This window comes from Natator depressus, chromosome 3 (genome assembly GCF_965152275.1).
Source record: "Natator depressus isolate rNatDep1 chromosome 3, rNatDep2.hap1, whole genome shotgun sequence".
Lineage (NCBI taxonomy): Eukaryota > Metazoa > Chordata > Testudines > Cheloniidae > Natator > Natator depressus.
Genome location: NC_134236.1, coordinates 7434587 through 7506325, shown reverse-complemented (window position 1 = coordinate 7506325; position 71739 = coordinate 7434587).

Genomic DNA, 71739 nt, shown 5'->3' with positions numbered 1-71739 from the left:
GCAGCAGGAGATGTGCACCCACACTGACGAGGAGAGGGCCATCCTGGGGACTTGGTGCACGGTGGAATTGAACGCGGCCATAGCGAAGGAGTACGCGGTGGCTAAAATCTATGAAATCTGGCATTTTAATGAAAAATCTGATGAACTCTTTTCAGAGTACATAAAATTACACCTCTGCCAAAAACAAGAGGCTTCAGGGTGTCCCAGCTGGTGCACAAAGGAAGAAAAACAAATTAAATACGTTAACGATTTCTACCAGCAAGTAGGCGTGCTTTTATGCCAACACGAGGTCAGGTCGAACCCCGCTAAATGCCGAATCACTGTTTTTAAACTCTCTGTGGGGTAAATTTGGCCAAAGAGCAAACCTACCCAACACCAGCATCGTGAGAGATCCTGACGAACTCTTTCAGAACCTGTTTTCCCCCAATTAGGAGGATTCATCCTGCGAGTTTATGGAGGATGAAACCGCGTGTGTGTCTTGGAAGCATGCAAAAGACCAGCACTCTGTCTCTGGCAATACCAGTCTTCATAGCCTGTTTCACCACCGCTTATGCCCGCTTAGAACTATACAACCTCAAAGACAGATTACAAGAGTGGTGTCTGTACCACGACACTGACTCGGAGACATTTGTGAAAAGGGAGGGTGACCGGAATCCCCCTCTGCGGGATTATTTAGAGGACCTCACGAGCGAGATCCCGCCTGATCAACATATCTCCGAGTTTGTGTCGGCAGGCCCAAAAACATATGGGTATAAGCTGTCGGGAGGAAAGCCCTTAGGAAGGTCAAAGGTATTATCCTGAAAGTAGCAAACTGTGAAAAGATTAACTTTGACAGTATGGAAGACTGAGTTCTGGACTATTGCACGGGCCTGCGAGAAAACACCTCAAAAAAGAGAGAGGTGCAGCAGCCCTCTATCGTAAGGAACAAAAATCAGTGGCAAATAGCGACAAAAACTCTTCAGAAAACAAACACAGAAAGTTGTTTACAACAAGAAGGTCCAAGGAGAGGGTTTAAAACCCTGCCCTACGGTTTTTAAAAATGGATAATTTCGAAACACCCCTTTTCTGCAATTCTCGCGGGGCCTAGCAACTGCCAGAAAAGTTACTTTATAAAAAATGTGTTGGATAATGCCCAACAAACGCTGTCTGTTATGCCTGAGAATATCGTGTGGTGTTACAGTTGTTGGCAACCTCTGTATACAGAATTGCTCTGTAAATATCCCTTTATCAATTTTGTGGAGGGGCTGCCTGATGCTTGTGACAATGACCGTTTGTTTCCTACCAGTAAAGTAAAGACGATTATCTGATGAACCATCTGATGAACTCTGCTTGTGAAAGCGCTGAAATCGAGGAAGGCTTTACCAAGTACGTGCATCACAGAAACCAGAGCATTATGTTTACAGTTCAAAGCGTAATTTGTCAGGGGAAAACGAGTCGCAAGATTAACCTAAACACAAAGTACATGGTTCTGTTCAAAAACCCCAGGGATAAATTACAAATCGCTACACTCGCTCGGCAAATTCGACACTCGGGGACACCCGTACTTTCTTCAAAAAGGATCGCTGATACAATGATACAGTGATACAATGCGCAGTTTAAAGCCTTCAGAAGCACTGCCCGTTAAACGGAAAGCGTCTTTACTGCGCTTCAGTTTAATTTTCACATCCACTCTGTTCAACAAAAGTTTTTCTTGAAAAAACAGGTCGCTGTGCAGATGACCCAGCAGCTCTACTGTCCTGCTCTGGGCTGTCAGCTTTGCACGCCTCACAAACCCTAGATTCCTTCTGTCCAACTCTAGTTTCTTCGTGTTGTCCGGCAGTGTCTTTGTAAAACAGGCCGGTGGAAAATTGCGTGGCGAGGGTGTCGTCGCTGTAATTGAGCACCGATTCTATAAAGGCCCTGTAAGGGTAACAGTTGTTGCTTTGGCTTATGAGGCGGTCTCCCAGCGTGACATCGCACTGACTAAAAATAGAGGCCACGGGGTAATTCACCAGGCCCACCTCGGTGTCCACGGCGAGTTCAGTTCTGTCTCCTTTTACAATCTTGCAACACAGGTCCAGCAGCGTGTTGTTTAAAACCATATAATCTACGCCATTTCCATCTATGCTATAAAAAAGTCAATGGGGCAGACTCCGTAATGGCCGACAGAGGCGGCACCTCGATGTAGATGCCTTTCTCAATGCTGGTCTGAGTAGGGGCTATTTGGAACAAGTCTAGTTCGGATGTGGTCCTCTCTTCAGACCCGCAGTGAACAAAAACCATGTTGATTCAAATATATCTCTTTCACCAGGCAGAGAGCATCTCCTCTTTCACCCAGGCTTCCTCTTGGACTTTCACTTGTGGCTGGCCCTGCGGGTCAAAGCCCTTCTTTTTAAGGGTTTTGGGGGACCTGAGCATTGCGGGTATGACACATTTCTCTTGCTCTTCCTCCTTTTAATGTACATCAGCCCCAATCCTTCCTGTGAAGCTGTATTCCCCACTTTCTCCAGAACAGTGTGGGAGACATGACCTACCACGTCTGTAGCTATGTTTTGAGCGACGGTTTTTACGTGGACTTTAATAATCTCTAGCCCCCTCCTCAAAAGTGGTACAGCTTTTCAAAAAAGGGTGTGAAATCTTCCACCCACACCAGCCCCGTGTATCACGGGGGCCCCATGACATCCAGGGAGGGCGTATCCAGCCTGGGCTTTGTAATAGTTCCTGTAGATGGTGGGGTCACTGTAATTTTTTAGGATCGCCATATAGTGTTTTTCTTTTTAGAAACCTCGCTCTGTCCACGGTCGCAGGTGCAGCTTGATGATCACCTTGCTGAAGCAAAATGAGACGCGTCTGTTCTGATCTGTCTTTAGTTCAATGGTGATGGTGTCAATGTGGTGTTTACTGACAGGGACGTAGTGAGGTTTACCGTAGGTGATGGTGACAAACTCGTTGTTCCTTCCTTGGACAGGGACGCAGCATAACAGGGCAACAGAAAAGTCCCCTATAAATGGGTGTTGTATGATTTGCGTGTACAGATACAAGGAGTTGAAACCCCCTGTGATGTCTGCCGAGATGGGAAATTTTTGGACGCTGCGCTTGGGGCCCAAACCCAGAATGTTAGCTAGCTCCCTGCTGGTCGAAAACATATACGTAAAATTGGCAGATTTAAGACTCACTTTTCTACCCACAGGGTCATAGTTGATGACCACCTCAGGTGGTGCAGAATGACGAGCCACAGTGCTGTTCATATGATCCAGTAATTCGGGTATGGTCGAGTAATAACCTTGTCGCAGGATGAAATTCCACCTCATATCTCCAAAGGTGATTTTGAAAGGGGTGTCTTCCTGGATAGTGTTCCAGCTGTGCGGGTACTGTCTTTCCACTAACCCCACCTCCCAGGCACCCGGGAGATCCAAGGGCTTAATTAGTCCTATTGTAACCTTGGAGCTGGTGTTTTGAGGAAAAGCTGCAGAGCTGGCATTGCTGGGCAAAATAATGTAAAACCCGCCGTCCCTCATTTCTCTCTCTCTCTCTCTCTCTCTCTCTCTCTCTCTCTCCATTTGGGTCTAAATGTCACAGAACTGAAAAGCTTTCACCTAGCTGTTAAACTCATCGGGCCACCCCAACCATTTCACCAGTAGCTGTTTTTACTCCCTTTCCCTTTCGCTGCTTGAACTTTTTCAACCCTGTAAATCCTGTCTTGTTTGGGGTTTACTTTTTGTAATTCTTCAGGGTAAAAAGATTCAGTAACTGTCTCACCCTCGTAACCTTTTAATTGGTATACAGGTCTCTGGACCCTGGTTAACGCTTCATCCACGATGAATATCTCATCGGTAAATGACTGTTCATAACCTTTTTCATAAGCTCCTTTGGTTTTAGTCTCATGTGGTCGCCTTTTCTAAAAGGGGCAACAACTGGTTTTATTTTAAAATCATCTCCCTAAACCGTTTTCCATACCTTCAAAGAATTTGAAGGGTTAACATCAGCGGGTCTGGTGAGTATCGTTCTGTGAAAGCTCTGGTTATAACTCTTTATAAAATCAGGTAACACGTCAATGTAGCGAAAGGTGTTATGGGCTGTAAAATTTCTCTACATCCTAGTTTTTAAAGTTTTCTTAAATCGCTCTACAACCCCTGCTTTGACTTCATTATTAGTAACAAAATGGTGAACTCCATGCCGCTTTAACAATCTCCTGAAAGGTTTGTTTAAAATTTTTTTCCCCCTATCGGTATGTAGTTTTTGAGGCATGTGACCTTTGCTGAAAATAGCTTTAAAGGCCTTGGATACCTCACCACTCGTCTTGTCTTTTAGGCCGAAGGCCCAGGCATATTCCGCCTTAGGATGGAAGAACCCAATGCATCGCTACAGACTAGGGACCGAGTGGCTAGGCAGCAGTTCTGCGGAAAAGGACCTAGGGGTAACAGTGGGCGAGAAGCTGGATATGAGTCAACAGTGTGCCCTTGTTGCCAAGAAGGCCAATGGCATTTTGGGATGTATAAGTAGCCAGCAGATCGAGGGACGTGATCGTTCCCCTCTATTCAACATTGGTGAGGCCTCATCTGGAGTACTGCGTCCAGTTTTGGGCCCCACACTACAAGAAGGATGTGGATAAATTGGAGAGAGTGCAGCGAAGGGCAACAAAAATGATTAGGGGTCTGGAACACATGACTTATGAGGAGAGACTGAGGGAACTGGGATTGTTTAGTCTGCAGAAGAGAAGAATGAGGGGGGATTTGATAGCTGCTTTCAACTACCTGAGAGGTGGTTCCAAAGAGGATGGTTCTAGGCTATTCTCAGTGGTAGAAGATGACAGGACAAGGAGTAATGGTCTCAAGTTGTAGTGGGGGAGGTTTAGGTAGGATATTAGGAAAAACTTTTTCACTAGGAGGGTGGTGAAACACTGGAATGGGTTACCTAGGGAGGTGGTAGAATCTCCTTCCTTAGAAATTTTTAAGGTCAGGCTTGACAAAGCCCTGGCTGGGATGATTTAATTGGTCCTGCTTTGAGCAGGGGGTTGGACTAGATGACCTCCTGAGGTCCCTTCCAACCCTGATATTCTATGATTCTATGATATTTGGATAGAATGTCTATGACTGTTAAGATGTGTACTTAAAACTGCTGTTGCATTTGGAGAGGCGGTGCATATCCATCAAATCTGCCTGCCATTATGCATACACATCTGAAACAATGGTCTTGTTTCTTTTAAAACATATTTGAGCCTGTTTGTGTCAAGTGTAAGCGTCCTGGTGTGAAAGCAAAGCTGTTACCTGTCTTCTATTTAAAGTTTTACTCTGCTTTTTGGCCACTTAAAAAAGAGGGTTCACCCTGCTGAAGCTCCCAACTTCCCCGGGGGTCAAATATATTTTCTTTCACAGAGCTGCCTGTGTAGACATGACTCTTACCGGTACCGTCTTTTACTCACACAAATATGAAGGGGGACACATTCATATTGACGTATTTAAATAAGTTTTACTAATTGCCTGGTTTAACACGACCTTTTACAGCCACCTGTAAAAATGGATGCCATGACCCCTACCATAAGGGAGTGATTCTTCCATTTTGTCCTTTTCTGGATTTTCCTCCTCAGATCTGTGTCTCAGACATGAGTAAAAACAGCGGATGCATGATATATTTACTCCTACGGGGTAACCGATGTAGAAGTTCTCAAAGGCCTCTAGAAAGGCATCATCGAGCTGTTGAGAGATTTTCAGAAAAGAAACAGTGTAAGTACCCCACTGCTTGTTTTTAGATTTACACAGCCTCCCTGGTTCCTAACCCCATTACATCCCATCATCAGCTCTCACTTCTTAATCATTCATTTACCTGAGCGACGTCTTTTCCATTCACCTTGTCCTCCGGTGACTCCCCCGAGCTGCGTTTGCCTTCCACCTCTTGGGGGGCTGACAACAAGAGGCCGTCATGCTCCTCGGGGTGCCTCACGAGGGTTTGGATTTCCCGTTCCGTGGTATCCATCAACGGCTGTGTCAAAGGGCCCTCGTCGGAACTGTCGCTGATGGAGCACTTTCTCCACACAAGTCCAAAGGCCCTCGGGGCTAAAACAAAGTCTGAAGTTCTCACGGGGATGGTGAAGGAGTCCATGTTTTCACGATTTCTAAAGCACACGTTCTTGGTAAAAGGTGGCCTCTTCTGCCCCTGCGATGGGACTTGTGGGGTGCTGGTGCTGCGCTCTGATTGGCAGAGGGTGCTGGGATGAGTTCTTTGAGGGATCACATGGCCTTCTTCGGTGTGGGTCACCCGCCCCAGAACACCCTTGATTGGTCAAATCTGCTCTCGGTGCGGTCCTATGCAGCTGAAACCCATCGCAACTGGTAGAGGGCGGTGGGAGGAGGTCTTAGAGGGGTCACACGAACCACTTCCAGACAGGAACACACCCTGGAACACAACCGATTGGTCAAATCTCCTCTCAAAGTGGGCCTATGGGGGTGAAAATCATCCTGATTGGTAGAGAGCAGTGCGAGGAGTTCTTAGATGGGTCACATGACACATTTTGCATTCGGTCATGTGTCCGCCTTCACCCCGGAAGTAATATTCCCCATGGGTAGGACTTCCACTGACAGGTGGTCGGGGCATGAGGGGTCAATGTTTGAGGTTTAAGGGGTCAAGTGGCGGGGTTAGGGTTTGTTTGACGGTAGCACCCTTATACTACTTCCAGTTTCCATACTACTGAATCCCACCCTGACAGCATTCCCATTTACAGAAGGGGCCCACAAATTCTACCATCTCCCTCGCATCAGCGGGCCTGCTAAGCATGGACCAAAGTGGCTGAGAACAATTGCATGTTGTCCTGGGCCCCAGAGACTGATGTATAAGAGACTCTCCTTGGGGTATGATGTTTAACCCCAGATTCCAAGGTGAAAGGCAGGCCTGGGGCTTGGATGAGACTGAGGGTGTGAATAGCTCACTGGATTTGTTACTTTTCCTCATCTAGTTCAAGAATAAATCCTTCCTTTGCAGATTCATGGCCAAAGTCTCGTCCTTACAGATGTTTTCGCAACATTTGTGACTAAAAGCAAACAATCCATGGAGGAAACCCTCAAAGTTTTCAGAAACTGACCTGGTGCTAGACATGGAAGGGTGGTAGCAGTGGGGGGAAAAGCCCCAGAGATGTTTATGCTAGAGGGTGGAAAGCAGGGGACTCCATGGGGCACTTGGATTGCACAGGGCTCAGAAGAGAAACTTACTGGGAGATAAAGGGCAGGGCTTTCCTGGGGTGATGGAAAGACAGAGTGTGGAATTTCCAAGGTGGCAGACCCAAAACCCGAGGGAGGGGCTGCAGCAGGAAGGAAGTGAGGCCCTTGAACCAAAGTGAGGCCCTTGAAAGAAGGAGAGATCAGCCACAGACCTGAGGGGAGTGCCATCCAAATGGAGTATGACTAACCCCCATTTCCCCTCTCTACAGCACACCATCCAAGAGCTGAGATGTCATGGGGCTGGGGTGTTGGAGCTGGGGAGGTAGATATTAATAATTAAAGGAGGCTTTAGCATAACGAATGGCCGACAATCCATGGAGGAGGATAACAGCAAAGCCTCTAAGTTTTCAGAAACTGACTGGGTGCTAGACATGGAAGGGTGGCAGCGAGTTGGGGGCTGGGGGAAATGCCCCAGAGATGTTTATACTAGAGGGTGACTACCCCCCATTTCCCTTCTATACAGCACACCGTCCAAGAGCTGAGATGTCATGGGGCTGGGGTGTCGGAGCTGGGGAAGAAGATACCAATAATTAAAGGGGGTTTTAGCATAATGAATGGCCACGGCCAAACTGTGGAAAACAGAGATCTCAAGAACTGAGGCTTGGATAATTGAGGTGCCCTGCAACTTAAACCCCAGTCCATTGTGCCTGCATTGCACATGTTAGCTGAGCTTCCTGGGCTCAATGACCTGCAGCACAGGGACATAGCAAGGCCGAGGTTTGGAGAGCAGAACGTGGGCCATCTACCTGGTGTCTGGGAGCAGACAAGTGGCTGGAGATAAGGTTCTGCTAACCCTCTGAGAGAGGCAGGTACTATTACAGCAGGACTCTCCGGTCTTAAAGGGATACAAACCTCAAGTACAAGCAACCCAGTGGCTAGCCACCCCCAGCATCACTGGGCGTGGGGAGAGGCTGGATGGGGTGGCACTAGGGCCCAGGGAAGGTGTCGTAGCTGATACCTGTACAAGGAGCTTCTCAAGCCTGGGAATTATTGTGGTATCTAGCCCAAGGAACCTGATGAGATCAATTGATGACAAAACCAAGTACTGGTTCGTTTGCCCCAAGCCATAAAGGCCCGGGCAGGTTTTGAGTCTATTAAAGGAGGGGATGGGTGAGGTTCTTTGGTCTGCAAGGTGAAGGAGGTCAGATTAGATGATCGCAATGGTCCCTCCTGGCCTTAAAGTCTATGAGGAACTTCTTTGCTTTCCAAGAGATGGGAATGGCTCAGAGGGGATCCCAGGTAGTAAGCCCCTAAACTTCTTGAGACCCTCCCAGTTGTGATTCCTTCTTCTTATGTGCTCATATCCCTTCCCAGCTCTGCCTCCCTCTTGGGGTCAGATTCACCAAAGGGCTTAAGTGCCTAACTGCTGGTTTAGGCACGTAACTGCCAAAACCAGGCCCCACTGGGATTCCCAACCCTCCGCCCAGCTGCTGCTCACCACTGCAGGGTCCTAAACTCACTTGACACTGACATATTTTGTAGTAAAAGTTCACAGGGCATCTGTGTTTCTGAGCATGCACCCTGCAGCACCCACACCAGGGACGGTAGGAGTTTGCCACCTAACTTGGCTGTGGGGCCCAATCAGGTTCCTCTACGTGAGCTTACAGAGGGTGAGGGAAGGATGGGGAGGTGGAAGACCCAATGTCCAGTCTCCCTGCACCCAAGATTTTTTAATTATTCTCCCCACTATGGACCAGATACAACTAGAGTGATTGAGGGAGCCCCTGTCAGGCTGTCCCAAGCCCAGTGTGTTCACCTGACAGGTGGCAGATCCCCATTCAAATTCTTCTCCCCTCAGCTAGAGGGTGGGATTTCCATCTGGAGTCCTCTCCATCGCCAGCTTTTGTGATTCCCTTTCTCAGGTGCCTGTCTCTCTCCAGTTGTTCTACAGGGAGCCCAGGCACCAACGCAGGGTTTGTGAATCATCCGAAAGATCGGCATGGTGACGTTCAGTGTCACCGCACCTCAGTCCATTGTGAATTTAGCTCTTGTTGTTCTGTGTAAAACTGGGTGACATTCTTTGGATGAGGAGGATTATTACATGAAAAATGCACTTCTGAGTGACCTTAAATGAATAGCGCATTTGACACACACAGTTTTGGCCAGTCCCAAAAGGGTCAGGAGAGAAGGAGAAAGGTGGTGCTCCTGGTGTTGTTACAACTGCTCTGTCTTTAATCCAGTGGTTCGGGTGCATTTCCCCTCGCTGTAAAAGACAGCAGTTCAAATCTCTGCTCTGGAATAGACCCACCACAGCCTGTCCTTGAGTCACTGAAAAGTTTCACATTCAGTTTGACCCAAACAAAAGAATGTATTTCTCATAAGTGGCACTGAACGGAAATATCCATTATTTGCCCAGCTCTAGCTCTGGATAGAGCCCACTGTGGTAGTGCCTAGGCGTCCAGTCAGGGAGTCTGGGCCACTGTGTGATCGAGGGGCATCCCCCCTTTGCCTGCAGTAAACCCCATGTCCCAGTGGAGCCTGAGCTGCAGACAGGAGGCGCTGGGGCACTCTGCATTGGTTTCCACAGTGAAGCAAAACCACTACAACCGAGCCCAGACAGAGGCCCCCGGGGCAAACAGACTGATATCAAGCTGTATGGGATGGGAACCGTTCCAACCCGGTCCCTGGCAGATGTGCTGAAGGTTTTTCAGGGCCGCCCCGGGCTTCCCGTGCAGTCGGAAGAGGGACTGGAGGGTGGGTGGATGAAGAGCTTGGAAGGGGGGAAACTCCGCCAGATCGAAGGACTGTTTGGAGCTCCAAGCGTCAGGGGCTCACTGTGTGCGTTTTGAACCCGATTTCCGGTTCAGTCCACGGGGCCTGCTCTGGAGATCGGCTCCAGGCTGGCGGGAGGGGGCTGCTGGCCCCCACTGACCCTCAGAGGGGTTTCTGGCTGGCCTCTCCTGGTCCCCAAAGAAAGGGGAATGGAGGGAGAGAAATCAGGGTCCTGAGACTGACAGTCCGCAGGGCCAACGGGGAGACTCCAGCTCAGCCTGACTGACAGGGCAGGCCGGCCCACGAGGGAGCCGGGAGCCCGGGGTCCCGTCCTGCGTGTGAGGGGAGCTGCGGGGGCGAGCGGGGCCGAGCTAAGGGCAGAGCAGTAGCCGGAGCGGGGCCAGAGCTGGGGGAGCCGGGGCAGCCGGGAGCTGGGGCCGTGCAGACCAGCCGCGCCGTCGGGGGGGGCCCGGCCAGCTCGCGCCTGAGGGCCCGTGGCCAGCGCCAGAGCCGGGTGCCACCCGCGGTGTCACCGCGCCCAGCCCGGGCCTGGGAGGGAGGCTGGGGGTGTGAGGAAGAGCCGGTGAACTTTCCCTACGTCCCGGAGACGCCGGTGGTGGTGCCCCCGAGCCCACAGGGCGGGACCCTTGTTCCCCTTCACCCTCTTCCATTTTTCCTTATTCTCCTCACCGTTGCTGTTTAATACATTGTCTTTGGTGTGAACTCAATGCACTAACCAGGGCTCAGGGAAGGGCCGGTGCGGAGGGAGGGAAGGGCCGCTGGGCTGGGCAAACACAGAGCAAGAGACAGGTGGGGAGCTGCCTGGCTCAGGGGCTAAGTGGATGTGAAGTAAGAAGCAAAGCCAGGGAACAGGGCAAGGCAGAGAGTTACCCACACAGGTTCACACAGAAATCGCTCTGAAAGATTTCCTTGGGGGTGTTGGGGACACTGGGGCATGGCCATTAGGTAACTCGAGGGGATGGAAGACCACGAGTGTCGATGAAGCCCCCTCGCACTAGGCCCAAGTATCCTTGCCCCCCCCCTGCCTGGAGGCACTCGCAGCAGCTCTGCGTACTAGGCCCAAGTGTCCTTGGCCCCCCGACCTGGAGGCATTCGCAGCAGTTATGCTGAGGATCTGCAACAATATGTTGCAGAGTCAGACTGCCTGAAACTAAACAAGGCCAAACAGGGCAGATATGGAAGAACAATGCTGAATAAAGCAGCTTTATGTATGGTTTAACAAATGATACAGAGAAGAAGGGAACTAGCTGGGAACTGGATTGGCTGGCTATATGGATACTTAGGGCAGCTTGCTATTGGATAAGTATGCTGGGAAAAAGGATGTATAAAAGCCTGTGTAACTTCCTGCTCTGGGTGCAGGATTTGAGATTCTATTCTCCCTGTACCTTTTTGCAGCTGCAAATAAACTTTTCTGCTTCTCCACCCCGTTGTGATTCTTGGGTGTAGCACACCGGGTAGCGAACCAACCTCAGCTGTTGTTTAGCCTCTCGGCACTGGGTGCCGGCAACAGGGGCAGCCAACAAGACCAGGAACCATTGGGTTCCTCCTCTCCCTTCACACTGTAAACTTCACCCTTTTTGACTCTGCTTGATGCACTCATGAGGCAGCCCGGCTCTCACAAGAACAGCAGCTCTAGGGAGCAGACTGTGCAGAGATCGCTCAACTAAGGATGAAGAGTTACTGTCCCCTGGCTGTGTCTGCATCGGCCCCTCATCCTGCCTGATCAGTGGGCTCTCGGTGACAAGGCTCAGACTGGGAGTAGGTGGGGTAGCCCTTTCTGCCTTCAGCACCTCTGGATTCTAGGCATTATTATTATTTGTATATTGGTAGCACTTAGGAGCCCTAGTCACGGATCAGGGCCCCAGTGTGTTAGGTGCTGTATGTGCAGAGCAAAAACTCACTTCTTCTGTGAAGCCTTTGATCTCTCCTCTGCCCTACGCCAGTTCCCTCCCCCTCCAGTATGGACCACTTGTTGTCATGAGCAGGGCATGGGTCGTCTAACTTAGTGATCAGAGCAGGAGTCAGGCCACATTAGCAAGCAGGAAGTCAGAGCCCCAGGTGGGCCAGAGGGCAAAACCAGGAGTCAGGCAGGGGTAGGTGGATCCCACTTGCATGGATAACTTCCTGCTCCTCTGCTGGGTTTATATGGAAGCTGTGCGCCAATCAGGATCCCCAGAGTCCTGTCAATCAGATGACAGAACTGACAGTCTCTCTCAGAGTTCAGCTCCTATTCCAGCAGCTGTTAGATGGTCACTGCACGGCAGGTTAGACCACACTAGTGCCTATGGCCTGTACAGACAAGGGTTCAAGACGCATAGTCTCTGCCATCAGCCCCTTGCTGAGGGGCACCCTCAGAGTGACGTGGGACCAGGTTTTTCAGGGTGATTCCTATGGAACATTTGCACAAAGGTAGGAGTATCTATGTTTTCCACAGGCTTCCAGGTGCGCTCCTCAGGACCATACCTTTCCCAGTCAACAAGACACCCGAGCCTGCCACGGTCACCTTTAGAGTCCAGGATTTTGTTGCCCATGTATTCCTCGTGGCCCTGTACCACTGGAGGAGGTGGCTGGGTCCTGTGAGGAAAAGGGTTTTCTGGGTAGGGTTTCAAAAGTGATACGTGACGCACCAGGTGACCTGCAGAGAGCGGGGTGGTTGGAGCTCAGAAATGACTGGATTAACCTGCCGCAGGATCTGAAAAGGGCCAAGGAACCGAAAGTCCAGCTGGTGAGCAGGTCTGCCCGTGCAGAGATGCTCCGTGGGGAGCCATAGCTTTTGTCGCACTGCATCGGTGGGGCCTTGCTGTTGATGCTTGTCTGCATACTGCTTATAATTCACTCTTGCCTTTTCCAGGTGCTTCTTCATTTCTTCCTGGGCCTCACCAATCTGCTGCAACAGGTCTGAGGTGGCCGGGTTGGGAGGCTTGTAGCTTGGCATCTTGGCGTGGGCACACATCTCACAGGAGGCAAGGAAGGACTGTAGATAGGGCATATCCAGGGCAGGGTGCTAGTAATTTTTAGGGGTGTAGGCTCTGGGGTGAGGCCGGGGGATGAGGGGTTTGGGGTGCAGGAAGGGTCTCCGGGCTGGAGCCATGGGGTGCGGCATGCAGGAGGGGTTACGGGTTCCACCTGAGGGGATGTGAGCATTAATTAATGGCTGTGAGGTACTCTGATCATATGTGTGTGGCAGAGCGGCCTGGTTTGTGGATGAAGAGGCAGGAGATGGAGTGGCTTTTCCTGGCTCCGCCACTGACTTGCTCTGTGACCTTGGGCAAGTCACTTTGCTTCTCCCTGTGGTTGGTTGCCTTCCTGCCTGTTGCCCATTCTGTGTGTTTAGTGTCAGGAATAAGGACCCACAGCAGCCTGCTTAAACTCTCCAGCCTAACGAATCCAGCTGGGCCCCAGTTGAGCCACCTGATTGGCCAAACCGCCTGTAGGATGAGGGGATCAGCAGATCTGCTCTAAGGAGACCAGCTGAGGGCTGCTGCTGCTGCCTTGGACCCAGCCCTTCTCCTGCCTTCCCTGACTCCAGGGACCCCCATTCTGGTCTGCAGCTCCAGTCCCTGCCTCGGACTCGGACTTCGGCTTGGCCCTTGGCCTGGCATTCGACCCCTGATTTCGATTCTGACACTGGGCTCCAATTCCTGAGGTTCTGTCTCTGGCTTGATCCTTGGCTCTGGCATCTGCCCTCTAACTCTGGTTCTGACTCTGGGTTTGATTTCCCTGCTCCTGATGCTTGCTGCGACCACTAGGCCACACTGCCCACGCCCCGCTCCCCAACACTTAGACTGCAAGCTCTGCGGGGCAATGACTGAGTCGCTCGCTATGTGGATGCACCGGGGGCTCTTGATCTCATTTGGGGCAGAAAGGCTGAACAGCAATTCCAACAGGGATAGGCAGGCACCCGCCCTCTCCCACAGGAGGAGGGCAGTTCAGTGGGCCACCAGCCAGTAACCACCAGAGATCACTATGTTTATAAGCATCTCCCAAAGGTCAGCAAGGCATACATGGGGGAGGTCTGATTTTTTTTTTCAGTTTCCCAAAGCACTTGGGATCCTCGTAGCCTGTAGGTAGCGGCTCTGCCAGGTGAGCTTCCCATGTGAGCTGTCAGGAGCCAGAAGGGCTCTGCTCAGGGCCTGGAGAAGTCGCTCTGGGCCGATCGCACAGAAACCCTGTACCCGAAAGCAGCTGGCGTTGGCGTGTGCTGAGCACTAGGTTGTAGGAGGCCGGGGATGTGCTCAGGTGTGGAGCAGTATAGGAATAGGAAATCTGGGTGCTCAGAAGGAAGCAGATAATCCCTCAGCCCTGTATGTCCCCCAAGGACCCCCGCTTGGTGGGCGTCCCTGTTTCTGGGCATCCAACATGCTACACCTTGGAGCTAGCTGCAGAGGTGCTGGGCACTCAGAACTCACAACTCCACTTGGCTCCTACGGCATCCCCTGGTGCTCAGCACCTTGGAAAAGTGGCCTGCAGGAATCTCAGCGGGGCATAGAAAAGAGAAGAGCCCCCCGCAAACCAGGGGCCACTTTGGAAGAGTTGGGCCTAAACTCCCTTCACTGCCAGCCTAACGTGGGTCAGAACCAGCGGCCCAGAGACCGCTCAGCCTGGTAACGATGGGTCAGATCCTCAGCTGATGTAAATCAGCCCAGCTCCAGTGACACCAATGAAGTTCTCCTGCTTTATACCAACGGAGGGTCTGGCTCCAGACACCCAACCACGCTGCCCCGCAGCCTCTTTTCATAGCGGGGTCCCGGGCTGCTCCGTCATGCCTAAGACCCGATCGCCAAGGGCCCGGAGAGGTGAGTGTCAGCGCGTACAGTGACCTCCTCCGCGGAGCTGCTGTTCTGTGACATAACAGGAAGCCTCTGGCCACCCTGGCGCGAATTAACCAGCTTCCCCATCATGCAAGAGAAAAGGCAGCGCTGGAGGGCGGCGCTCGAGATGGACGCTGATCCGCAGGTGTGAGGATTGGAACAGGCCGTGTTTCCAGCTGAGGCCTGTCTCGTCTGCCCGGCCTTGGGCTGGGAGGACGTCTCCTTTGTCTGATTTTTCTCTCCCCCCTTGTTCTCCTTCTCCGCGAGCTGTGTGTGTCGAATGCGCAGTGGAAGGAGACGCGGCCCCCAGCACGGCGCGGGGGAGGAGGCAGGGCAGGGGATTTGGGGAAGGGGTTGGAATAGGGGGCTCTTATGGTGCCACGGCTCCCCAGGCTCTGTCCTGCTACAGCCGGGCAGGCTACGTGGCAGCCAAGTTCCCCCCGCCCGCCGTCTCTTCCCCCAGCGCACTGTGACCCCCGCCCTTCCTGCCACCGATCTGCTGTATGCCCGCGCGAGGTGGGGTGAGGGAGGAGAAGCGGGGGGCTTTGGGAAGGGGGTGGAATCGGGGCATATCCCTTCCAGCCCCCTGCCGTGGGCCACTCAGGGCCAGGGTCTCGGAGCATCCCCCTGCCCCCCCCCACCCTGACTCCCGCACCCCCTCCCGCACCCCCAGCCCCAAGTCCTGTCTCCCGCCCCCCCCACGCTCCCCAGCCCTCTGCCCTGACTCCTGCATGCCTCCAGAACCCCAGCCCTGTCTCCTGCATCGCCAGACATACCCAGCCACCCCAAACACCACGACCTGATTCCTGCACCCCCTCACACACACCCAACCCGCAGTCCTGACTCCTGCACCCCCCTCCACATCTCCACCCCCACCCTGAGCAACAAACGGGAGCTTCTCCCACCTCCCCCCCACATACCCACCTGCACCCCTTGCACCGAATGGGAGCTGCCCCAGGACAGCGCTCCACACGCCAACCTCCTGCCCCAACCCTGAACCCCCTCCCTCATTCTAGCTCCTGGCCAGACCCTGCACCCCAGCCCCCAGCCTGTTCCTGCACCCTAACTCCCTTCCAGACCCTGCACCCCCATCCTCAGCTCAGTGCAGAGATATAGCTGTAAAACTCATCTGAAAAGTTTTCAACATAACTTGATTCCTCTTCATTCCCCAGGGGGGGCTCACAAATATGTTTGGCGCTGGGCCCACAAAAAGTTAATCCAGCCCTGGAAGAAAGGGACATGGCAGCATAGGGACAGGGGATCATAGAATATCAGGGTTGGAAGGGACCTCAGGAGGTCATCTAGTCCAACCCCCTGCTCAAAGCAGGACCAATCCCCAATTTTTGTCCCATATCCCTAAATGGCCCCCTCAGGGATTGAACTCCCAACTCTGGGTTTAGCAGGCCAAAGCTCAAACCACTGAGCTATCCTTCCCCCCGTCATGAGGAGGGAAGGGAGGAGGGAGGAGCAGGGAGGGCAGGAGAGTGAGACTGTCTGCGGGAGATGGTTCAGAGGATGTTGCCACAAACAGCTAATCAGTAGAGAGGAAAGAGTCTCCAGAGTGCATAGGTAGAAAGCAGAATTTGGTGCCATTCTTTTGGGTCCAGGAGGCTGTGAAGATGTCTCCCCCACCATCGTCCTGGTGCTGCACCCCCTGGCTCCTGCTCTGGGGATGGGAGACCCGTGATTACTGGGGCTGGCTTCAGCTCACAAATAACTGGGAGGGGACAGTGGGGCTCTGGTTCCCTGGTCCCCCAAATCCTCCAACCCATTTCATGTGGCTACCTAAATATCCAGCCCCAGGTGTGGGGTTTAATAAAAAGCAACATACGGAAATAAGAGATGACCCTACAGTTGAGATCTGAGGTTGGGGAAGAGCCATCAAATGGGGTTAAAACCCCCTAATTCATAGGACTAAGGTTGTTCAGAGTCATGGTAAGGGATCCTTTCAGCCGGGTTTGTACATCATTCTGTCTCTGCAAAAATCAAATCCAATTAAAAGAGGGTTAGTCGTTTCCAGAGGAGTGTATTAAAAGCAGGAGTTTGGGGAGTGACGCTTTGCTTTACCTATTACTCTTTTAACATAGCGATAAATATTATTTCTCCGCCATGGTCAAAGCAGACAAGTGTGGGTGTTGTCCTGGTGCCAGCTGACGGAGGTTCTGCTCTAGCTTAAGGGGTGGTGTTTTGTGCTGCAGGGCTCCAAATCAAGCGCCCAGTCCTGGATTTTCCTCAACCCGTGGACAGTCCAGACAAATCATTTGGTTTGTTTCTTCCTTTAAAGACACCAAAGCCCTTCACAGCTTATTAACTTAACTGGGGGTAACTAGACTCTTCCCTTGAAACGCAGCCCTGAGTTTAGGGTAAAACTGAAATGAGTCTATTAACAAAACCTATATAGGAGTCATCGAAGTCAAGTATAAGGAATGCAGATAGAAAGAGTTACAGGTAAAACAAAACAAGCAACACTTTTAAAGGTCTGAAACTTAGTCTAGCTAGACACAGGCTCCGTTCAAGATGGTTTCTCTCATCCACAGTCTCGCGGCAAAATGGGGACTGGCTCTCCCCTTGCTCAGGCTCTCTTCCAGGGGCCCAAAGGTGCTGGTGTTTTTCTTTTCTTAGGTGAAAGAATGTGGGGTTGTCTGCCCCTTCCTTTTATAGTCCATTGACTCTTGGAAGTTGATTCTTCAAAGCAGTAGTTTAGACAGGGGTATGGGGTGGACAGAGGTCTGCTTGGGAATACAGCAACTCCTGCAGATATTTGCCTTGTTTTCCAGCAGGCTACATAAAAAGCACGAGCGAAATAAGTACAAACTAACATTTCGTACAGACAAAAGGAGAAAGTCAGCAATTTTTCAGTAAGAGTGTGCTGTGACACATCTGTATTTTATGTCTGATTTTGTAACCAAGTAGTTTCGAAGTGAGGTGAAACTTGGGGGTACACAAGACAAATCAGACTCGGGAAAGGGGCACAGTAGACAGAAAAGGTTGAGAGCCACTGTTCTACAGTACACCCCTCAAAGGAAAGTTTATCCAAGCTGTGAGGAAGGCGACCTGAAGTCTGGTGGTGAAGGCTCCATGTGTAACCCACACACCTCCTGGGTGAGGTGTCCTGTCCCATCTAGTGGCACCAAGACCACTTACTGAGCGAGAGATCAAATGAGTCCGCGCTACAGCCTCAGCTCAGAGCCAGTCGGCTTTTAGCCCATGCGGTAGAGACTCATGCAGTATGTTCCAGAGGCCCTAGGTTCAATCCCGCTCGCCGCCAACAGGGGTCTTTCAAGGGTACAAGTGGGGGCTCGTCTGGGATTTCAACCGGGAAGTCTCTGAGCTCGGGACGTGCTTCCTCAGCGAGGGGAAGTATGTAACCCGCACGCCTCCTGGGTGTGGTGTTCTGTCCTATCGAGTGGCACCGAGACCATTTAGAGACAGTGAAATGAGTCTGCTCTACAGCCTTAGCTAACAGCCAGTCGGCTCTGAGCTCATGCGGTAGCGGCTCCTGTACTAAGCTCCAGAGGTCCCAGGTTTGATCCTGCCTGCCAATAACCGGGGTCTGTCAACGTTACATGTGCTCTTCTTTCCGCCCCAACTTGTGTTTGCTGAAATGTAAATTGCTCTGTTCTCTATCATCTCCTTCCTCTGCTGTCTTGAGGACCCTGTTTGCTGAAAGTACTGCAAAGTACTGCACTTAGGAAGGAAACGTCAAACGCAAACCTACACAATGGGGAATAATAGACGAGGGGGTCGTACTGCTGACCAGGATCGGGGGGGTACAGTGGGTCACACGCTGAATACGAGTCAGCAATGTGATGCAGTTGTGAAAAAGGCTAATATCCTTCTGGAGTGTATTGACAGGAGTGTCCCATGTAAGACAGGCAATAACTGTCCTGCTCTGCTCAGCACTGGGGTGGCCTCAGCTGGAGCACTGTGTCCAGTTCTGGGGGCCGCACACTGGGAAAGAGGTGGACAAATGGGAGAGAGGCCAGAGGAGAGCAACACAAATGAGCGAAGGTTGAGAAAACCTCACCTGTGAGGAGAGGTTACAAACACTGGGCCTGTTTAGTCTTGAGAAAAGAAGCCTGAGGACGGACCTGGTAACAGAATTCACATCTGTTCAGGGCTCTTACAAAGAGGACAGTGAGTGATGGTTAGTCGTGTCCGCTGAAGGCAGGACAAGAAGCAATGGGATGAATTTGCAGCAAGGGAGAGTTAGGTTAGACATTAGGAAAACTTTCTAACTCTACGGGGAGTTCAGCTCTGGAACAGGCTTCCCAGGGAGGTTATGGAATCCCCGTCACTGGAGGTTTTTAAGAGCAGGTTGGACAAACCCCTGTCAGGGCTGGTCTAGGTTTACTTGGTCCGCTTCAGCGCAGGGGACTGGTCGTGATGATTTCTTGAGGTCCCTTCTACCCAACTTTATTCCATATGATTCCATATCCCATTAGCACCTATCAATGCCCCAATATCTCCAGTCCCCACCCCGCACCTCTACCTTTTGCTTATTTGTTTGTAACCAGAAGAGGCCACTGGTCTGGCTGAATTCTCTCCATAATACGCTATATTCCGGCCACGTGGAATCATCCGGCTGCCTTGGTACCATTGCTGGGGGGCCTGGACTGGCATGGCACCAATGATTAACCTTCCCTCTCCTTCCTTTCCAGACCAAGTGGCGATCCAACCGCATGGCCAACAAGCAAGTCACCATCATGATGACGCAGAGCATCCAGCAGATCGACACATCAGGGAGAATCATAGGGACCTCCTGCACCACCTATGGGCTGGCAAACCCTGTGGGGGAGAAAGGAAAAGCCTAACTCCGATCTTACATCAATGTTTGGGCTCTGACAGGCATCTTGTGGGCTAGCAGCAAAGACCACCTGCCCTGACCCAGTAGGAGACACATTAACACTCCTTCCATCTTGATAGGCTCCTAGAATAATCCCTCCCAGTGCTGTATGCTTTGGTTCAGGTCCCTGGTGCCTACTCAGCCCATTGGTGTGTGTTGGGGGGCATGTGCACAGACTGCTATTGATCTCTGCATAGCAGGGCTTATCCCTAGCTAGCTGACTCCATGAGACCCACTGCCTTTTGAAGGAGTCTCTGCAGAGCCCAAAGATCTGAGGAGCTAGACAAGGCTCCCCGCCCCGCCCAATTCCTGCCTAGGAATGATCCTTGGACGGATGGACGAGAGGACAGAATTGCACTAGCAAGCTCTGCTGCCAACAGCCAAGCACCACCATGTGGTCAGCTCTGCAGTTCTTCTCCTTGCAAGGGATATTTCTTGGGGAGGAGCCCCCCTCCCAGGCTGTGGTTTCCCTTTGCAAAAGCAAGGAAGAGTCTGTCCCCTTCCCCAAGAGAATGGGGGCAGCTGGACGCTGGCCTTCCACACACCGGAGGCTCCAGGACTGGGGACTCCATTCTGCATCACACGTCACCAGTAGCTAAATTCTGGCTGCAAAATCTACACTAGAGAGGAGGATGTGAGAGATGGACAGAACACAGCTGGTTTTTCAAAGCCCCGGTGGACACTGGCTTGTACGCTGAACCAACCCGGACTTTGATGATAATTATAGCACTTCCACAGAGCCGCTCTCCGAACTAGACCCACCTTTTAATCTTTGCTAGTCAACACTTGTCTGTAACCAAGGTGCGAAACGCTCATTAGCACTCCCTCAACCCTCTGGGGCCAGATCTGTCGCTGGGGGAATTCGGCTTACCTCCACTGCAGTCAATGGGGCTGGGCCAATGTGCACCAGCTGAGACAGAATGACTGGCTTTCTCCACTCTGCAGTCAGTCACAGCTCTATTAGGATCTGCCCAGTGCCCTAGAAAATGCTGGTACTAGACAGAGAGATCAGAGAGATGAAGGCTGGGGCTCTCATAGGGAACTAAGGTCCCTCCCAGTGAAATTCAACTCCCTTAGGCCCTTTGAATCTCTCAGCCAAGGCCCCTGCCCCAAGCACCATACAATCCAAGAGCTTGATCCTGCAATCGCTGTCCACCAAGCACCGTGCTTAATGCTATGAGGGGTCTCCTGGACAGTGCAGTGCTCCTGGAGTCAAGCGTTTGCACAGCTTGACTCCAGGATCTCCAGCCCTAAGGATCTCGACGAGAGGTGGGGGAGTGGGAGTGGGGGTGGGGAAAGGAGAATGAGGATTGATACGGTATGTTGGTGTGATCCCTTAGGGCTGTAACGTGCATGTCTTGGTTGGTCCATTTGAAAGTGGCTGTGGATCATATATGGAACTCCACCCATTTGTATCTGGGTGAGAGCGCCAGCTTCTGGGCAGCTGCTCCCTGGCTTGGAGACCTGGGCTGCACAGGCCCTAGAGAAAGCAAAGCCTTCTGATCATGGGGCAATGTTTTGGGCCAGGGGAGAAGGCAGGAGGTGAGGATTTAACAGGAGCGAGGGAACTGGTGTCAAGAAGGAGGTTGATGCATTGGAGAGGGGTCAGAGAAGAATCTCAAGAATGATTCAAGGATTAGAGAACATGCCCTGGAGCAGAGGTGGGCAAACTACAGTGGCCTGTGGTACCGTCCTGCCTGGCTCCTGAGCTCCTGGCCTGGGAGGCTCATCCCCGGCCCCTCCCCCACTGTTCCCCCTCCCCTGCAGTTACTCCACCGCGCAGGCAGAGGGGCTGTGAGCTCCTGCCGCTCTGAGCGGCATGGTAACGGGGTGGCAGTGGTGGAGGGGTTGGGTAGGGAGTCCTGGGGGGCAGTCAGGGGACAGGGAGCAGGGGATGGTTCAATGTGGCAGAGGTTCAGGGGAGGTCAGGGGTCAGGGAACGGGGGGGGGGGTTAGATAGGGTGTGGGAGTCCCAGGGGGCCTGTCAGGGGTTGGGGGTGTGGATAGGAGTCAGAGGGGCAGTCAGGGTCAGGAAGCGGGGGGGTTGGATAGGGGGTGGGATCCCGGGGGGGCGGTTTGGGGCGGGGGGTCCCAGGAGGGAGCAGTCAACGGACAAGGAGCGGGGGGGTTGGATTGGTGGGGGGTTCTTAGGGAGACAGTCAGGGGGCAGGAAGTGAGAGGGGGCAAATAGGGGGAAGGGGCCAGGCTGTTTGGGGAGGCACAGCCTTCCCTACCTGGCCCTCCATACAGTTTCACACCTCGATGTGGCCCTCGGGCCAAAAAGTTTGCCCACCCCTGCGCTAGAGTGACAGACTGAGCCCCTTGAGTCTATTGAGCTTAACAGAGAAGGTTAAAGGGTGACCTGATCACAGCCTGCAAGTACCTACATGGGGAACAAATATTTAATCGTGGGCTCTTCAGTCTAGCAGAGTAAGGGATCACATGGTCCAATGGCTGGAAGTTCAAGCTAGACAAATTCAGACTGGAAATAAGGTGTAAATTTTTGATGGTGAGAGTAATTAACCATTGGAACAATGTACCAAGGGTCATGGGGGAGTCTCCAGCATTGACTATTTTAAAATCAGGATTGGATATTTTTCTGATAGATCTGCTCCAGGAACTATCGGGGGGCAGGTGTCTAGCCTGTGTTGTACGGGAGGTCAGACAAGATGATCACACTGCTTCTTTCTGGCCTTGGGATCGATGACTAGGAAGAAAGGGACATGGCAGCGTGGGGAGGGGGGAATCATGAGGAGGGAAGGGAGGAGGGAGGAGCAGGGAGGGCAGGAGAGTGAGACTGTCTGCGGGAGATGGGTCAGAGGATGTTGCCACAAACAGCCAATCAGTAGAGAGGAAACAGTCTCCAGAGTGCATAGGTAGAAAGCAGAATTTGGTGCCATCCTTTTGGGTCCAGGAGGCGGTGAAGATGCCTCCCCCACCATTGTCCTGGTGCTGCTGCCCTGAGCTCCTGCTCTGGGGAGAGGAGACCTGTGATTGCAGGGGCTGGCTTCAGCCCACAAATAACTGGGAGGGGACAGTGGGGCCCTGGTTCCCTGGTCTCCCAAACCCTCCAACCCATTTCATGTGGCTACCTAAATATCCACCTTTAACATCCAACCCCAGGTGTGGCTTTTAATAAAAAGCAACATAGGGAAATAAGAGACGACCCTACAGTTGAGATCTGAGGTTGGGGAAGAGCCATCAAATGGGGTTAAAACCCAGAAATTCATAGGACGAAGGTTGTTCAGAGTCATGGTAACGGATCCTTTCAGCCAGGTTTGTTTGCAGCTCCCTGCTTCTCCCTTCGCTCTTGTAATTATTCTGTCTCTGCAAAAATCAAATCCAATTAAAAGAGGGCTAGTCATTTCCAGATGAATATATTAAAAGCAGAAGTTGGGGGAGTGACCCTTTGCTTTACCTATTACTCTTTTAACATAGCGATAAATATTATTCCTCCATGAAGGTCAAAGCAGACAAGTGTGGGTGTTGTCCTGGTGCCAGCTGACGGAAGTTCTGCTCTAGCTTAAGGGGTGGTGTTTTGTGCTGCAGGGCTCCAAATCGAGCGCAACGTGTAGCTCCTCAGGTGAATTTCTGATTCAACATGGAATACTTTGCTTTTGCGTTTGTTGTAGCTTCCTAGCAGTCAGGAAAGATTTGGGGCCAGGGCCTCAGCTGGTGGAGCCATGCTGATTTCTGCGGGCTGACGATCTGACCCTTGGTTTCCTTGCTGGGAGAGAAGTCCGTGCTTACAGGCTCAGGATGTTTGCTCCTGCTCTACCCTCATGTTCAGCATCGACATCGCTCCAGTTAGTGCTTCCAAGCGGGAACGATACGAAGCAGCAACAGCAGCAGGGAAGCTGAGTTCACTGCTGGCTTAAAAGCAGCTGGGTTCAAAGCACTCTGCTCCTCTGTCATAGCTGCTCCCCCAACCTCTTAGCAGCCTTTAAGGGCACATTCCTAGGCTGCCACACCAGATCCCCGAGTCCTGCCAGTCAGGCTCAGGCTGAATAAAAGGGAGCCGTGCTGGCAGCTCCAAAAGTAAAACCTCAGGTCTGCTTATGACCTTCTCAAAGAGCCTTGGAGACAAGCGGTGCACAGCCGGTGGTGATGGCTGTCTCAGTTCACCCCTGCAAAGGGGAAAGGGTGGGGGAGCGCCAGAAAGCTGGAAAATGTGTGTGTTGGGGGTGGGGGTGGTTCTGCTTGTTACTGGGGTTTACATGAGAAATTCAGGTCTTGTCTCCAGGCATAGGAATCTACCCAGTCTGACAGCAGGCCCAGCCTCTGCCTCAGTTTCCCCTCTCAGAAGTTATCCACAGGCTGGCAAGTGGCTGTGGGGTTCTCATGTGGGAACACTGCTGCACTGGGGTGACTTAGCCAAGTCACAGAGTTCACCACAGTCGGAGTCAATCAGAGTCCAAAGGAAAATGCCAAACCCCATCTTCCAGCCCAGCCCTTCCTCTGAGGGTCTGTCCTTTCCCCAGCTGGCTTCAGCCCCTCAGTTGGCTCCAGCATCCAGCCCTCCTGGGCTCCAATGTTGCCCTTGTTATGGGGCAGCATAGGGGGAACACCCACCCGCCCTCTACTACAGGCCTTGGGATCCCAAACAATTGGTCTGCCTCTCCTATATCCCAGACTGTTCTGGCTTCCTTTCCCAGGGCCTCTTCCCATGTGCGCATGTAACACATGCATCTGTCACTGTTCCTTTAAACAGTAGTACAGGATGGTTTGTTCTTTTTGCCAGAAGAGTGAGGCAGCTGGATACTGGCTCCAGCTAGCCTGGGACTAATGGAGGGGGGGAAGTTCACAAACCCTTGGGACGTGCTGTCACAGTCTTTCTGGTTCAGGGTACAAATCCAGACCAGCGAGGGGCTGTGTCACCATCTTCCCTGTAAGCGTGGGTGCCTCACAATGCTTTGCTGTTGTAGCTCCCAACCTGGGCCACTCACAACCAGCCTACCAGCAAGCGGGTCACCCCCTGAGTTTCTGTGTGCCAGGTGGCCTGGTTCCGCAGCTCTGACCCCAGTAGCCTGTCTACAGCCCCACTCTGGCTTCTACCAGCCTGGGTTACTACATGCAGGGTGACCCCAACACACACCCAGTCCTGGATTTTCCTCAACCCATGGACAGTCCAGAGAAATCATTTGGTTTGTTTCTTCCTTTAAAGACACCAAAGCCCTTCACAGCTTATTAACTTAAATGGGGGTAACTAGACCCTTCCCTTGAAACGCAGCCCTGAGTTTAGGGTAAAACTGAAACTGAAATGAGTCTATTAACAAAACCCACATAGGAGTCATCGAAGTCAAGTATAAGGAATGCAGATAGAAAGAGTTACAAGTAAAACAAAACAAGCTGCACTTTAAAAGGTCTAAAACTTAATCTAGCAAGACACAGGCTCTGTTCAAGGTGGTTTCTCTCATCCACAGTCTCGCGGCAAAATGGGGACTGGCTCTCCCCTTGCTCAGGCTCTCTTTCAGGGGTCCAAAGGTGCTGGTGTTTTTCTTTTCTTAGGTGAAAGAATGTGGGGTTGTCTGCCTCTTTCTTTTATAGTCCACTGACTCTTGGAAGTTGATTCTTCTAAAGCAGTGGTTTAGACAGGGGTACGGGGTAGACAGAGGTTTTCTTGGGAATACAGCAACTCCTACAGATATTTGCCTTGTTTTGTAGCAGGCTACATAAAAAGCACGAGTGAAATAAGTACAAACTAACATTTCGTACAGACAAAAGGAGAAAGTCAGCAATTTTTCAGTAAGAGTGTGCTGTGACACATCTGTATTTTATGTCTCATTTTGTAACCAAGTAGTTTTGAAGTGAGGTGAAACTTGGGGGTACACAAGACAAATCAGACTCCGGAAAGAGGCACAGTAGATGGAAAAGGTTGAGAGCCACTGTTCTACAGGACACCCCTCAAAGCAAAGTTTATCCAAGCTGTGAGGAGGGCGACCTGAAGTCTGGTGGTGAAGGCTCCATGTGTAACCCACACACCTCCTGGGTGAGGTGTCCTGTCCCATCTAGTGGCACCAAGACCACTTACTGAGCGAGAGATTAAATGAGTCCGCGCTACAGCCTCAGCTCAGAGCCAGTCGGCTTTTAGCCCATGTGGTAGAGACTCATGCAGTATGTTCCAGAGGCCCTAGGTTCAATCCCGCTCGCCGCCAACAGGGGTCTGTCAAGGGTACAAGTGGGGGCTCGTCTGGGATTTCAACCGGGAAGTCTCTGAGCTCAGCGAGGGGAAGTATGTAACCCGCACGCCTCCTGGGTGTGGTGTTCTGTCCTATCAAGTGGCACCGAGACCATTTAGAGACAGTGAAATGAGTCTGCTCTACAGCCTTAGCTAACAGCCAGTCGGCTCTGAGCTCATGCGGTAGCGGCTCCTGTACTAAGCTCCAGAGGTCCCAGGTTTGATCCTGCCTGCCAATAACCAGGGTCTGTCAAGGTTACATGTGCTCTTCTTTCCGCCCCAACTTGTGTTTGCTGAAATGTAAATTGCTCTGTTCTCTATCATCTCCTTCCTCTGCTGTCTTGAGGACCCTGTTTGCTGCTTATATAAACCCCCACTCCTTTGCTTAGGACAGACATCTTTCACAGCGTTTGCCAAGGAGGGGCTGTCGAGTTTTCCCAAGTAATGTCGTAGAGGGGGAACTCATAACTCTATTTGTAATGTTGCATCATGATCTTATTGACCAGAGAGTTGTTCCTTTTCAAATGGTACCTCACAAGGCATATTTCATACAAAGATTCTTACCATAGCATGTAGGGTGTGAATAGAAGGCTGCTTTGGGTCACACATGCTCAGTAGGGCATCTCCAAGGGCGGAGGGCCAATTCCACTCCCAAATTGAAAAAAAGGGGGGTGCCAACCTGTTCCGCCAGTTCATCCAGCGCCAGAGGGAGACAGCCGTATCGGAGGGGCAGTGAAGATCCCTGCCCTGAGGGCTGATGTTCGCAGGCCTGCTTTGACTACCTGCAGCAAGCAGAGAACTGCCAGGAGAAGGATCCCAGCCCATTCAAAGAACAGGGTGCTTGCTGCTTGCTCAGCTCAGGAGGGTGTGAGGACATAAATGCCAAATAAGCAGCGCATGCTTCAAATGCATAGGCTTAGTGGCCCGTGTACCTTTCAGTACTGAAGAAATCTGTTTGCTGGATATTATTATTTTTCTTTGACCGCTAGGTGCTGTATTGCTGTAATGATAAGAGCATGTTTAGATTTATGAGGCGTCTTAGTTAACCCACAGATTTTCTTCTTAAAAAGGGAAGGATTTTTTTGTTTAGTCTGAGCAGCTTTACTACACTGTGGTGTCTTTCCTCCAAATCGGAGCAACTCAGGTGACTGGCATCCCCAACTGCCCCAATTGGCATATTTGTGTTGTTCTCCACAGGTGGGAGTTCCGCTGTCAGAACAGACTGAACCTGCTCACTAGCCCTGCACTAAAGTGGAATTATTATGGGTACGGGTGTAATAAAGTTTGGTGGGTTACACTGAGGCCAGGCCCTTGTCTCCGGCTCTTTAACGGAGCACTGACTCTGCTCTCCCAGGAGCCCCTCTCTGCCTGAACACAGGTTGCTCTTACAGGCCCAGCTCACGAGGTGACATCTCCCCTGTCTTTCCACCCAGACTCCATGGAAGGCTGGGGAACTGAGCAGGATTATGACATCACAGGTATCAAGGAGATTGAAGAGCTGTAACAGAAGAACGGCCACGCTGGGTCAGACCAAAGGTCCATCGAGCCCAGTCTCCGGTCTTCCGACAGTGGCCAATGCCAGGTGTTTCAGAGGGAATGGACAGAACAGGGAATCAGCAGGTGATCCATCCCCTGTCGCCCATTCCCAGCATCTGGCAAACAGAACCTAGGGACACTCAGAGCGTGGTGTGGCATCCCTGCCCATCTTGGCTAATAGCCATTGATGGACCTATCTTTCATGAAATTATCTCATTCTTTTTTGAACCCTGTTATAGTCTTGGCCGTCCCAACAGCCTCTGGGAAAGAGTTCCTTGGGTTGACTGTGCATTGTGTGAAGAAATACTTCCTTTTGTTTGTTTTCAACCTGCTGCCTCTTAATTTCATGTGGTGACCCTGAGTTCTTGTGTTATGAGAAGGAGTAAATAACACTTTCTTCTTTACTTTCTCCACACTAATCATGATTTGGAAGACCTCTATCATATCCCCTGTACTTGTCTTTTCAAAAATGAAAAGTCCCCACTATTTACCTCTCTCCAGTGTGAGAATGGATTATTTATTCCTACCCTTTGTTTCCTATGTTTCAACCAGTTACTGATCCATGAGAGGACCCTCCCTCTTATCCCATGACAGCTTCCGTTGCTTAAGAGCCTTTGGTGAGGGACCTTGTCAAAGGCTTTCTGAAAATCCCAGTATGTCAGTGCACTGCAAGGCCTTCAATGGCTTCTAAACTTTCTCATGGGGACATCGGAGACATGGTCCAGTTAACTTGTGTTCAGGCAGAACAAGAACTCAGATGCAACCTGCTGTGAGAAACTCGTTTTAATAATGATGCCCCTGTGCCAGCACAGGTCACAGGTCAAAATGTGTAACTTCAATAACAATTTCAGAGTAACAGCCGTGTTAGTCTGTATTCGCAAAAAGAAAAGGAGTACTTGTGGCACCTTAGAGACTAACCAATTTATTTGAGCATAAGCTTTCGTGAGCTACAGCTCACTTCATCGGATGCATACTGTGGAAAATACAGACGATGTTTTTATACACACAGACCATGAAAAAATGGGTGTTTATCACTACAAAAGGTTTTCTCTGCCCCCACTCTCCTGCTGGTAATAGCTTATCTAAAGTGATCACTCTCCTTACAATGTGTATGATAATCAAGGTGGGCCATTTCCAGCACAAATCCAGGTTTTCTCCCCCTCACCCCGCCCGGTAGATGGAACTCAGAAGGCTTAAGTGCTAGTCCTGGCTCTGCTACTGTCTTTCTGCGTGACTTTGGGCAAGTCACTGCTCTTCCCTGTGCCTCAGTTTCCCATCTCTAAAAGGGGGCTAATGTTCCAGGCCTCCTTTGTAAAGAGCTTTGAGATCTACTGATTGAATATGTTAGATAAGAGGTAGGGCTCTTTATTATCTTATGATAGAGGGTGCTTTTCCTAAAGCTTCCAGTCCTGGAGTCAAGTGAATTATTTGAGAATCTCTGCTTTTTATTTTATTTGTTAACCATTTTCAAGCCCTCATGGCTGGAAAGAGAAGCTGGAGAACGTGAATTGAATGCATCCTAGCAGCTCAGACACCAGCAGGCAAATGAAGAGTTCCCCAGAGGAATTTTTTTGGAAAATCTCACTATTTTGAAACCAATCTCATGATTTTGGTGGGGCCCAACTCATGGTTTTGGAATGCTTGGGCTGGCGATACCGTGAAAGTTTGTCTGCACTCGTCGCGCTAGATAATCACTTCAGGGCTGCTTCTCGCTTCAGGCTGGGAGATTCTGCCTCAGTCACAGGGATTTTATGAGTTCCCACAAGTAGGGAAAAAATGTCCCTTGCCTAGGGGCTTGAGAGTCGTAAAGCTCGGAAAAGACCCAGGGTTATCCTGGGAAATCGGATACCCTCTCTCCTGCCTTATTCTGAGCTCAGCAGCTCAGCCCCCTGGGGCGATTGCCCCATCCTATCTCCTGATGTAAGTATGGCATTGACAGCTCACAGGCGAGAGGGAGATTGCAGGAGGGCAGGCCCATTCTGACCTAGAGACGACATCAGCGCCTGCCTGATGCCAGAGCAGCAAGCTGCAGTCAGGTGTAGCCTGGGTGCTTGTTGCTGGTTTGAGAGTGTCTTTGGTTCTTAGTGTCTGAGCCCGGGGAAATGAGTTCACTCCTCCTATATTTCAACTGGGCCTCCTGCCTAAGCATCCTGAGATGCACGGTGCTGTTTCTCGTCTTTCATGCTGTGATGAGCCTCGCCAGATCTGAGGTGAGTGAGAATCCGAGAGAGATGGAAAGGCTGGATTGATGCCAGTTGAATGCAGGAACCAAACATAAGTATTATTGAATCAGCAGGCTCAGATTATCTACACCCAAGAGTCCTCAAAGAACTGGCTCAGGAGGTTATTGGCCTACTGACAGTAATTTTTAACAAATTTAGGATAACTGAGGGAATTTCAGAAGGCTGGAAGTGTGCTCATGTTTTGTCAATATTCAAAAAGGTACGGGAGGTTGACCCGGCTTATGATAGGCCAGTTAGCCTGAAATAAGGAAAAATTGATATGGGATTCAATCACTAAAGAATTAAAGGATGGGAGTATATTTAAAGCAGGTTAACAATGTTTTATGGAACATGGGTCATGTCAAACATAGATGTGACAAACTTAGACTTTTGTAAGGTGTTGTTTTTCACAGATTCCAAGGCAAGGTGGGCCCATTGTGATCTTCTAGTCTGACCCTCCTGTCTAGCACAGGCCAAAGAACTTCCCCACAGTAATTCCTAGAGCATACCTTTTATCAAAATGTCCAATCTTGATTTTAAAAATTGCCAGTGATGGAGCATCAATCCACCAGGACCTTGAAAATTGTTCCAGTGGTGAATTACTCTCACTGTTAAAAATGTACGCCTTATTTCCAGTCTGAATTTCTCTAGTTTCAACTTCCAGCCATTGGACCATGTTAGACCTTTCTCTGCTAGATTGAAGAGCCCATTTGTAATTATTTGTTCCCCATGTAGGTATTTATAAACTTTTAATCAAACCACTCTTAACCTCTTTAAGCGACATTGACTGAGCTCCTAGAGTCTATCACTACAAGGCATGTTTTCTAATCCTTTAATCATTCTTATGGCTCTTCTCTGAACCCTCTGCAATTTTTCAACATCCTTCTTGAGTGTACTATACAATATCACTGGAGCACAGGTTAAATGGATTGAGAACAGGCTAATGGCTAACTGACAGATCTCAAAAAGTAATTGTCAATGAGCTCCTTGAATGTGGGTGTTTGTAATGTGGCTCTGCAGGGATCAGTACTCGGTCTGATGCTACTCACTATTTTTATCAATGGCTTGGAAGTAAATATAAAATTGCTGCTGATAAAAATTTGCCGATGAGCCGAAGATTGGCAGGATGGTCAATAACGATGAGGACAGGGCAGTCACACAGAGAGTTCTGGAGAGTTTGTTTGAAAAATGGGGCCCATTCAAACAAAATGTGTTTTCATACAGCCCAACACAGAGTTACACATCTAGGAACAAGGACGGCATATTCAGCTTTGCATTTAACTAGCTTTAGTTGTGTATCATCTGCTAATTTGGCCACTTCACTGTTTCCCCCCTTTTCTAGATCATTTATGAATATGTTCAACAACTCTGTTCCCAATACAGATCCTTGGGGGATCTTGCTATTTATCTCTCTTCATAAACTCACCATTTCTTCCTACCTTTTGTTTCCTATCTTTAAACCAGTTACTGGTCCATGAGAAGATCTTCCCTCTTATTCCGTGATAACCAACTTACTTTGCTTAAGGGATCTTGTTCAAGGCTTTCTGAAAGTTCACGTCCACTATATCCACTGGATCACCCTTGTCCACATGCTTGTTCACCCCGTGACATTACGTCCCATATTCTTCATAGAAATATTGTTATATGAATATGGCATAAGTAAGATATGTTTTATGCAAGATGGGTCATGTGAGATATCATTGGAAAGGTTATGATTTACTGAATGTGATTATCCTATTTGTATGGATGTATCATTTCTGTATCTGAAGTCAGGAACATGGGCTATGTATCAATTACAGAAGTGCTTGCACCAGGGGAATGCCCACCAAATAGTAGGCAGTCAGCCTGGATGGGCTATTAGGAAGGTGTCAAGGTTCCTTCCCCACCCTGAACTCTAGGGTACAGATGTGGGGACCTGTATGAAAACCTCCTAAGCTTACTTTTACCAGCTTAGGTTAAAACTTCCCCAAGATACAAAATTATTTTACTCTTGGATTTTCACTGCCACCACCAAACTTTATCTGGGTTTACTGGGAAACCTAGTTTGGACACGTCTTTCCCCCCAAAATCCTCCCAACCCTTGCACCCCACTTCCTGGGGAAGGTTTGGTAAAAATCCTCACCAATTTGCATAGGTGACCACAGACCCAAACCCTTGGATCTTAGAACAATGAAAAAAGCATTCAGTTTCCTTACAAGAAGACTTTTAATAGAAGTAAAAAAGAATCATCTCTGTAAAAACAGGATGGTAAATACCTTACAGGGTAATTAGATTCAAAACATAGAGAATCCCTCTAGGCAAAACCTTAAGTTACAAAAAAGACACACACACAGGAATATTCATTCTATTCAGCACAGCTATTTTCTCAGACATTTAAAGAAATCATAATCTAACACATACCTAGCTAGATTACTTACTAAGTTCTAAGACTCCATTCCTGTTCTATCCCCGGCCAAAGCATCATACAGACAGACACAGACCCTTTGTTTTTCTCCCTCCTCCCAGCTTTTGGAAGTATCTTGTCTCCTCATTGGTCATTTTGGTCAGGTGCCAGCGAGGTTACCTTTAGCTTCTTAACCCTTTCCAGGTGAGAGGATTTTTCCTCTGGCCAGGAGGGATTTTAAAGGGGTTTACCCTTCCCTTTATATTTACGACAGAAGGAAGATTTTGAGCCATGGGAGAAGTCCTTGCTCACAGAAAGAAGCGCACTCAGTCTGGGCCTGGGTTGAGAATACTTGTCCTACAGAAAGGACCCAGAGCTGAGCAGAGTGATGCTCTCTGAAGTCAGGGTGCTTGGTCCTCTTAGCACTGTCTTAACAGTCCCCGGTCAACCAGGGACACTTTGTTGTGAGTTAATGCCTCAAGAGGGTGAAATAAGACCTGCAGTGGGTATGTAGCGAAGTGTTTGAACCCTGAAGTTGGCAGACCTTCATCAGCCCCATGGGGGCTGGCAGGTGTGGTGCCAAGAGTGGGATCTACAAGGCACCATATCCCAATGACTGCTGCTGTGCTGGGCAGAGAACCAGACCCAGCAACAGCACTGTTATTCCTTTGACAAATGGCATCTCGGCAGCGTCGGGGGGCATGGATCAATGTTCACATTGCACTCCCTGACCCCAGCAGTACCCAGGCCGGGCCGGGGAAGCCAATGATCCAACCAACAGACCAAATTCATTGATGAATCCTGGTCACGTGCCACTTCAGTCACGTTGTGCATACTCTAAGAAGAAGAAGCAGCAGCCTTAAATGTGAGGTAGCAGCTTTCTCCAGCCTCCGGGTCAGATGACACCCCAACCTGCAGGACTATCATAGAATCATAGAATCATAGAATATCAGGGTTGGAAGGGACCCCAGAAGGTCATCTAGTCCAACCCCCTGCTCGAAGCAGGACCAATTCCCAGTTAAATCATCCCAGCCAGGGCTTTGTCAAGCCTGACCTTAAAAACCTCTAAGGAAGGAGATTCTACCACCTCCCTAGGTAACGCATTCCAGTGTTTCACCACCCTCTTAGTGAAAAAGTTTTTCCTAATATCCAATCTAAACCTCCCCCATTGCAACTTGAGACCATTACTCCTCGTTCTGTCATCTGCTACCATTGAGAACAGTCTAGAGCCATCCTCTTTGGAACCCCCTTTCAGGTAGTTGAAAGCAGCTATCAAATCCCCCCTCATTCTTCTCTTCTGCAGACTAAACAATCCCAGCTCCCTCAGCCTCTCTTCATAAGTCATGTGCTCTAGACCCCTAATCATTTTTGTTGCCCTTCGCTGGACTCTCTCCAATTTATCCACATCCTTCTTGTAGTGTGGGGCCCAAAACTGGACACAGTACTCCAGATGAGGCCTCACCAGTGTCGAATAGAGGGGAACGATCACATCCCTCGATCTGCTCGCTATGCCCCTACTTATACATCCCAAAATGCCATTGGCCTTCTTGGCAACAAGGGCACACTGTTGACTCATATCCAGCTTCTCGTCCACTGTCACCCCTAGGTCCTTTTCCGCAGAACTGCTGCCTAGCCATTCGGTCCCTAGTCTGTAGCGGTGCATTGGATTCTTCCATCCTAAGTGCAGGACCCTGCACTTATCCTTATTGAACCTCATCAGATTTCTTTTGGCCCAATCCTCCAATTTGTCTAGGTCCTTCTGTATCCTATCCCTCCCCTCCAGCGTATCTACCACTCCTCCCAGTTTAGTATCATCTGCAAATTTGCTGAGAGTGCAATCCACACCATCCTCCAGATCATTTATGAAGATATTGAACAAAACCGGCCCCAGGACCGACCCCTGGGGCACTCCACTTGACACCGGCTGCCAACTAGACATGGAGCCATTTATCACTACCCGTTGAGCCCGACAATCTAGCCAGCTTTCTACCCACCTTATAGTGCATTCATCTAGCCCATACTTCCTTAACTTGCTGACAAGAATACTGTGGGAGACCGTGTCAAAAGCTTTGCTAAAGTCAAGAAACAATACATCCACTGCTTTCCCTTCATCCACAGAACCAGTAATCTCATCATAAAAGGCGATTAGATTAGTCAGGCATGACCTTCCCTTGGTGAATCCATGCTGACTGTTCCTGATCACTTTCCTCTCATGTAAGTGCTTCAGGATTGATTCTTTGAGGACCTGCTCCATGATTTTTCCAGGGACTGAGGTGAGGCTGACCGGCCTGTAGTTCCCAGGATCCTCCTTCTTCCCTTTTTTAAAGATTGGCACTACATTAGCCTTTTTCCAGTCATCCGGGACTTCCCCCGTTCGCCACGAGTTTTCAAAGATAATAGCCAAGGGCTCTGCAATCACAGCCGCCAATTCCTTCAGCACTCTCGGATGTAACTCGTCCGGCCCCATGGACTTGTGCACGTCCAGCTTTTCTAAATAGTCCCTAACCACCTCTATCTCCACAGAGGGCTGGCCATCTCTTCCCCATTCTGTGATGCCCAGAGCAGCAGTCTGGGAGCTGACCTTGTTAGTGAAAACAGAGGCAAAAAAAGCATTGAGTACATTAGCTTTTTCCACATCCTCTGTCACTAGGTTGCCTCCCTCATTCAGTAAGGGGCCCACACTTTCCTTGGCTTTTCTTGACTAGCCTAGGACTGGCCACCAGAACCAGCACCACTGACCCAAATGGTCCTGATCATGATCCTGAGGTCACCATCAAAAGCGCATCAGTGCTCAGCAGCTCCCAGGCAAGTGGGCTGAACTCACGCCAAACTGTTTTCTTTTGGTGTAAAACAGCTGCCGTTTCAGGATGATATCGGGGTTATATCAGCACTTGTTTGGGAGGATTTCTATAACCCACTCCTGGCTTCACCACTCAGGAGTAGCATGGCCATCCCAAAAGCATGCAGATAAAACCCCTATATCATCCATTCCCTAAATATGGAAATAGGAAACACTGTTGTCCAGATGTCGGATTTCTCCCCCATGGTCTGAATTCAGGGGCTGGTATCTGTGGTTCGTTGCATACCCTGCAGTCCTTAAACCTGCAGAGTTTTAGAAGCTCTGCAGGAAAGAAAACTTCGCAGGCTCTCTCCTTCAACGCTGATAAACTCTGCAGGTTTAACTCTCCTGGTACCAGCAATCCCTGTTTCTCCAACCCCTCGATGATTCCAGTGACCCCTGTGATGGGTTGTGCTGTGTGCCCTATATGGGCTGAATCATAGGAAAGCTGAATGCCTACCCATGATGCCTCAGAGTGCAATACTCTCCCACAAGGAAAAACTTCCCTCTGGCCCCACATGGCAATCCCCTCTGGCTCCTTGTTATCCCAGTTTTATTGAGGAGTTCTCTCTAACCCTGCTGCTTTTTCTGTGTGTGGCAGGCTTCTCAGAGGAAGATGAGGCACAGACACAAAAAGAAGAAAAAGAAAGGTAAGCAGTCCCTGACCCCACAGCTGTGGTGGCAGACTCGGGCCCCATGCAAAGCAGAGAAATCGGGTCTATTCCCCCACTTGCCTCTCCTCTTCCTGCGAAGGCACAGACACGCCCAGAGTCGTGCAGAAGCACTGGCTGGGGCTCCATTCACATGCTGACCCTGAAATCTGGGGCTCTGGGGTGCTAGGAAGCAAAGGGTGCCCAAGCAGCTCAATGTCTCCTTGATGTCTCACTTCTGGCAGCTTTTGGAAGTCGTTACAAAGAGTTGGAAGAGGCTTGTGCATCCCTAGAGACATGGTAAGCAATGCCCCCCTCCATAAATCTGCAGTGGGTCAGTCCCCTCCTTTACCATCACACAATTCATCCCCACCCAGGGGCAGTAGCCCTAGTAATCCCTCCCCTGCCCCAACCTATATACCAGGCAAGCAACTATTCTCCTTTAGAATAATGCAATTCATTCTCACCCAGCAGAAGTTGCCCTCTCTAATCCACCTCCATGCATCCTACAGCGGGTCATTCCCTTCCTCTAGCATCATGGGGCTCATTTAACCTGGGGTGGGGGCGGGGCGGTAGATTGTGTCGACTGGACTGGACCATCCTCCCCTCCCAAGAAGGGGAGAAAACATTTTATGGGAGCAGCCCCATGTACACCAGGGAGGGGAGAGTTCACTGAGGAAGGCTGGGCTTTCTGGAACAGTGAGTAGGGTGAAAGGGATCCGGCAGCACTTGTGTAATGGTCCCTCCTCCACCCCCCGACTCCAGTCCCCCAGCATGGGTTCCCAGTAGGATTTGAACCCTGGACCTTCAGCTCTGCAGCATAAAACACCCCTTTGAGCTAAAGAGGTAGCTGCATTAGTTGGTAGCTGGAGTAGGCCGTTATCCTATATGTTGATTAGCTTGTGCGGAAGGGACATGACCCACACGCTGCCAGCAGGACACACTCTCACCTTCTCAGCACTAGACAGGGATCACCTAATCATAGAATCATAGAATCATAGAATATCAGGGTTGGAAGGGACCTCAGGAGGTCATCTAGTCCAACCCCCTGCTCAAAGCAGGACCAATCCCCAATTAAATCATCCCAGCCAGGGCTTTGTCAAGCCTGACCTTAAAAACCTCTAAGGAAGGAGATTCTACCACTTCCCTAGGTAACGCATTCCAGTGTTTCACCACCCTCCTAGTGAAAAAGTTTTTCCTACTATCCAACCTAAACCTCCCCCACTGCAACTTGAGACCATTACTCCTTGTCCTGTCATCTTCTACCACTGAGAATAGTCTAGAACCATCCTCTCTGGAACCACCTCTCAGGTAGTTGAAAGCAGCTATCAAATCCCCCCTCATTCTTCTCTTCTGCAGACTAAACAATCCCAGTTCCCTCAGCCTCTCCTCATAAGTCATGTGTTCCAGACCCCTAATCATTTTTGTTGCCCTTCGCTGGACTCTCTCCAATTTATCCACATCCTTCTTGTAGTGTGGGGCCCAAAACTGGACACAGTACTCCAGATGAGGCCTCACCAATGTCGAATAGAGGGGAACGATCACGTCCCTCGATCTGCTCGCTATGCCCCTACTTATACATCCCAAAATGCCATTGGCCTTCTTGGCAACAAGGGCACACTGCTGACTCATATCCAGCTTCTCGTCCACTGTCACCCCTAGGTCCTTTTCCGCAGAACTGCTGCCTAGCCATTCGGTCCCTAGTCTGTAGCTGTGCATTGGGTTCTTCCGTCCTAAGTGCAGGACCCTGCACTTATCCTTATTGAACCTCATCAGGTTTCTTTTGGCCCAATCCTCCAATTTGTCCAGGTCCCTCTGTATCCTATCTCTGCCCTCCAACGTATCTACCACTCCTCCCAGTTTAGTATCATCCGCAAATTTGCTGAGAGTGCAATCCACACCATCCTCCAGATCATTTATGAAGATATTGAACAAAACCGGCCCCAGGACCGACCCCTGGGGCACTCCACTTGACACCGGCTGCCAACTAGACATGGAGCCATTGATCACTACCCATTGAGCCCGACAATCTAGCCAACTTTCTACCCACCTTATAGTACATTCATCCAGCCCATACTTCTTTAACTTGCTGACAAGAATACTGTGGGAGACAGTGTCAAAAGCTTTGCTAAAGTCAAGAAACAATACATCCACTGCTTTCCCTTCATCCACAGAATCAGTAATCTCATCATAGAAGGCGATTAGATTAGTCAGGCATGACCTTCCCTTGGTGAATCCATGCTGACTGTTCCTGATCACTTTACTCTCCTCTAAGTGCTTCAGGATTGATTCCTTGAGGACCTGCTCCATGATTTTTCCGGGGACTGAGGTGAGGCTGACCGGCCTGTAGTTCCCAGGATCCTCCTTCTTCCCTTTTTTAAAGCTAACCCAAAACCAGAACATCCAAGGCTGGGTATTGCAGGGGAGGAGGTTGCCTCAGTGGAGAATGGGACAGGGAGCCTTTCAGTGCCGCACCCCTGGGTGAAAGAGGGCCTGAGGGCAGGGCCTGCCCTCAACTATCTGCTCTCTCTGTTCCGCAGCTGCCGTGTGCCCCTGGAGAAGCTCACCTTGGCTGACAGCCTCAGGCTGGTTGAGAGGAGGACAGAGTACGTGGCCAGATACCTGGATGAAGTTCTGATACCGTAAGGCAACTGAATGGGGGGCACCAGACTGGGGTCTGCGTGGGAGGGGATAGTGAATGTAGAGAGGAGGGAGCAGAGAAAACCAGACACTCCAGGATCCTAAAATAACAGGGAAAAAGCGACTAAGAGGGTTTCGCTTCAAAGGTGAGGTACCAGTGAAAGCGAGGTGAGGGATTGTCAGAAATTAAATGCAGAGACTACAAGATGGGGTTGTGAGTAGGAACAAATCCTTCTGTATGGCAATATCTCCCAGCAGACGACTGTCTAGAATCTTCCCCTGCTATGTTTGAAAGAAAAAGCAATCAAATGACACCCTGTGATGGGGTGTCCAGCCTACATAGGACTGGAAGGGGTTAAGGTGGGCAGCTAGCCCTATTAACTCCACAGGCTGCATCTGGAGGAAGAGTCAGAGAGCAGGGAATTGATTGCAGGCAGGCTCAGCTGGGCAGCAAGAGGCCAGGCCTATACAGCCAGGAAGCTGGCAACAGACAGGGGCTGCCGCTGGGAAAGGGCAGTCCCTCCCTGGGAAGAGGGGGGAGTGTTTGGAGCTTGTACACCCAGCAGGGGAATGAGGAGTAACAGGAAGCAGTGCAGGGAAGAAGTGGTGAGGCTGGGAGAGGAAAACCCAGAACTCCTGGATGGAGGGTCCCTGGACTGGAACCCGGAGTAGACGGCAGGCCCAGGTTCCCCTACCAGCTACTGAGGGCGTGGCAGAGACTGGCGAGACAATGAATGGGAAGCCTGCCTGGGTCACTGTGAGAGTGATAGAGAATTGAAGGACTGTACCCCAAAGGGGAGAAACGCTGAGTGACAGGGCCAGCGGGCTGAGTCATGAAGACTGAGGTTCCTGAAACGAGAGAGGAGCTGCACACCCAAGAGAGAGACGGAGTGATGGTGTGCGACATGGGAAGGGGTATTGACCTCGAGTGCTAATCCTCGGAGTGACCAGGAGGAGGCACCAGAGAAGCAATGAGGGGTGTCCCCCGTGACAATGTGGTGGGAAATGCGGGTACTCGGTCACCCCTGTGGGAAAGGGATTGTGCAGAGGACTGTAGACCGAGTGAAGCGTTGTATGAGACAGTCACCCTGATGAAAGGGGACTGTGAGAGAGACTGTACCTGACAGTCGCCCCTGATGCAAGGGATCAGATCTAAATTGTGTAGGAAGAGTACCCCAAGGGGGCTAGAGCGAGACTGTAAGGCAGCTGAACACTAACAAAAGGGTCCGTATTTTGGGAACGGACCCCAAGGGGAAAGAAAGACAGTCAAGAAAAAGGCAAAGGCCCGAAGAAAGAAAAGAAAAGGAGAAAGAGAGGCCCCTAGTGAACCTGTAGATGTTGTGGTGAAAGCCAAAAGGCAGGTGAGACTGGGGGGAGCAGAGAGACCCCCCAGGGGAGGAAGCTGAAGCAGGTAGGAATTAATGCCGAGGTGACCCACAAGACAGTGGGGACTGAGACCCTGAGAGCGAGGGTGCTGGAGGACTCGGTGGGGCAGATGAAGCAGCTGTAGGGGAGGCTAGTAGCTGCAGCGCAGACCCTGCAAGAGGTTGTGCAAGACCTGGAATCTCAGCAGCAGAGACGGAGAGACAGCACGGGGGAGAAAGGGAAACTACTCATGGTGGGTGACATAAAGAAAGAGAGGGAAAGTCTGTACACTTGGCTGCATGAGAGGCAGGGGAGGTACTACCTTCCTCTCCTCCCCCTATGAGGAGCAGTCTTGAGAGGGAGGCTCTGTGATGAGCTGTCCACCCCACCAGGACTGGAAGGGGCTAAGGTGGCCAGGCAGACGTATGAACTCTACAGGGTGCACCTGGAGGAAGAGTCAGGGAGCAGGGAATTGATTGCAAGCAGACTCAGCTGTGCAGGAATAGGTGGGGCCTATAGAGCCAGGAAGCTGGCAAGAGATAGGGGCTACTGCTGGGAAAGGCCAGTCCCTCCCTGGGAAGAGGGGGAAGTACCAGCTTGGAGCTGGTACACCCAGTTTGGAGCTGGTACACCCAGAGCAAGGAGGGGAACCAGGAGTAGTAGGAAGCAGTCCAGGGAAGTAGCAGTGAAGGCTGGGAGAGGAAAGCCCAAAACTCCTGCGTTGAGGGTCCCTGGCCTGGAATCAGGTGTAAATTGCGGGCTTGGGTTTCCCGACCGGCCACCGAGGGCACGGCATATATGGGTGGGGCAGTGAAAAGGAAGACGGTCTGGGTCACTGTGGGAGTGAGAGATAATTGAAGGGCTGTACTCTGGAAGAGGGGGAAACGCTGAGTGGCCGAGCCACGGGGCTGAGTCAAGAAGAGGACACTACAGTTCCCGGAACGAGAGAGGAGTTGCAGACCCGAGAGAGAGACGATGTGACCACGTGTGACAATGGGAAGGGGCATTAACCTCAAATGCTAATTCCCGGAGTCACCAGGAGGAGGTACCAGACAAGCAGTGAGAGGTGCATGGAGTGATACACCCCAAATATGAGTCATCAGCTGGGTTCAAACCCAGGACTTTCAGGACCAGAGCACAGACCTCCACCACTGGAGCTAAAGAAGAAACTCCATTAACTGGTAGCAGTAGTAGGTGGTTATCCTCTAGTGCATCAGACACAAGAAGAGCACAGTTTTCCAGTGGGTTAGAACATAAGAACTTAAGGACGGCCATACTGGGTCAGACCAAACATCCATCTCGCTCAGTATCCTGTCTTCCGACAGTGACCAATGCCAGGTGCTTCAGAGGGAATGAACAGAACAGGTAATTATCAAGTGATGCATCCCCTGTCGCCCATTCCCAGCTTCAGGCAGAGACTAGGGACACCATCCCTGCCCATCCTGGCTAATAGTCATTGATGAATTTATCTAGTTCTTTTTTGAACCCTGTTTCTGGTCTTGGCCTTCACAACATCCTCTGACAAGGGTTACATACACATGCTCACATCTTCCTCACCCAAACCAATTTTTGTTAGCTAATCTGTCTATTCAAATAGCACTCAGTCCCCAATCATGCTCAAGGCCCCATTGTGCTAGGTGCTGCACCTGTGCGTGTGACAAAGGGGTTATCGTTAAAGATAAAATGGGTGCCAGCTCCCCCGCACAGTCCTTCATTATCCAGTTGATGTCCTTGTGTCAGAGCGTGGTGTGCCATGCATGCCTAGGCACTGCCCCATTGCAGTACAGTTGGAAGGCTGTTCCCAAGGCTTGCCTTTGCTCAGCAGGGCCATGTCCCGTCTGTCCCTGTCTGCTCTCTCCCACAGGCCGAGTGTGATGACATTTGCCATGAGCCGGTTCTCTGATTCCTCCATGGAATCCATCACCTCTTTCCCCTGGAATTCCAGCTCCTTTTCCCTGAGAGAAGCCTCCGTGGCTCGGTCAGAGCCCCTCTACCACACAAGGGAGATCATGGGTGTCACGGGCTGGGAAGGATCCACTCATACCATCCAAGACCATCTTCTCCCCAGGCCTGCTGTCCACAGCAGACGAGACCGGCGAGAGCAGATCATGGGTCTGGACCAGATGTCAGCCCATGGCTTAGACTTCAACATCCGACAGAAGCATCTGCAGAGCCAACTGGGGGCACCTACCCCATACACAGAGTCACTGGCCAAGATGATCCCTAATGCCCCTGCTCTGCGCCCACCAGACAGAGACCCCAGGGTGAAGTTCAACATAAGCAGGGTCCCTTTCCTAAGCCATGATGTCCGGGAGGAGTTGGACTGTCACTTGCACACAAAGAGACTGCCGCATGAGCAGGGCTTACCCCTCTCCCCGCAGAAACCTCACACAGCTCTTCTGTTGCCTCTAAGGGCCCCCAGTAAGAGATGGCTGGAGGATGGACATGTCCTACCCACAGACAGAAGGCAGCAAATGGCCAGGTCTTACTCCTTGAAGCATCCCGGAGCAGTAGCATCAAAAGGGAAAGAAAGCTCAGACCATCGCAGCGCATCAGAGACAGGGAAGCAAAGCACAAGCTCCTCTTTTTCCACACGTCCTCAAACGCCAGTGGAAGATACCACCATGGAGATGGGCAGGAGTGATGGCACGGCAGGAAAGCAGACTAACCCGGATCGCTGCACTCTGCCAGCAGGGGTGGATCTGACATCGCCACCTCCAGGAACCGTAATAACAGAGAAGACGCTCGCTGTGACACTCCTCATTGATAGAAGCGAGCTGAGAAAGCCCCTTCCCAGTTTGTGTGACACCAAAGGGACTGAAGAGAAGCTGGAGCTGCACATGGAGAGGAAGGTTATCTCCGGAGAAGGCTCCTGCCTGAGGCCAGGGGCACAGGCTGGTGAGAGCAGGGCAGATCTTCCCAGGACCCAATGCCATCAGGTTGCCCCAGAGGCACCAGGCTCTGGGCAGTTACCAAGATCCATTCTTGACTCTCTCATTGCTGGGCAGTCTGCACATGACAAGCAGATCAAGGACGTGATGGAAATTTTGAGCAGCTCCCGCCCCTTGGCAGGCCATATCTCAGTATGCCAGCTCTGCTGCAAGACACAGCCAGGAAAAATGAAGGGTAAGAAAACTCGGGAGGAGACACAAGAATCTGCTGAGCTGCATGGTCTTCGAGACATCCCGGCTCCACATGGGTTCGAAGGAACTGTGAATTCAAAGCTCTTCAGGGATCAGCCACCAATCAGAGTCTGCAAGAAGTGTGGAAAGGTTCTACAGAAGAGACCAGCTGGCTCTGCAGGTGCTGACTTGCCCAGAACGTCCCATGGAATTCCCCAGCGATGGACTCCAGGAGACTCTGCAGCATCATCCAACCACAACAAGATGCCAGTGGTGTGGCTCCTTCCAGCAGACAGGAGCAAGAGGCAGGATGGAATGGGGAAAAGGGCTCCCCCCAAGCAACCGAAGATGGTGTCCATTGCGACAAGTACAACAGGGCTTTTGCAAGCAGGGGAGAAAGCAACTGGGAGTCCTGACGCTTCTCCTCCAAAGCCACCAAAGGCCTCCAGAGCTAGGACATCATCCCCTTCAAGGAACAAAGTTCCAGTTCTCAAACGGATCTTAATGTGCCTGAAGCAAACCTTCTCCAAGCTTCAAAACAAAGTGAAGTCCCAAATGTCCAAGGACTCTCGTTCAAGAACAACTGGTCCTAAATTTACAAAGCTAGCCTTTCGAAAGGCAAGGGCCTCTAAGGGTGTCTGGTAGTAGTATAAGGGACCTACCGTCAATCAAACCCTCACCCCTCCTCTTTACCCCTTAAATCCCACCCCTTGACTCCTTCAACCCCGACCACCTGTCACCGGAAGTCCCACTCATGGGGGTATTACTTCCAGAGTCAAGGCGGACACATGACTGGAAGCAAAGTGTGTCATGTGACCCCCTTGAAGAACTCCTCCCACTGCCTTCTACTAATCAGGCTCAGTTTCACCTCCGTAGGCCTCCCCGACAGGAGATCTGACTAATCCGGGGGAGTTCCAGGGAAGGGTGACCCTCTGGAAGTGGTTCATCGGAGCCTTCTAAGAACTCCACCCACCTCCCTTCTGCCAATGAGGAGGGGTTTCAGCCACATAGGACTGCCCAGTGAGGAGATTTGACCAATTAGGGGTGTTCTAGGGCGCGGTGACCCATCCGGAAGTGGTTCATGTGACCCCTCTAAGACTTCCTCCCACCTCCCTCTACCAATCGCAATGGGTTTTGGCTGCATAGGACCGCTCTGAGAGCAGATTTGACCCATCAGGGGTGTTCCGTGGTGGGGTGACCCACCCAGAAGAGGGTTGTGTGACCCCTCTAAGAACTACTCCCAGTGCCCTCTGCCAACCAGAGTGTAGCACCATCACCGCATAAGTCCCAGCACCAGGGCAGAAGAGGCCATCTTTTACCCAGAACGCGTGCTTTAGAAATCGTGGAAAGATGGACTCCTTCAGCACCCCCGTGAGAATTTGGACTTTGTTTTAGCCCTGAGGGCCTTTGGACTTGTGTGGAGACACCCCGATGAGCATGGTGGCCTCTTGACGTCCACCCCCCTGGAGGAGGAAGGTGAACGAAGCTTGGGGGAGTCACCGGAGAACAAGGTGAATGGAAAAGACGTCGCTCAGGTAAATGAATGAAGTGGCGGTTGATGATGGGGTGAAATGGGGTTAGGAACTGGAGGGTGGGGAGTGGAGTTTTGTAAACTTAAAAACAAGCAGTGGGAACTTACACTGTTTCTTTTCTGTAAATCTCTCAACAGCTCGAAGATGCCTTTCCAGAGGCCCCGGAGGCCCCAGACAGCGTCGCATCAAGCAGCGAAGGTGAACCGGGTCCTCCTTGTTTTTGCTCAGAGCCGATCCAAATTGTTGAAGAGGACTCCGAAGATGAGGGCTAGGAGGAGTTTAGGAGGAGGTTTGGCATGGAACCCACTGAGCCAGTGCCACGTCGTGAGCGTAAAAAAGTCATGCGGACTATTGTACGCGTTGCTGTTTCTGCTGTCCTTAATTGCTGCCTTCGGGAAAAGCTGTTTGAAGATTGTGAGGGCTGTATCATGGTTGCACCAGCCCAACAGCACCATGGCTGTGAATAAAAAACCAAGGCTGACAAACCATTCTCCCAACACCATAAGCTCGTCACAGCGCCCCCATATTCTCGTATTTGGGAAAAGAATTATGCTGCATTCAGAAAACTGATGAAGATTTGGGGGAAATATGACGCTTTGTTCAGTATACTGGTGACTGCTCTATCCTCAGGGGGCCTAAAAGAAAGGAGGGCTGGAAACGACATCAAAAATGGAAAAGGTCTGGCGGGTGACTTTTGAAAAATACTTCAATTTTTCCAAAAGGTGGCTCTGAGAAGGCGTGACTAGCCGTGGAAAGGGGCCTGGGTAAAAAGGGCACCCTCACGGATACACATCAGCTCAGGTGTAAACAAAAGCGGGGACAACTCTTGGTGGACAAACAAAGGGCTGCCAAAAAGTTCCAGGCCAGAATTGCTGTAAAATTTTTTGAAAAGGCTAAAGAGGCAATGAGGAAAAAAAACAAAAAGAGATGCCCCCTACTGGAGGCTCTCTAACTGGCTTGCCTGAAAATGGGGAAGCAGAACCCGACTCTCACGCAGAGTCTGATTTAGAAAATACCCCAGGGGGCTTTCTAGAAGGGTCCCGATCTACTCCTGATGACCCTCACGGAGGCCCCTTGGACTCTGACTCTCAAATAGCCTCTGATGTAGAAGATGCCGCTGATGATCCCATACAGGAACCCCCAAGTAACTCTGAAAATGCAGAGGTGTATATGGAGAGAGTGAGAAGTTGGCAACGTGAATTACCTAGATTTGGGGAGTCGGTATATTGTGAGGAATTTCGTTTTGTCAATCATGAGCAAATAAATTCAGCTCAGCAGGTTGTTGAAGCCATACACAGGGGAATACAGTTCGTTTTGGACGACGTTGATGGTCGGGTAGGCCCTGATGATTCTGTTCAGTTACATTTAGAGAGGCGAAATTTAACTAACCCTTTGTTTGCGGTCAGAAGAACTAGGGATGAGCTGTCTGCTGAGGATTTCTTAAATCAGGCCTCAAAGCTGCTACAGAGCAAAACAGAGTTGCATCTCGATGGGACGTTGTGACAGTTGGAACTAACAGAGGTGGCGGCGCTCGTAGAGTTTTAAATTCTATCCTCAGTAGTCAAATCATGCATATAAAGAGACAATGCTTAGTGTAGACGTGACTTACACCGGTTTTGCGGGTGGGCTCTTGGCTGGTTTGTCCGACTGTGAATGTACGGACGCGGAATCGTTAACGGGGGCGAGAAAGTTGCATGGGAAACTGGGCTGGTCAGATCCAAAAACGGTTCTGCTCAGTGCCGTAGCAACGTTGGAAGAGCGTTGAGGAGTCACCATACAGGTGGTGCTGTCTGCGGCAAAAGGCAGATGGGGCTTCTTTAAAATGGGGGGACACATGTACCCCAAGACTTTTTTCATCCTCATGCATGATGAGCATTACTATGGGGTTCTGGACGTGAAAAAGTTGTTTGGTGCGAAAAATTATTGTGAGTTTTGCCGCACAGGGTACAGTCAGGACCACTCTTGCAGGTATCGTTGCCATCTCTGTTTGAGCGTACTGTGCTTGGACAGCATGGGCGTGCAGCTGAGGTCTCCTAGCTGTAGACTGTATTGTTGGTCCAAAGGGCGTTTAGACAGACATGTCGACTGTGCATCGAAAAAGCGAGTCGAATGCCTGTCTAAAACTTTGTGTGATAAATGTCAGTCTTGTGTGGACAAGCGGCACAGGTGTGAAGGGAGGCACTGTAAGCAAGGTCAGGGTTTGATCGCTGGTGATGTAGACAGTCACCTGTGTTTTCTGGAGAGCATTAGAAAGCCTGAATCCTCGGAAAAGTATATTTTTTTTTTATGATTTTGAATGTACGCAGGAGATTGGGTTTCACACGCCCAGTTACATTTTTGCTATGTCCCTAAAGCCTGAGAAATCCTGGGAATTTAAGGGCAACAAGTGTCTTTCTCTGTTTGTTTAGACCTTTGTTGGCAAATAGTTCTGGGATTACACGTTCCTAGCGCACAGTTCCAAAGGTTACGATGCATACTTCATCGCGAGACAGTTACTGAGGGAAAAGATGTGCATAGAACTGATCACTCAGGGTAGTAAACTAATGTGTGTGGAAGTGAAAGCCCTGGGCATTCATTTGATAGACTCTTTTCAAACTTCTTGCCCATGAAGCTCAGCAAGCTCCTGCAGGCGACGGGGTTTGAAGGGTGCAAAGTGTATTTTCCACCTTTTTTAACACTTTAGAAAATCAAAATTACACGGGGCCTATGCCCGGTGTGGAGCACTCTGGTGTGGAAAGCATGATGCCCAGGGAGAAAGCAGAGTTTCTTGACTGGTATCGGGACCACAGATATGAGATGTTTGACTTGCAGAATGAGCTCGCGTATTCCTGTCAGCAGGATGTCAAAATTTTGAGACAGGCTTGTATCCTATATGGAAAAGAGATTATGAAAATGACGGAAATGGGAGATATAGTAGAGAAAGAAACTGGTAAATTCACCGAGATAAAACTGTGTATAGATCCATTTCGGTACATAACGCTGGCATCTGTCTCCATGGCTATGTACAGGATTTTGTTTTTGGAGCCTAACACGGTAGCTCTTCTCCCTCCAGACAATGATCACAGGTAGAAAAAGAGATATTCAACCCCATCTATTCAGTGGCTGTTGTATACCTCTCACAAAGAAAATATACAGATTCGGCAGGCTTTACAGGGTGGGGAACTACAGGTAGGCCCCTACTTTTTAGACGGTTATGCCAATGTTGATGGGGTAAGCGTGGCCTTTGAGTTTCATGGGTGTTTTGTCTGCGGTAGTGTCACCTATTATTGTGAAAAAGCACAAAATCCTATGATGGGGACAACTTTTGGGTTTCTTTATTACAAGACGCAGCTCAAGACTGACTATGTGAAAAGACTTGGTTTTGTAGTGGTGACTCTCTGGGAGCAGGAGTGGGAGGTGATGAAAGAAACAGAGAGGGAACTTGCAGATCTTTTAAACCGAGCCAAGTTGCCCCAGCCTCTCATGCCAAAGGATGCACTTTACGGGGGGAGGACAAATGCTTTCCATCTGTATTACAAACCTAACCCTGGGGAAGAAATCCACTCTTATGATTTTACCAGCCTGTACCCTTTCGTAAACAAAACCAAAGAATACCCCATCGGACACCCCGATATAATTTACGATAAATTTGGACCCCTTGCAAATTATTTTGGAATTGCAAAAGTTAAAGTGTACCCCCTGCGAAGCCTCTTTGTCCCATTGATACCTGTCAGAGTGGGTGGCAAGCTTCTGTTCCCGCTATACTGAACCTGTGTGGAAACCGAGCAGGGGGAGATGTGCACCCACACTGACGAGGAGAGGGCCATCCTGGGGACTTGGTGCACGGTGGAATTGAACGCGGCCATAGCGAAGGAGTACGCGGTGGCTAAAATCTATGAAATCTGGCATTTTAATGAAAAATCTGATGAACTCTTTTCAGAGTACATAAAATTACACCTCTGCCAAAAACAAGAGGCTTCAGGGTGTCCCAGCTGGTGCACAAAGGAAGAAAAACAAAATAAATACGTTAACGATTTCTACCAGCAAGTAGGCGTGCTTTTATGCCAACACGAGGTCAGGTCGAACCCCGCTAAATGCCGAATCACTGTTTTTAAACTCTCTGTGGGGTAAATTTGGCCAAAGAGCAAACCTACCCAACACCAGCATCGTGAGAGATCCTGACAAACTCTTTCAGAACCTGTTTTCCCCCAATTAGGAGGATTCATCCTGCGAGTTTATGGAGGATGAAACCGCGTGTGTGTCTTGGAAGCATGCAAAAGACCAGCACTCTGTCTCTGGCAATACCAGTCTTCATAGCCTGTTTCACCACCGCTTATGCCCGCTTAGAACTATACAACCTCAAAGACAGATTACAAGAGTGGTGTCTGTACCACGACACTGACTCGGAGACATTTGTGAAAAGGGAGGGTGACCGGAATCCCCCTCTGCGGGATTATTTAGAGGACCTCATGAGCGAGATCCCGCCTGATCAACATATCTCCGAGTTTGTGTCGGCAGGCCCAAAAACATATGGGTATAAGCTGTCAGGAGGAAAGGCCTTAGGAAGGTCTAAGGTATTACCCTGAACGTAGCAAACTGTGAAAAGATCAACTTTGACAGTATGAAAGATCGAGTTCTGGACTATTGCACGGGCCTGCGAGAAAACACCTCAAAAAAGACAGAGGTGCAGCAGCCCTCTATCGTAAGGAACACAAATCAGTGGCAAATAGCGACAAAAACCCTTCAGAAAACAAACACAGAAAGTCGTTTACAACAAGAAGGTCAAGGAGAGGGTTTAAAACCCTGCCCCATGGTTTTTAAAAATGGATAATTTCGAAACACCCCTTTTCTGCAATTCTCACGGGGCCTAGCAACTGCCAGAAAAGTTACTTTATAAAAAGTGTGTTGGATAATGCCCAACAAACACTGTCTGTTGTGCCTGAGAATATCGTGTGGTGTTACAGTTGTTGGCAACCTCTGTATACAGAATTGCTCTGTAAATATCCCTTTATCAATTTTGTGGAGGGGCTGCCTGATGCTTGTGACGATGACCGTTTGTTTCCTACCAGTAAAGTAAAGACGATTATCTGATGAACCATCTGATGAACTCTGCTTGTGAAAGCGCTGAAATCGAGGAAGGCTTTACCAAGTACGTGCATCACAGAAACCAGAGCATTATGTTTACAGTTCAAAGCGTAATTTGTCAGGGGAAAACGAGTCGCAAGATTAACCTAAACACAAAGTACATGGTTCTGTTCAAAAACCCCAGGGATAAATTACAAATCGCTACACTCGCTCGGCAAATTCGACACTCGGGGACACCTGTACTTTCTTCAAAAAGGATCGCTGATACAATGATACAGTGATACAATGCGCAGTTTAAAGCCTTCAGCAGCACTGCCCGTTAAACAGAAAGCGTCTTTACTGCGCTTCAGTTTAATTTTCACATCCACTCTGTTCAACAAAAGTTTTTCTTGAAAAAACAGGTCGCTGTGCAGATGACCCAGCAGCTCTACTGTCCTGCTCTGGGCTGTCAGCTTTGCACGCCTCACAAACCCTAGATTCCTTCTGTCCAACTCTAGTTTCTTCGTGTTGTCCGGCAGTGTCTTTGTAAAACAGGCCGGTGGAAAATTGCGTGGCGAGGGTGTCGTCGCTGTAATTGAGCACCGATTCTATAAAGGCCCTGTAAGGGTAACAGTTGTTGCTTTGGCTTATGAGGCGGTCTCCCAGCGTGACATCGCACTGACTAAAAATAGAGGCCACGGGGTAATTCACCAGGCCCACCTCGGTGTCCACGGCGAGTTCAGTTCTGTCTCCTTTTACAATCTTGCAACGCAGGTCCAGCAGCGTGTTGTTTAAAACCATATAATCTACGCCATTTCCATCTATGCTATAAAAAAGTCAATGGGGCAGACTCCGTAATGGCCGACAGAGGCGGCACCTCGATGTAGATGCCTTTCTCAATGCTGGTCTGAGTAGGGGCTATTTGGAACAAGTCTAGTTCGGATGTGGTCCTCTCTTCAGACCCGCAGTGAACAAAAACCATGTTGATTCAAATATATCTCTTTCACCAGGCAGAGAGCGTCTCCTCTTTCACCCAGGCTTCCTCTTGGACTTACGCTTATGGCCGGCCCTGCGGGTCAAAGCCCTTCTTTTTAAGGGTTTTGGGGGACCCTGTGCATCGCGGGTATGATACATTTCTCTTGCTCTTCCTCCTTCTAATGTACATCAGTCCTGATCCTTCCTGTGAAGCTGTATTCCCCACTTTCCCCAGAACAGTGCGGGAGACATGACCTACCATGTCTACCAGGGATAGCTATGTTTTGAGCGGTGATTTTTACATGGGGTTTAATAATCTCTAGCCCCCTCCTCAAAAGTGGTACAGCTTTTCAAAAAAGGGTGTGAAATCTTCCACCCACACCAGCCCCGTGTATCACGGGGGCCCCATGACATCCAGGAAGGGCGTATCCAGCCTGGGCTTTGTAATAGTTCCTGTAGATGGTGGGGTCACTGTAATTTTTTAGGATCGCCATATAGTGTTTTTCTTTTTAGAAACCTCGCTCTGTCCACGGTCGCAGGTGCAGCTTGATGATCACCTTGCTGAAGCAAAATGAGACGTGTCTGTTCTGATCTGTCTTTAGTTCAATGGTGATTGTGTCAATGTGGTGTTTACTGACAGGGACGTAGTGAGGTTTACCGTAGGTGATGGTGACAAACTCGTTGTTCCTTCCTCGGACAGGGACGCAGCATAACAGGGCAACAGAAAAGTCCCCTATAAACGGGTGTTGTATGATTTGCGTGTACAGATACAAGGAGTTGAAACCCCCTGTGATGTCTGCCGAGATGGGAAATTTTTGGACGCTGCGCTTGGGGCCCAAACCCAGAATGTTAGCTAGCTCCCTGCTGGTCAAAAACATATACGTAAAATTGGCAGATTTAAGACTCACTTTTCTACCCACAGGGTCGTAGTTCATGACCACCTCAGGTGGTGCAGAATGACGAGCCTCGGTGCTGTTCATATGATCCAGTAATTCGGGTAACCTTGTCGCAGGATGAAATTCCACCTCATATCTCCAAAGGTGATTTTGAAAGGGGTGTCTTCCTGGATAGTGTTCCAGCTGTGCGGGTACCGTGTTTCCACTAACCCCACCTCCCAGGCACCCGGGAGATCCAAGGGCTTAATTAGTCCTATTGTAACCTTGGAGCTGGTGTTTTGAGGAAAAGCTGCAGAGCTGGCATTGCTGGGCAAAATAATGTAAAACCCGCCGTCCTTCATTTCTCTCTCTCTCTCTCTCTCTCTCTCTCTCTCTCCATTTGGGTCTAAATGTCACAGAACTGAAAAGCTTTCACCTAGCTGTTAAACTCATCGGGCCACCCCAACCATTTCACCAGTAGCTGTTTTTACTCTCTTTCCCTTTCGCTGCTTGAACTTTTTCAACCCTGTAAATCCTGTCTTGTTTGGGGTTTACTTTTTGTAATTCTTCAGGGTAAAAAGATCCAGTAACTGTCTCACCCTCGTAACCTTTTAATTGGTATACAGGTCTCTGGACCCTGGTTAACGCTTCATCCATGATGAATATCTCATCGGTAAATGACTGTTCATAACCTTTTTCATAGGCTCCTTTGGTTTTAGTCTCATGTGGTCGCCTTTTCTAAAAGGGGCAACAACTGGTTTTATTTTAAAATCATCTCCCTAAACCGTTTTCCATACCTTCAAAGAATTTGAAGGGTTAACATCAGCGGGTCTGGTGAGTATCGTTCTGTGAAAGCTCCGGTTGTAACTCTTTATAAAATCAGGTAACACGTCAATGTAGCGAAAGGTGTTATGGGCTGTAAAATTTCTCTACATCCTAGTTTTTAAAGTTTTTTAAAATCGCTCTACAACCCCTGCTTTGACTTCATTATTAGTAACAAAATGGTGAACTCCATGCCGCTTTAACAATCTCCTGAAAGGTTTGTTTAAAATTTTTTCCCCCTATCGGTATGTAGTTTTTGAGGCATGTGACCTTTGCTGAAAATAGCTTTAAAGGCCTTGGATACCTCACCACTCGTCTTGTCTTTTAGGCCGAAGGCCCAGGCATATTCCGCCTTAGGATGGAAGAACCCAATGCATCGCTACAGACTAGGGACCGAGTGGCTAGGCAGCAGTTCTGCGGAAAAGGACCTAGGGGTAACAGTGGACGAGAAGCTGGATATGAGTCAACAGTGTGCCCTTGTTGCCAAGAAGGCCAATGGCATTTTGGGATGTATAAGTAGCCAGCAGATCGAGGGACGTGATCGTTCCCCTCTATTCGACATTGGTGAGGCCTCATCTGGAGTACTGTGTCCAGTTTTGGGCCCCACACTACAAGAAGGATGTGGATAAATTGGAGAGAGTGCAGCGAAGGGCAACAAAAATGATTAGGGGTCTGGAACACATGACTTATGAGGAGAGACTGAGGGAACTGGGATTGTTTAGTCTGCAGAAGAGAAGAATGAGGGGGGATTTGATAGCTGCTTTCAACTACCTGAGAGGTGGTTCCAAAGAGGATGGTTCTAGGCTATTCTCAGTGGTAGAAGATGACAGGACAAGGAGTAATGGTCTCAAGTTGTAGTGGGGGAGGTTTAGGTAGGATATTAGGAAAAACTTTTTCACTAGGAGGGTGGTGAAACACTGGAATGGGTTACCTAGGGAGGTGGTAGAATCTCCTTCCTTAGAAATTTTTAAGGTCAGGCTTGACAAAGCCCTGGCTGGGATGATTTAATTGGTCCTGCTTTGAGCAGGGGGTTGGACTAGATGACCTCCTGAGGTCCCTTCCAACCCTGATATTCTATGATTCTATGATATTTGGATAGAATGTCTATGACTGTTAAGATGTGTACTTAAAACTGCTGTTGCATTTGGAGAGGCGGTGCATATCCATCAAATCTGCCTGCCATTATGCATACACATCTGAAACAATGGTCTTGTTTCTTTTAAAACATATTTGAGCCTGTTTGTGTCAAGTGTAAGCGTCCTGGTGTGAAAGCAAAGCTGTTACCTGTCTTCTATTTAAAGTTTTACTCTGCTTTTTGGCCACTTAAAAAAGAGGGTTCACCCTGCTGAAGCTCCCAACTTCCCCGGGGGTCAAATATATTTTCTTTCACAGAGCTGCCTGTGTAGACATGACTCTTACCGGTACCGTCTTTTACTCACACAAATATGAAGGGGGACACATTCATATTGACGTATTTAAATAAGTTTTACTAATTGCCTGGTTTAACACGACCTTTTACAGCCACCTGTAAAAATGGATGCCATGACCCCTACCATAAGGGAGTGATTCTTCCATTTTGTCCTTTTCTGGATTTTCCTCCTCAGATCTGTGTCTCAGACATGAGTAAAAACAGCGGATGCATGATATATTTACTCCTACGGGGTAACCGATGTAGAAGTTCTCAAAGGCCTCTAGAAAGGCATCATCGAGCTGTTGAGAGATTTTCAGAAAAGAAACAGTGTAAGTACCCCACTGCTTGTTTTTAGATTTACACAGCCTCCCTGGTTCCTAACCCCATTACATCCCATCATCAGCTCTCACTTCTTAATCATTCATTTACCTGAGCGACGTCTTTTCCATTCACCTTGTCCTCCGGTGACTCCCCCGAGCTGCGTTTGCCTTCCACCTCTTGGGGGGCTGACAACAAGAGGCCGTCATGCTCCTCGGGGTGCCTCACGAGGGTTTGGATTTCCCGTTCCGTGGTATCCATCAACGGCTGTGTCAAAGGGCCCTCGTCGGAACTGTCGCTGATGGAGCACTTTCTCCACACAAGTCCAAAGGCCCTCGGGGCTAAAACAAAGTCTGAAGTTCTCACGGGGATGGTGAAGGAGTCCATGTTTTCACGATTTCTAAAGCACACGTTCTTGGTAAAAGGTGGCCTCTTCTGCCCCTGCGATGGGACTTGTGGGGTGCTGGTGCTGCGCTCTGATTGGCAGAGGGTGCTGGGATGAGTTCTTTGAGGGATCACATGGCCTTCTTCGGTGTGGGTCACCCGCCCCAGAACACCCTTGATTGGTCAAATCTGCTCTCGGTGCGGTCCTATGCAGCTGAAACCCATCGCAACTGGTAGAGGGCGGTGGGAGGAGGTCTTAGAGGGGTCACACGAACCACTTCCAGACAGGAACACACCCTGGAACACAACCGATTGGTCAAATCTCCTCTCAAAGTGGGCCTATGGGGGTGAAAATCATCCTGATTGGTAGAGAGCAGTGCGAGGAGTTCTTAGATGGGTCACATGACACATTTTGCATTCGGTCATGTGTCCGCCTTCACCCCGGAAGTAATATTCCCCATGGGTAGGACTTCCACTGACAGGTGGTCGGGGCATGAGGGGTCAATGTTTGAGGTTTAAGGGGTCAAGTGGCGGGGTTAGGGTTTGTTTGACGGTAGCACCCTTATACTACTTCCAGTTTCCATACTACTGAATCCCACCCTGACAGCATTCCCATTTACAGAAGGGGCCCACAAATTCTACCATCTCCCTCGCATCAGCGGGCCTGCTAAGCATGGACCAAAGTGGCTGAGAACAATTGCATGTTGTCCTGGGCCCCAGAGACTGATGTATAAGAGACTCTCCTTGGGGTATGATGTTTAACCCCAGATTCCAAGGTGAAAGGCAGGCCTGGGGCTTGGATGAGACTGAGGGTGTGAATAGCTCACTGGATTTGTTACTTTTCCTCATCTAGTTCAAGAATAAATCCTTCCTTTGCAGATTCATGGCCAAAGTCTCGTCCTTACAGATGTTTTCGCAACATTTGTGACTAAAAGCAAACAATCCATGGAGGAAACCCTCAAAGTTTTCAGAAACTGACCTGGTGCTAGACATGGAAGGGTGGTAGCAGTGGGGGGAAAAGCCCCAGAGATGTTTATGCTAGAGGGTGGAAAGCAGGGGACTCCATGGGGCACTTGGATTGCACAGGGCTCAGAAGAGAAACTTACTGGGAGATAAAGGGCAGGGCTTTCCTGGGGTGATGGAAAGACAGAGTTTGGAATTTCCAAGGTGGCAGACCCAAAACCCGAGGGAGGGGCTGCAGCAGGAAGGAAGTGAGGCCCTTGAACCAAAGTGAGGCCCTTGAAAGAAGGAGAGATCAGCCACAGACCTGAGGGGAGTGCCATCCAAATGGAGTATGACTAACCCCCATTTCCCCTCTCTACAGCACACCATCCAAGAGCTGAGATGTCATGGGGCTGGGGTGTTGGAGCTGGGGAGGTAGATATTAATAATTAAAGGAGGCTTTAGCATAACGAATGGCCGACAATCCATGGAGGAGGATAACAGCAAAGCCTCTAAGTTTTCAGAAACTGACTGGGTGCTAGACATGGAAGGGTGGCAGCGAGTGGGGGCTGGGGGAAATGCCCCAGAGATGTTTATACTAGAGGGTGACTACCCCCCATTTCCCTTCCATACAGCACACCGTCCAAGAGCTGAGATGTCATGGGGCTGGGGTGTCGGAGCTGGGGAAGAAGATACCAATAATTAAAGGGGGTTTTAGCATAATGAATGGCCACGGCCAAACTGTGGAAAACAGAGATCTCAAGAACTGAGGCTTGGATAATTGAGGTGCCCTGCAACTTAAACCCCAGTCCATTGTGCCTGCATTGCACATGTTAGCTGAGCTTCCTGGGCTCAATGACCTGCAGCACAGGGACATAGCAAGGCCGAGGTTTGGAGAGCAGAACGTGGGCCATCTACCTGGTGTCTGGGAGCAGACAAGTGGCTGGAGATAAGGTTCTGCTAACCCTCTGAGAGAGGCAGGTACTATTACAGCAGGACTCTCCGGTCTTAAAGGGATACAAACCTCAAGTACAAGCAACCCAGTGGCTAGCCACCCCCAGCATCACTGGGCGTGGGGAGAGGCTGGATGGGGTGGCACTAGGGCCCAGGGAAGGTGTCGTAGCTGATACCTGTACAAGGAGCTTCTCAAGCCTGGGAATTATTGTGGTATCTAGCCCAAGGAACCTGATGAGATCAATTGATGACAAAACCAAGTACTGGTTCGTTTGCCCCAAGCCATAAAGGCCCGGGCAGGTTTTGAGTCTATTAAAGGAGGGGATGGGTGAGGTTCTTTGGTCTGCAAGGTGAAGGAGGTCAGATTAGATGATCGCAATGGTCCCTCCTGGCCTTAAAGTCTATGAGGAACTTCTTTGCTTTCCAAGAGATGGGAATGGCTCAGAGGGGATCCCAGGTAGTAAGCCCCTAAACTTCTTGAGACCCTCCCAGTTGTGATTCCTTCTTCTTATGTGCTCATATCCCTTCCCAGCTCTGCCTCCCTCTTGGGGTCAGATTCACCAAAGGGCTTAAGTGCCTAACTGCTGGTTTAGGCACGTAACTGCCAAAACCAGGCCCCACTGGGATTCCCAACCCTCCGCCCAGCTGCTGCTCACCACTGCAGGGTCCTAAACTCACTTGACACTGACATATTTTGTAGTAAAAGTTCACAGGGCATCTGTGTTTCTGAGCATGCACCCTGCAGCACCCACACCAGGGACGGTAGGAGTTTGCCACCTAACTTGGCTGTGGGGCCCAATCAGGTTCCTCTACGTGAGCTTACAGAGGGTGAGGGAAGGATGGGGAGGTGGAAGACCCAATGTCCAGTCTCCCTGCACCCAAGATTTTTTAATTATTCTCCCCACTATGGACCAGATACAACTAGAGTGATTGAGGGAGCCCCTGTCAGGCTGTCCCAAGCCCAGTGTGTTCACCTGACAGGTGGCAGATCCCCATTCAAATTCTTCTCCCCTCAGCTAGAGGGTGGGACTTGAACCTGGAGTCTTCTCCAATGCCAGCTTTTGTGAATCCCTTTCTCAGGTGTCTGTCTCTCCCCAGTTGTTCTACAGGGAGCCCAGGCACCAACGCAGGGTCTGTGAATCATCCAAAAGATCGGCATGGTGACGTTCAGTGTCACCGCACCTCAGTCCATTGTGAATTTAGCTCTTGTTGTTCTGTGTAAAACTGGGTGACATTCTTTGGATGAGGAGGATTATTACATGAAAAATGCACTTCTGAGTGACCTTAAATGAATAGCGCATTTGACACACACAGTTTTGGCCAGTCCCAAAAGGGCCAGGAGAGAAGGAGAAAGGTGGTTCCCCTGGTGTTGTTACAACTGCTCTGTCTTTAATCCAGTGGTTCGGGTGCATTTCCCCTCGCTGTAAAAGACAGCAGTTCAAATCTCTGCTCTGGAATAGACCCACCACAGCCTGTCCTTGAGTCACTGAAAAGTTTCACATTCAGTTTGACCCAAACAAAAGAATGTATTTCTCATAAGTGCCACTGAACGGAAATATCCATTATTTGCCCAGCTCTAGCTCTGGATAGAGCCCACTGTGGTAGTGCCTAGGCGTCCAGTCAGGGAGTCTGGGCCACTGTGTGATCGAGGGGCATCCCCCCTTCGCCTGCAGTAAACCCATGTCCCAGGAGAGCCTGAGCTGCAGACAGGAGGCGCTGGGGCAATCTGCATTGGTTTCCACAGTGAAGCAAAACCACTATAACCGAACCCAGACAGAGGCCCCCGGGACAAACAGACTGATATCAAGCTGTATGGGATGGGAACCGTTCCAACCCGGTCCCTGGCAGATGTGCTGAAGGTTTTTCAGGGCCGCCCCGGGCTTCCCGTGCAGTCGGAAGAGGGACTGGAGGGTGGGTGGATGAAGAGCTTGGAAGGGGGGAAACTCCGCCAGATCGAAGGACTGTTTGGAGCTCCAAGCGTCAGGGGCTCACTGTGTGCGTTTTGAACCCGATTTCCGGTTCAGTCCACGGGGCCTGCTCTGGAGATCGGCTCCAGGCTGGCGGGAGGGGGCTGCTGGCCCCCACTGACACTCAGAGGGGTTTCTGGCTGGCCTCTTCCAGTCCCCAAAGAAAGGGGAATGGAGGGAGAGAAATCAGGGTCCTGAGACTGACAGTCCGCAGGGCCAACGGGGAGACGCCAACGCTCCAGCTCAGCCCGACTGACAGGGCAGGCCAGCCCACGAGGGAGCCGGAGCCCGGGGTCCCGTCCTGCGTGTGAGGGGAGCTGCGGGGGCGAGCGGGGCCGAGCTAAGGGCAGAGCAGCAGCCGGAGCGGGGCCAGAGCTGGGGGAGCCGGGGCAGCCGGGGGCTGGGGCCGTGCAGACCAGCCGCGCCGTCGGGGGGCCCGGCCAGCTCGCGCCTGAGGGCCCGTGGCCAGCGCCAGAGCCGGGTGCGACCCGCGGTGTCACCGCGCCCAGCCCGGGTCTGGGAGGGAGGCTGGGGGTGTGAGGAAGAGCCGGTGAACTTTCCCTACGTCCCGGAGACGCCGGTGGTGGTGCCCCCGAGCCCACAGGGCGGGTCCCTTGTTCCCCTTCACCCTCTTCCATTTTTCCTTATTCTCCTCACCGTTGCTGTTTAATACATTGTCTTTGGTGTGAACTCAATGCACTGACCAGGGCTCAGGGAAGGGCCGGTGCAGAGGGAGGGAAGGGCCGCAGGGCTGGGCAAACACAGAGCAAGAGACAGGTGGGGAGCTGCCTGGCTCAGGGGCTAAGTGGATGTGAAGTAAGAAGCAAAGCCAGGGAACAGGGCAAGGCAGAGAGTTACCCAAACAGGTTCACACAGAAATCGCTCTGAAAGATTTCCTTGGGGGTGTTGGGGACACTGGGGCATGGCCACTTGGTAACTCGAGGGGATGGAAGACCACGAGTGTCGATGAAGCCCCCTCGCACTAGGCCCAAGTATCCTTGCCCCCCCCGCCTGGAGGCACTCGCAGCAGCTCTGCGTACTAGGCCCAAGTGTCCTTGGCCCCCCGACCTGGAGGCACTCGCAGCAGTTATGCTGAGGATCTGCAACAATATGTTGCAGAGTCAGACTGCCTGAAACTAAACAAGGCCAAACAGGGCAGATATGGAAGAACAATGCTGAATAAAGCAGCTTTATATATGGTTTAACAAATGATACAGAGAAGAAGGGAACTAGCTGGGAACTGGATTGGCTGGCTATATGGATACTTAGGGCAGCTTGCTATTGGATAAGTATGCTGGGAAAAAGGATGTATAAAAGCCTGTGTAACTTCCTGCTCTGGGTGCAGGATTTGAGATTCTATTCTCCCTGTACCTTTTTGCAGCTGCAAATAAACTTTTCTGCTTCTCCACCCCGTTGTGATTCTTGGGTGTAGCACACCGGGTAGCGAACCAACCTCAGCTGTTGTTTAGCCTCTCGGCACTGGGTGCCGGCAACAGGGGCAGCCAACAAGACCAGGAACCACTGGGTTCCTCCTCTCCCTTCACACTGTAAACTTTCCCCTTTTTGACTCTGCTTGATGCACCCATGAGGCAGCCCGGCTCTCACAAGAACAGCAGCTCTAGGGAGCAGACTGTGCAGAGATCGCTCAACTAAGGATGAAGAGTTACTGTCCCCTGGCTGTGTCTGCATCGGCCCCTCATCCTGCCTGATCAGTGGGCTCTCGGTGACAAGGCTCAGACTGGGAGTAGGTGGGGTAGCCCTTTCTGCCTTCAGCACCTCTGGATTCTAGGCATTATTATTATTTGTATATTGGTAGCACTTAGGAGCCCTAGTCACGGATCAGGGCCCCAGTGTGTTAGGTGCTGTATGTGCAGAGCAAAAACTCACTTCTTCTGTGAAGCCTTTGATCACTCCTCTGCCCTACGCCAGTTCCCTCCCCCTCCAGTATGGACCACTTGTTGTCATGAGCAGGGCATGGGTCTTCTAACTTAGTGATCAGAGCAGGAGTCAGGCCACATTAGCAAGCAGGAAGTCAGAGCCCCAGGTGGGCCAGAGGGCAAAACCAGGAGTCAGGCAGGGGTAGGTGGATCCCACTTGCATGGATAACTTCCTGCTCCTCTGCTGGGTTTATATGGAAGCTGTGCGCCAATCAGGATCCCCAGAGTCCTGTCAATCAGATGACAGAACTGACAGTCTCTCTCAGAGCTCAGCTCCTATTCCAGCAGCTGTTAGATGGTCACTGCACGGCAGGTTAGACCACACTAGTGCCTATGGCCTGTACAGACAAGGGTTCAAGACCTACAGTCTCTGCCATCAGCCCCTTGCTGAGGGGCACCCTCAGAGTGACGTGGGACCAGGTTTTTCAGGGTGATTCCTATGGAACGTTTGCACAAAGGTAGGAGTATCTATGTTTTCCACAGGCTTCCAGGTGCGCTCCTCAGGACCATACCTTTCCCAGTCAACAAGACACCCGAGCCTGCCACGGTCACCTTTAGAGTCCAGGATTTTGTGGCCCATGTATTCCTCGTGGCCCTGTACCACTGGAGGAGTTGGCTGGGTCCTGTGAGGAAAAGGGTTTTCTGGGTAGGGTTTCAAAAGTGATACGTGACGCACCAGGTGACCTGCAGAGAGCGGGGTGGTTGGAGCTCAGAAATGACTGGATTAACCTGCCGCAGGATCTGAAAAGGGCCAAGGAACCGAAAGTCCAGCTGGTGAGCAGGTCTGCCCGTGCAGAGATGCTCCGTGGGGAGCCATAGCTTTTGTCGCACTGCATCGGTGGGGCCTTGCTGTTGATGCTTGTCTGCATACTGCTTATAATTCACTCTTGCCTTTTCCAGGTGCTTCTTCATTTCTTCCTGGGCCTCACCAATCTGCTGCAACAGGTCTGAGGTGGCCGGGTTGGGAGGCTTGTAGCTTGGCATCTTGGCGTGGGCACACATCTCACAGGAGGCAAGGAAGGACTGTAGATAGGGCATATCCAGGGCAGGGTGCTAGTAATTTTTAGGGGTGTAGGCTCTGGGGTGAGGCCGGGGGATGAGGTGTTTGGGGTGCAGGAAGGGTCTCCGGGCTGGAGCCATGGGGTGCGGCATGCAGGAGGGGTTACGGGTTCCACCTGAGGGGATGTGAGCATTAATTAATGGCTGTGAGGTACTCTGATCATATGTATGTGGCAGAGCGGCCTGGTTTGTGGATGAAGAGGCAGGAGATGGAGTGGCTTTTCCTGGCTCCGCCACTGACTTGCTCTGTGACCTTGGGCAAGTCACTTTGCTTCTCCCTGTGGTTGGTTGCCTTCCTGCCTGTTGCCCATTCTGTGTGTTTAGTGTCAGGAATAAGGACCCACAGCAGCCTGCTTAAACTCTCCAGCCTAACGAATCCAGCTGGGCCCCAGTTGAGCCACCTGATTGGCCAAACCGCCTGTAGGATGAGGGGATCAGCAGATCTGCTCTAAGGAGACCAGCTGAGGGCTGCTGCTGCTGCCTTGGACCCAGCCCTTCTCCTGCCTTCCCTGACTCCAGGGACCCCCATTCTGGTCTGCAGCTCCAGTCCCTGCCTCGGACTCGGACTTCGGCTTGGCCCTTGGCCTGGCATTCGACCCCTGATTTCGATTCTGACACTGGGCTACAATTCCTGAGGTTCTGTCTCTGGCTTGATCCTTGGCTCTGGCATCTGCCCTCTAACTCTGGTTCTGACTCTGGGTTTGATTTCCCTGCTCCTGATGCTTGCTGCGACCACTAGACCACACTGCCCACGCCCCGCTCCCCAACACTTAGACTGCAAGCTCTGCGGGGCAATGACTGAGTCGCTCGCTATGCGGATGCACCGGGGGCTCTTGATCTCATTTGGGGCAGAAAGGCTGAACAGCAATTCCAACAGGGATAGGCAGGCACCCACCCTCTCCCACAGGAGGAGGGCAGTTCAGTGGGCCACCAGCCAGTTACCACCAGAGATCACTATGTTTATAAGCATCTCCCAAAGGTCAGCAAGGCATACATGGGGGAGGTCTGATTTTTTTTTTTCAGTTTCCCAAAGCACTTGGGATCCTCGTAGCCTGTAGGTAGCGGCTCTGCCAGGTGAGCTTCCCATGTGAGCTGTCAGGAGCCAGAAGGGCTCTGCTCAGGGCCTGGAGAAGTCGCTCTGGGCCGATCGCACAGAAACCCTGTAGCGAAAGCAGCTGGCGTTGGCGTGTGCTGAGCACTAGATTGTAGGAGGCCGGGGATGTGCTCAGGTGTGGAGCAGTCAGGACCAAAGGCCAGCGTTTGGGAAGTAGGTATTTCAGCTGCCCTAGGAAAGGCAGGGTGGTGAGCAAAGGAGCGGGCTTATTATTCACTCCGAGGGAAAACAGACCGGGGGAACCTGGACGAGTGGAATTAGGCAGAAACACTTCAGCAAAAGCAAATCTGCACCAGTTACACGTGGCCGAGAGAACCATGAGCATAGGCTGCAATGTGGCCGCTAAACACCACAACAGATCCCCCCGCCCGCGTTCTTGGCCTGCAGCGTGCTACATGCTAGGACTTCTGGGGCCTTCACAAGATGTTAACTCTCATCCTCCGAGCCAAGATCTTCAGCCGGGCCTAGTGATTTCAGATGCCTCCATTTTCTGAGGGCCCAGATTGGCTCTCCTTAAAGGGATCTAATTTTTGGAGTGAGGGTGAGAATCAGGGCCTCAGGTCAGGCCCCCAGTGTCCCTGGTCACCTCTGACTGCTCCTAAACAGCCCCGTGGCCTGAACTAAAAGAAATATGTCATCCTACATCCTCTGGCCTCTTCTTCAAAGGAGAAACAAATAGGAAATCTGGGTGCTCAGAAGGAAGCCGATAATCCCTCAGCCCTGTATGTCCCCCAAGGACCCCCGCTTGGTGGGCGTCCCTGTTTCTGGGCATCCAACATGCTACACCTTGGAGCTAGCTGCAGAGGTGCTGAGCACTCAGAACTCACAACTCCACTTGGCTCCTACGGCAGCCCCTGGTGCTCAGCATCTTGGAAAAGTGGCCTGCAGGAATCTCAGCGGGGCATAGAAAAGAGAAGAGCCCCCCGCAAACCAGGGGCCACTTTGGAAGAGTTGGGCCTAAACTCCCTTCACTGCCAGCCTAACGTGGGTCAGAACCAGCGGCCCAGAGACCGCTCAGCCTGGTAACGATGGGTCAGATCCTCAGCTGATGTAAATCAGCCCAGCTCCAGTGACACCAATGAAGTTCTCCTGCTTTATGCCAACGGAGGGTCTGGCTCCAGACACCCAACCACGCTGCCCCGCAGCCTCTTTTCATAGCGGGGTCCCGGGCTGCTCCGTCATGCCTAAGACCCGATCGCCAAGGGCCCGGAGAGGTGAGTGTCAGCGCGTACAGTGACCTCCTCCGCGGAGCTGCTGTTCTGTGACATAACAGGAAGCCTCTGGCCACCCTGGCGCGAATTAACCAGCTTCCCCATCATGCAAGAGAAAAGGCAGCGCTGGAGGGCGGCGCTCGAGATGGACGCTGATCCGCAGGTGTGAGGATTGGAACAGGCCGTGTTTCCAGCTGAGGCCTGTCTCGTCTGCCCGGCCTTGGGCTGGGAGGACGTCTCCTTTGTCTGATTTTTCTCTCCCCCCTTGTTCTCCTTCTCCGCGAGCTGTGTGTGTCGAATGCGCAGTGGAAGGAGACGCGGCCCCCAGCACGGCGCGGGGGAGGAGGCAGGGCAGGGGATTTGGGGAAGGGGTTGGAATAGGGGGCTCTTTTGGTGCCACGGCTCCCCGGGCTCTGTCCTGCTACAGCCGGGCAGGCTACGTGGCAGCCAAGTTCCCCCCGCCCGCCGTCTCTTCCCCCAGCGCACTGTGACCCCCGCCCTTCCTGCCACCGATCTGCTGTATGCCCGCGCGAGGTGGGGTGAGGGAGGAGAAGCGGGGAGCTTTGGGAAGGGGGTGGAATCGGGGCATATCCCTTCCAGCCCCCTGCCGTGGGCCACTGAGGGCCAGGGTCTTGCAGCATCCCCCTGCCCCACCCTCCACCCTGACTCCCGCACCCCCTCCCTTACCCCCAGCCCCCAGTCCTGTCTCCCGTCCCCCCCACGCCCCCCAGCCCTCTGCCCTGACTCCTGCATGCCTCCAGAACCCCAGCCCTGTCTCCTGCATCGCCAGACATACCCAGCCACCCCAAACACCACGACCTGATTCCTGCACCCCCTCACACACACCCAGCCCGCAGTCCTGACTCCTGCACCCCCCTCCACATCTCCACCCCCACCCTGAGCAACAAACGGGAGCTTCTCCCACCTCCCCCCCACATACCCACCTGCACCCCTTGCACCGAATGGGAGCTGCCCCAGGACAGCGCTCCACACGCCAACCTCCTGCCCCAACCCTGAACCCCCTCCCTCATTCTAGCTCCTGGCCAGACCCTGCACCCCAACCCCCAGCCTGTTCCTGCACCCTAACTCCCTTCCAGACCCTGCACCCCCATCCTCAGCTCAGTGCAGAGATATAGCTGTAAAACTCATCTGAAAAGTTTTCAACATAACTTGATTCCTCTTCATTCCCCAGGGGGGGCTCACAAATATGTTTGGGGCCGGGCCCACAAAAAGTTAAACCAGCCCTGGAAGAAAGGGACATGGCAGCATAGGGACAGGGGATCATAGAATATCAGGGTTGGAAGGGACCTCAGGAGGTCATCTAGTCCAACCCCCTGCTCAAAGCAGGGCCAATCCCCAATTTTTGTCCCATATCCCTAAATGGCCCCCTCAGGGATTGAACTCCCAACCCTGGGTTTAGCAGGCCAAAGCTCAAACCACTGAGCAATCCTTCCCCCCGTCATGAGGAGGGAAGGGAGGAGGGAGGAGCAGGGAGGGCAGGAGAGTGAGACTGTCTGCGGGAGATGGTGCAGAGGATGTTGCCACAAACAGCTAATCAGTAGAGAGGAAAGAGTCTCCAGAGTGCATAGGTAGAAAGCAGAATTTGGTGCCATTCTTTTGGGTCCAGGAGGCTGTGAAGATGTCTCCCCCACCATCGTCCTGGTGCTGCTCCCCCGGCTCCTGCTCTGGGGATGAGAGACCCGTGATTACAGGGGCTGGCTTCAGCCCACAAATAACTGGGAGGGGACAGTGGGGCTCTGGTTCCCTGGTCCCCCAAACCCTCCAACCCATTTCATGTGGCTACCTAAATATCCAGCCCCAGGTGTGGGGTTTAATAAAAAGCAACATACGGAAATAAGAGATGACCCTACAGTTGAGATCTGAGGTTGGGGAAGAGCCATCAAATGGGGTTAAAACCCCCTAATTCATAGGACTAAGGTTGTTCAGAGTCATGGTAAGGGATCCTTTCAGCCGGGTTTGTACATCATTCTGTCTCTGCAAAAATCAAATCCAATTAAAAGAGGGTTAGTCGTTTCCAGAGGAGTGTATTAAAAGCAGGAGTTCGGGGAGTGACGCTTTGCTTTACCTATTACTCTTTTAACATAGCGATAAATATTATTTCTCCACCATGGGCAAAGCAGACAAGTGTGGGTGTTGTCCTGGTGTCAGCTGACGGAGGTTCTGCTCTAGCTTAAGGGGTGGTGTTTTGTGCTGCAGGGCTCCAAATCAAGCGCCCAGTCCTGGATTTTCCTCAACCCGTGGACAGTCCAGAGAAATCATTTGGTTTGTTTCTTCCTTTAAAGACACCAAAGCCCTTCACAGCTTATTAACTTAACTGGGGGTAACTAGACTCTTCCCTTGAAACGCAGCCCTGAGTTTAGGGTAAAACTGAAATGAGTCTATTAACAAAACCTATATAGGAGTGATCGAAGTCAAGTATAAGGAATGCAGATAGAAAGAGATACAGGTAAAACAAAACAAGCAACACTTTTAAAGGTCTGAAACTTAGTCTAGCTAGACACAGGCTCCATTCAAGATGGTTTCTCTCATCCGCAGTCCCGCGGCAAAATGGGGACTGGCTCTCCCCTTGCTCAGGCTCTCTTCCAGGGGCCCAAAGGTGCTGGTGTTTTTCTTTTCTTAGGTGAAAGAATGTGGGGTTGTCTGCCCCTTCCTTTTATAGTCCATTGACTCTTGGAAGTTGATTCTTCAAAGCAGTAGTTTAGACAGGGGTACGGGGTGGACAGAGGTCTGCTTGGGAATACAGCAACTCCTGCAGATATTTGCCTTGTTTTCCAGCAGGCTACATAAAAAGCACGAGCGAAATAAGTACAAACTAACATTTCGTACAGACAAAAGGAGAAAGTCAGCAATTTTTCAGTAAGAGTGTGCTGTGACACATCTGTATTTTATGTCTGATTTTGTAACCAAGTAGTTTCGAAGTGAGGTGAAACTTGGGGGTACACAAGACAAATCAGACTCGGGAAAGGGGCACAGTAGACGGAAAAGGTTGAGAGCCACTGTTCTACAGTACACCCCTCAAAGGAAAGTTTATCCAAGCTGTGAGGAAGGCGACCTGAAGTCTGGTGGTGAAGGCTCCATGTGTAACCCACACAGCTCCTGGGTGAGGTGTCCTGTCCCATCTAGTGGCACCAAGACCACTTACTGAGCGAGAGATCAAATGAGTCCGCGCTACAGCCTCAGCTCAGAGCCAGTCGGCTTTTAGCCCATGCGGTAGAGACTCATGCAGTATGTTCCAGAGGCCCTAGGTTCAATCCCGCTCGCCGCCAACAGGGGTCTGTCAAGGGTACAAGTGGGGGCTCGTCTGGGATTTCAACCGGGAAGTCTCTGAGCTCGGGACATGCTTCCTCAGCGAGGGAAAGTATGTAACCCGCACGCCTCCTGGGTGTGGTGTTCTGTCCTTTCGAGTGGCACCGAGACCATTTAGAGACAGTGAAATGAGTCTGCTCTACAGCCTTAGCTAACAGCCAGTCGGCTCTGAGCTCATGCGGTAGCGGCTCCTGTACTAAGCTCCAGAGGTCCCAGGTTTGATCCTGCCTGCCAATAACCAGGGTCTGTCAACGTTACATGTGCTCTTCTTTTTCCCCCCCACTTGTGTTTGCTGAAATGTAAATTGCTCTGTTCTGCACCATCTCCTTCCTCTGCTGTCTTGAGGACCCTGTTTACTGCTTGTATAAACCCCCACTCCTTTGCTTAGGAAAAACATCTTTCACAGCGTTTGCCAAGGAGGGGCTGTCGAGTTTTCACAAGTAATGTCGTAGAGGGGGAACTCATAACTCTATATGTGATGTTGCATCATGATCTTATTGACCAGAGAGTTGTTCCTTTTCAAATGGTACCTCACAAGGCATATTTTGTACAAAGATTCTTACCATAGCATGTAGGGTGTGAATAGAGGGCTGCTTTGGGTCACACATGCTCAGAAGGGCATCTCCAAGGGCGGAGGGCCAATTCCACTCCCAAATTGAAAAAAAGGGGGGTGCCAACCTGTTCCGCCAGTTCATCCAGCGCCAGAGGGAGACAGCCGTACCGGAGGGGCGGTGAAGATCCCTGCCCTGAGGGCTGATGTTCGCAGGCCTGCTTTGACTACCTGCAGCAAGCAGAGAACTGCCAGGAGAAGGATCCCAGCCCATTCAAAGAACAGGGTGCTTGCTGCTTGCTCAGCTCAGGAGGGCGTGAGGACATAAATGCCAAATAAGCAGCGCATGCTTCAAATGCATAGGCTTAGTGGCCCATGTGCCTTTCAGTACTGAAGAAATCTGTTATTATTATTTTTCTTTGACCGCTAGGTGCTGTATTGCTGTAATGATAAGAGCATGTTTAGATTTATGAGGCGTCTTAGTTAACCCACAAATTGTCTTCTTAAAAAGGGAAGGATTTTTTTGTTTAGTCTGAGCAGCTTTACTACACTGTGGTGTCTTTCCTCCAAATCGGAGCAACTCATGTGACTGGTATCCCCAACTGCCCCAATTGGCATATTTGTGTTGTTCTCCACAGGTGGGAGTTCTGCGGTCAGAACAGACTGAACCTGCTCACTAGCCCTGCACTAAAGTGGAATTATTATGGGTACAGGTGTAATCAAAGTTTGGTGGGTTACACTCAGGCCAGGCCCTTGTCTCCGGCTCTTTAACCGCGCACTGGCTCCTCTCTCCCAGGAGCCCCTCTCTGCCTGAACACAGGTTGCTCTTACAGGCCCAGCTCACGAGGTGACATCTCCCCTGTCTTTCCACCCAGACTCCATGGAAGACTGGAGAACTGAGCAGAATTATGACATCACAGGTATCAAGGAGACTGAAGAGCTGTAACAGAAGAACGGCCACGCTGGGTCAGACCAAAGGTCCATCGAGCCCAGTTTCCGGTCTTCCGACAGTGGCCAATGCCAGGTGTTTCAGAGGGAATGGACAGAACAGGGAATCATCAAGTGATCCATCCCCTGTCGCCCATTCCCAGCTTCTGGCAAACAGAACCTAGGGACACTCAGAGCGTGGTGTGGCATCCCTGCCCATCTTGGCTAAGAGCCATTGATGGACCTATCTTTCATGAAATTAAAATTATCTCGTTCTTTTTTGAACCCTATTTGAGTCTTGGCCTTCCCAAGAGCCTCTGGGAAAGAGTTCCTTGGGTTGACTGTGCATTGTGTGAAGAAATACTTCCTTTTGTTTGTTTTCAACCTGCTGCCTCTTAATTTCATGTGGTGACCCTGAGTTCTTGTGTTATGAGAAGGAGAAAATAACACTTCCTTCTTTACTTTTTCCTCACGAATCATGATTTGGTAGACCTCTATCATATCCCCTGTACTTGTCTTTTCGAAGATGAAAAGTCCCAGCCTTATTAATCTCTCCTCATATGCAAGCTGTTCCATACCCCTACTCATTTGTGTAGCTCTTTTCTGAACCTTTTCCAATGCCAATATATCTTTTTGGAGGTGGGGAGACCACATCTGCATGCAGTAGTCACGATCTGGCTGTACCATGGATTCTTAGAGGGGCAAGATGATATTTTCTGTCTTGTTATCTATCCTTTTCCTAATGATTCCCAACTTTCTGTTTCCTTTTTTCACTGCCGCTGCACATTGAGTGGATGTTTTCAGAGAACTACCCACAATGCCTCCAAGATCTCTTGTTGAGTGGTAACAGCTAATCAGCCCCATCATTTTAGCTGTATAGTTGAGATTATGCTTTCCAATGTGCATTCCTTTGCATTTATCAACCTTGAATTTCATCTGCCATTTTCTTGCCCAGTCACCCAGTTTTGTGAGATCCCTTCGCAGTCTGCTTTGGACTCAACTAGTTTGAGTAGTTTTGTATCATCTGCAAATTTTGCCACCTCACTGTTTACCCCTTTTTCCGGATCGTTTATGAATCTGTTGAACAGTACTGTTCCCAGCAGAGATCCCTGGGGGCACCACTATTTACCTCTCTCCACTGTGAAAATGGATTCTTTATTCCTACCCTTTGTTTCCTATGTTTCAGCCAGTTACTGATCCATGAGAGGACCCTCCCTCTTATCCCATGACAGCTTCCGTTGCTTAAGAGCCTTTGGTGAGGGACCTTGTCAAAGGCTTTCTGAAAATCCCAGTATGTCAGTGCACTGCAAGGCCTTCAATGGCTTCTAAACTTTCTCATGGGGACATCGGAGACATGGTCCAGTTAACTTGTGTTCAGGCAGAACAAGAACTCAGATGCAACCTGCTGTGAGAAACTCATTTTAATAATGATGCCCCTCTGCCAGCACAGGTCACAGGTCAAAACGTGTAACTTCAAGAACAATGGTGATTGGAAGAGCCCAAACTAAGCACCACAGGAATGTACTGACTATGACCCCTTACTTCAAATGCACTGTGGCCTCGTGGATAGAGCACTAGATGGAACTGAGAAGGCTTAAGTGCTAGTCCTGGCTCTGCTACTGTCTTGCTGGGTGATCTTGGGCAAGTCACTGCTCTTCTCTGTGGCTCAGTTTCCCATCTCTAAAAGGGGGCTAATGTTCCACGCCTCCTTTGTAAAGTGCTTTGAGATCTACTGATTGAACATGTTAGATAAGAGCTAGGGCTCTTTATTATCTTATGATAGAGGGTGCTTTTCCTAAAGCTTCCAGGCCTGGAGTCAAGTGAATTATTTGAGAATCTCTGCTTTTTATTTTATTTGTTAACCATTTTCAAGCCCTCATGGCTGCAAAGAGAAGCTGGAGGACGTGAACTGAATGCACCCTACCGGCTTAGACACCAGCAGGCAAATGAAGAGTTCCCCAGAGGAATTTTTTTGGAAGATCTCATTATTTTGAAGCCAATCTCATGATTTTGGTGGGGCCTAACTCATGGTTTTGGAATGCTTGGGCTGGCGATACCGTGAAAGTTTGTCTGCACTCGTAGCGCTAGATAATCACTTCCGGGCTGCTTCTCACTTCAGGCTGGGAGATTCTGCCTCAGTCACAGGGGTTTTATGAGTTCCCACAAGGAGGGGGAAAACGTCCCTTGCCTAGGGGCTTGAGAGTCGTAAAGCTCGGAAAAGAGCCGGGGTTATCCTGGGAAATCGGATGCCCTCTCTCCTGCCTTATTCTGAGCTCAGCAGCTCAGCCCCCTGGGGCGGTTGCCCCATCCTATCTCCTGATGTAAGTACGGCATTGACAGCTCACAGGCGAGAGGGAGATTGCAGGAGGGCAGCCCCATTCTGACCTAGAGACGACATCAGCGCCTGCCTGATGCCAGAGCAGCAAGCTGCAGTCAGGTGTAGCCTGGGTACTTGTTGCTGGTTTGAGAGTATCTGTGGTTCTTAGTGTCTGAGCCCTGGGAAATGAGTTCACTCCTCCTATATCTCAACTGGGCCTCCTGCCTAACGATCATGAGATGCACGGTGCTGTTTCTTGCCTTTCATGCTGTGATGAGCCTCGCCACATCGGAGGTAAGTGAGAATCCTTGAGAGAGGGAAAGGCTGGACTGATGCCAGCTGAATGCAGAACCAAACATAAGTATTTTTAAATCAGCAGGCTTGGATCATCTACACCAAAGAGTCCTCAAAGAGCTGGTTCACGAGGTTATTGGCCCAGTGACATTAATTTTGAACAAATTTAGGATTACTGAGGGAATTCCAGAAGGCTAGAAGTGTGCTTATGTTTTGTCAATATTCAAAAAGGTATGGGAGGTTGACCCGGCTTATTATAGGCCAGTTAGCCTGAAATAATGGGCAAAGCGATACAGGATTCAATCGCTAAAGAATTAAAGGACCGGAATATATTTAAAGCAGGTGAACAATGTTTTATGGAAAATGGGTCATGTCAAACATGGATGTGACAAACTTAGACTTTTGTGAGGTGTTGTTTTTCACAGATTCCAGGGCAAGATGGGTCCATTGTGATCTTCTAGTTCTGACCCTCCTGCATAGCACAGGCCAAAGATCTTCCCCACCGTAATTCCTAGAGCATAACTTTTATCAAAATATCCAATCTTGATTTTAAAAATTGCCAGCGATGGAGAATCAATCCACCAGGACCTTGGGAAATTGTTCCAATGGTTAATTACTCTCACTGTTAAAAATGTACGCCTTATTTCCAGTGTGAATTTGTCTAGTTTCAAGTTCCAGCCATTGGACCATGTTAGACCTTTCTCTGCTAGACTGAAGAGCCCATTTGTAATTATTTGTTCCCCATGTAGTTATTTATAGCCTTTTAATCAAACCACCCTTAACCTCTTTAAGCGACATTGACTGAGCTCCTAGAGTCTATCAGTACAAGGCATGTTTTCTAATCCTTTAATCAGTCTTTTGGCTCTTCTCTGAACCCTCTGCAATTTAGCAACATCCTTTCTGAATGTTAGACACCGGAACTGGACACAGGATTCTAACCTCTCTCCTCCAACTTGAGATTCCCCTGTTTATGCATTCAAGTACCACAGGACATTTGGATTAAAAAATTAGAACTATACAATATCAATGGAGCACAGGTTAAATGGATTGAGTACAGACTAATGGCCAGCTGACAGATCTCAAAAAGTAATTGTCAATGGGCTCCTCAAATGTTGATGTTTCTAATGGGGCTCTGCAGGGATCAGTACTCGGTCTGATGCTAGTCACTATTTTTATCAATGACTTGAAATAAATATAAAATTGCTGCTGATAAAAATTTGTTGATGACCCGAAGATTGGCAGAATGGTGAATAACGATGAGGACA